Here is a 72,089-nt window from a genome sequence, read left to right as displayed (position 1 = left end):
ACTATGATGCCACCACGAGGTTAATCCGTGAGCTTTTGTGACGTCACTGTGTCCCTTCCTCAGAACTCTAAATCTATTTTTAGATTATGATGTCATCAGTTTTGATGACGTTAATCCCATGGCTATTGTACGTCACTGTGTCCCTGTGTCCCTTCCTCAGAACCCTCACTTTCTTACTTCTCCTATACGTCAACTTCAATAATAATTGATGACAAGACGTAACTGATCATAGTCAACGTAAAGAGGCTGTTCTTTTTTACAGAGATTGTGAATGCGAATAATTCCCCTCCTGTTATTTTTATGCTTTCAAGATAATAAAGATTATTATTATTATTATTATGATTATTTTTATTATTATTATTATTATTATTATTATTATTATTATTATTATTATTATTATTACTGCGATAGCAGACGCCCTTTCTTCGGCAAAAGCAGGAATAAGTTTTCTGCTTTCCTTTACCCACGATAATCTCGTTTGCCTAAAAATCCAAAAGAGTTAGTTCCAGCGTTCACTCAATTCAAAGGCTATGCATAACGTGGGAGAATGCAGGGCTTGGTTATGTCTGTATTAAGAAGAAACAAGCACGTGAAAGTGCAGAAAAAAATCCAGATTCTGAATGCTTTGTATTTGTGTTGCTAATGGAAGCTGTATAGTGCTCCTTTATTAAAGAATCGTGGGATCAACATAATCTTCTTGCACATACGTGCTGTGCACAATCGCAACATAACAGAATAAAAAACAGAATTTTGGCAGAGATGATCCCTTATGAAAATTTTGACCCATTCACTCCATTTATTTCATGCCGTACGCTCTGGATAAACAATGGTCCCAAGACATATCCAGTATTTGCGGATAAATAATTATTATTACTGACATTGAATTACGACATCGGTTACTTTTTTGACTGGTAGTACGGTTGCTGGAATTTGATAACAGAAGGATACTAAGAACGTTGGCGTCAAAGAGGCTAAGGTGGGGGGGGGGGGAGAGGTACACGAAGATGACGTCAATTTGCAGTGACAAAGGCGGTGGAAAACACGGACGGTGTACGCCCACTTTTATTTAACTTTATTTTTCTTTTTACCCCAGTGTGGGGTGGTCATCTAGTAAATCAAGAGAATTCGAGGGGAAGGGGTTTTGCTACATATTTTCGCTTTCTGTGTAAGAAAAATAAATGGTCTATTATTCTTAATATTTTACCGAATTAATGTCAGAAAAAGATTTTGTAGACAATGACATCACACTGAATTTTTCCAAAATAGCTTACTTAAAGACTCAGTCACATGGTTAAACTTTACTCAGCTTTTACAGCTGTTTCAGTTACTGAGGTTGGTCCATACGTTGTTTCAACAGTTGCCTCCTCTGGTTGTCTGAGCTCAACGCAAGCAGAACGCGGAAAGTCTCGTTCTTCTACCCAGGCTTTTCAGCCGTCTGAAGGCATGACTGAGAACAATACAGGTATGTTATGAAAAAAATTGTCATAACTAACCTTCACGTTTGTGACATGACTCGCAAGTCTCTGCGTTAATTAAGGTATTCGAAATTAACACAACTTAAATTAACGCGAATTGTAGCTAGAAAAATTAATACAAAGAGGTGCTAAAATTTCAAAACGAGGGATATTAACGCGATTTACACAGAGAAACAGAATTGTTCATCGACAACAGGAACAAATTTGTGTAAAATTCCGAAATGCAAACAATGTTCGTGGAACTGTCCCTAAACATATCGGAGTTAAGCGAAGTAATCTGGCCACTTCGAGCGTTCTTCACAGTGTCCATGATACCGGTCGATCTCCACTCAGAGAAGACAATGCATTTTCCTTTCTGGTGTGTATAGAGAATTTGGGACGAAACTCATGAAAATTAAGGTCGCAAAAAATTAACACGCTACTTAATTTGTGACGCAGAAATTAACGCTTATAAAAATTAACGCGACTTAAGTTAACGCAATTTTTTTTTTAGTTTCGCGTTTATTTCATGAAACATTAATTTCCTATAATAAGGTATAGAAAGAATACTAATGAGGTGAAAGACAACGAAACTCTGTCTTCCCAGGGACTGAAACTCAAATGCGTCTTCCAGGTCTTTCAGATTGATAGTGTTTTTCCGTCCACTTAAATGATTTCAGTGACGTGGTAGGTTGTAATTTTCAAATTTTTAAATAAATAAAAGAAGGAAAAATGGTTCGAGAATTCACCTCTTAATTAACTTTCTAGTTGAAAGTTGCATTTTTTTTATTTCTTGCCTCTAGCGATAAGCAGAGGAAAATTAATTTTCAGCAGCAAAGAAGGCAGGGCTCTTATCAAATGTTTTCGTAACTCTTGTTGTAGGTCTCGACCGAGGAGTTACCTTCCAAAGAAAAAGAACAAATTATGCTCGTTTATGCCAACTCCTGGTCAGCGTGGCTTCACAAGTCCTGAGGCAAATATTGGACACAATCATTCCACCACAGAATCTTCGAAACGTCTTAAAACGTGACCCAGCACACTGTACACTCCAGTTGCTTCGAAAAGAAGGAATCGTAAATTCAATGCAGTGGAGTAAACTGTATCCTGCCAAACCCTCTTCAGTGTCATCCACAGGCTTCAGCCCCGCCCTCCTGATAGTCCTCCTTAGGACAATCTGCAAACTGAGTCCTCCACCCGCTGGTTGGGATGCTCCTCCCCATTCCGAGGACACCAGCCGTGAGGCTGACATTGCTCGTGTGAATTATTTTATGAATGCTGTATCGAACCAGGCAAGGGAAGCCTCTTTGAGTGATGCAGTGTTCAGTGAATACTGGCAGAAGATCCGGGACACGCTGGTGCGATTAGGAGGAGCTGGATATGAAGATGTTATTGATGAAATGAAGAATCAGGAAATGAACTATCTGGATGAGGAACATTTTATAGAGCTTTTCAAGCAGTGGAAAGAAGTTGAGGACACCATTAAGGTCAAACTGAATGAACTTGAGATTGTGATGAGGAGTTCCGGAGAGGAAGGTGAGAATTCAAAAGAAGATGGCTGCGAGATCTGCTCGCCGTGCTCGAAGACAAACACCAGTTATTCTCGACGAGATTCTTCTTACAGTCAATTCACGCGTGACCGGCATTTTGAAATTTGAACGGCGTTTTGAAATTTACCTGTCAGTTTTGAACATCACCAACGAGGTTTCAAATTTCCCGTAGAAGTTTCCCTAGTTTATTGACGGTATAAAGCTTTGAATTTTTCTTTACATTACAACATTTGTTACTACAGCGGTACTGCAGTAATATTTTTGTAAGGTCAGCGGATGCATGTCACCAATTTGCTTGGTGACCGCTCATCCTGGCTCGTAGCCGCTATGTTTTCGTTCTCATTACGAGTGTGATTTTGTTTGGTCTTTATCCGTGTAATCCTTCATCATCCACACGTGTGGAAGGCCGTCTGAGTTGTTATCTTAAGTAAAAGGTTTTATCTTACGAATAACAATCAGTCTTGCTTGTCGAAACTCCTTCGGATGTTATAAGTTTGATGTGCGAAGGCAGCCACAATAACAACCCACGGAGGATGCGGTTGAAATAACAAGTCAAGTTGTGGTTCTTAGTGAGTTTAATTCTACCGTAATGACTTTGTTGTTGGCAGCGACAACTTTGTAATAGATGCTAAAGAAGACGTTTGCGAGAATTCGTTGCGTTTAATTGTTGAACTTACGGAGTTAACGAAGGCTGCCGAAGTTTAGGCATTTAGGGAACAGGAAAATGGTGAGCACATGGTTGAAGTTCGCAGCAGGAAGCTAACTGAAAAGGGTCGGCACTATCAAACCGAAATCAAAGTTAAATCGTTCAAGTCTAAAAGGTCTACGTTTACAGGATCACTAAGGAATACGTTGTTGCTTCGAGGACAGTGTAATGAATTATCAGATTGGATTGATATAAAAATAATAATTATCAAAAAGTGTCAAAAATGGTTCGAAAGAAACACAGACGTTTCGGGAAGAAGGGTTATATACCCGAAACTTCTGTGTTTCTTTCAAACCATTTTTGACACTTTTTGATAATTATTTTTATATCAATCCAATCCGAAAACATTTTCAAGTGTCACGCATCTCCAAGGAACTTTCCTTTCTCCGTTCATTATTAATGAATTATCAACTTGGAAGCAGGAATTTAGTAGAGCTCAAGTTCTGTGGAGTGAATTCACGGATGCGTATAACGAGATCAGAGAAATTGTTCAAGACGAGGAGTTAGCGAATGTCAGGGACATCTGGGAGCAAGTCTGTGGTGAGTGGTCTAGTTTTGAAAGGGATATGAGGGATGAAATTAGATACTTGTAACAAACTGCACTGGAGTCTGGTTCTGTCAGTTCTAAGGGTTCCAAGAAGAGTAAATTGACCAATACCAACAAATCAAATGTGGATACTGTACTTTCAACCAAGGCAGATAAGTACAAGCTAAAACAGGAAGAAGCGGCCTTGAAGGTTAAGTTAGCCTTTGTGGAGCAAGAAAAAGCTCTAAAACTAGAGAAGGTAATGCAGGAACAAAAACTAGAAGAGCTCAGACTGAAGATGGAGCTCGAACTAAGCAGAGCCAAGTTAAGTGTATGCGAAGAGATTGAAAAGGAGCAAACACCCTCGCTTCAGGATGAAGACTTAGCTACTCTTCTTTCTGATTGTAAGGGCGAAGGAGTTAAAAGGTTCTTACAGTCTCTTCCAGTACCTACCAGTGCTAATGTGGTCTCCACGTCAGTTCAGTCCTATGCCCAGGTTTCTCTAGCGCCAGTTTTAACAACAACATCCACACCTAAGTCAACCACATGTAGTTTGCGGGCATCAGCTCCATCGTTCTCTGCAGCAGTTGTAACAAACTCAGTATTTACTGTTCGTCATTTTGAACATAGACAAGCCTTCCCACTCAAGGAGAAGTGCCTAGTTCTCAAACTGTCACACCAACAAGAGGTGATCCTCCTGTAACTATTCCTTTCAGCGGTCCATCACCAATTATGTCAGCAGATGTTGCATCACCTTCAAACTACCAGTTTGTTCATCCTCAAGGTCAAGCAAACTCCTTCAGTGAAGGGTGGGAAAAGGTAGCATTATCACTGGAAAAATGTATGGACAAGTTAACTGAAGCTAACTTAGAACAAAGTACTGTGAGCAAACAATTGTTTGTCTCTGGACAGCTTCCAAAGATTACCATTCCAATTTTTAGCGGTGACCCCCTGCAATACCCAGTTTGGAAAAGTGCCTTCAATGCCCTAATTGACTCGAGACCTTTAGAGGCAGACATCAAGTTGAATATGTTGAATCAGTATGTATCAGGAAAGCCAAAACAAGTTGTGGAACACTATCTTCTGATCGGCACAGAAGATGCTTACCAGAAAGCCAGGTCCGTACTGCAGGAAAGATATGGAAATTGCAATGTTGTTAGCTCAGCCTTCATCAACAAGTTAGATAAATGGCCCAAGATAGGTCCTAAGGACGCTGTTGCTCTGAGAGAATATTCTGACCTTCTTGATAAAGTCTTAGCTGCCAAGGAAAACATTCCAGCACTTTCTGTACTGGATTATGCGAAAGAAAATGTGAAGCTATGTGCTAAACTTCCCTACTACTTAGAGACTAAGTGGAGGGATGCAGTTAATCATTGGAGACACACCCATGGTGAAGCTAGTTACCCTACCTTTCTCAAGTTTGCGGGTTTCATCAGAGATGCAGCAGATAAGGCGAACATTCCAGAGTTGGAAAGCCTGTCTACATCTAGCAGTCCAAGTTTTCACAGCAGACAGAAGCCAGATAGGAACAGGGGTAGTTTCCTTGCCACATCAGTCTCGTGATTTTTGCAGAAGACCTTTCAGTGAAAGGAGAGACTTCTTCTTCCGTGAACGTCTATGTATGGGCTGTGCAGCCAGTAACAGTCATCAGGTAGCGAACTGCCGAAAGAGATTGAAATGCAGAACGTGCTCAGGAATGCATTCCACATGCCTCCACAAGGAACAAACACAAGACAGTGTTGCCGTCTCTAATTGTATGAGTGTATGTTTACTTCCTGATCAAAGCAGTGGATTTGATCACACCATGATTGTACCAGTGTGGGTCAGGCCAGTGGGAGAGCCAGACAAGGAAGTGTTGCAGTATGCAGTTCTTGATGACCATTCAAATGTCAGTTTTGTGTCTCAAACTCTTTGTGAACGGTTAAATCTACAAGGCCCGTCAACTGAGCTTCTGTTGACAACAATGCAAGAGCAGAATGCACACGTTCAAACCAGCAAGATATCTGGGCTAGAAGTTTTGGATTATCACAGGGAGTGTGTTGTAAAAATGCCAGTGGCCTTTACCCGAGAACTTGTTTCAGCCAATCGATCTCAGATTCCAAAACCTGAAGTTGCCAGAGAATGGCAACATTAGAAGCCCTTCGCCGATAAGTGAACACCGTACCATCCAGACGCAGAGATTTCTATCCTGATTGGAAACAACTGTCCGAGAGCCATCCGACCAAGAGAAATAGTTGCCGGCGAAGATGATGAGCCGTATGCCCAAAGAACCGTACTTGGCTGGGGAGTGATCGGAAGAGTCTGTAAGTCACGTGATGAGGAAGACGGAAACAGGGGTGTGTGCAATAGAATTACAGCTTCAGAAGTCCATAGCCGCTTTGCGTTCACAACGAAGGCCAAAGAGATTGTTGACCCGGAGAAGGTTCTCCGTGTGCTAGAAACTGACTTTGTTGAGACAAGTACTAAGAACAAACCTTATTCCATAGAAGATGAGCGATTCCTAAGGATTCTAGAGAACGGAGTGAAGAAACGACCAGATGGACATTATGAAATGCCCCTTCCATTGAAGTAAAACAATGTGTGTCTACCCAACAATCGCCAACTTGCTGTAAAGAGGTGGAACCAGCTGAATTGCCAGATTCAAGAAGAATCCGAAGTTCTTTGCAGACTACCAGACCTTTATGAAGGACTTAATTTCTCAATGTGCAGAAAGAGTTCCTGTAGATCGTCTTGAGGTACAAGATGGTAAACTCAATTATGTCCCACATACAGGAGTCTACCACCCAAAGAAACCGGGACAGATCAGAGTGGTGTTTGATTGTTCAGCCCAGTTTAACGGAGTCAGCCTCAACGACAACTTGCTACAAGGCCCTGACTTTATGAACGATCTGTTAGGAATCCTGTGTCGTTTCCGCCAGGAAAGCGTTGCATTTATGACGGACATCAAGAGCATGTTCCACCAGTTCGTAGTTGCCGAAGAGCACAGAGACCTGTTGCATTTCTTATGGTGGCTGGATGGGGACCCGTCAAATGAAGTAGTTGAGTACCGTATGAAAGTTCACCTGTTCGGAGCCAGTAGTTCCCCAGGTTGTGCGAACTTCGGGCTTAGGCGAGCAGCTGACGATGGTGAAGAAGAGTTTGGTGCGGATGCAGCTGCGTTTATACGCAGGGGCTTCTACGTAGATGATGGGTTGAAGCCCGTTTCAACAGTTCCTGAAGCCATCCAATTGATCAAAGCCAGTCAAGCCATCTGTGACAAAGCAGCGCTCAGATTACACAAGATAGTGTCTAACAAGAAAGAAGTTCGACTTGAGAACGCTTCTTCATTATTTTCACTTTATCCAAGTCGCCATTCCATTTATCATTTAACCACATTTATCATTTGGACATATTTGAGCCTTGCAGTATAGCAGGACATGTGTCACCCATAAGAACCTAGTATATGGCCTCGCTCACCATGGGTCTCCCATAGCTCAGTGGTTAGAGCGTCGAACCGGTATCAGGAAGGTCATGGGTTCGATTCCCGTTAAGGGCCTCGGAAAATTCTTTTTCCGAGTTATTCGACTTGAGAACGCTTCTTCATTATTTTAAGAAAGAAGTTCTTGAGGCTATTCCGGCTGATGACCATGCAAAGGGAATCAAGGAACTGAACTTAGCCGTAGATCCTTTGCCTATTGAGAGAGCCCTGGGTGTGACTTGGTGTGTTGAGAACGATAGTTTTCGGTTCCGTATTGATCTTCGTGACCGCCCTTTAACTCGGCGAGGTGTCTTGTCGACTATTGGTTCTATCTATGATCCTAACGGTTACATAGCCCCTGTGACACTCAAAAGAAAGCAGATACTCCAGCAGATGTGCAAAGATAAGTTAGACTGGGATAGCCCTGTCCCTGAGTATCTACACCCACAGTGGGAGAAGTGGCGACAAGAAGTCGTAGAGTTGGAGAAGCTGGGGATACAGCGATGTTTCAAACCGAACAACTTTGGCTCCGTGAAAGCTGTGGAGATGCACTACTTTTCAGATGCTTCAGTGGAGGGCTACGGTCAGTGCTCTTATCTTAGACTGATTAACGAACATGACCAAGTTCATTGCTCTTTCGTCGTCGGAAAGGCACGGGTAACACCTCTAAAGCACAAGACCATCCCAAGGCTGGAGTTAGCAGCTGCTACCACCTCAGCAAGAATAAGTGAGTTTGTGAGAAGAGAGTTGGAGTACCCAGAGATCAAAGAGTTCTTCTGGACAGACAGCCGAGTAGTTCTCGGATACATTAACAATGAAGCTAAGAGATTTCACGTTTATGTCGCTAACAGGGTGCAGCAGATCCGTGACCTAACTGATCCTAACTCGTGGTTCTATGTTGACACAAGCAACAACCCAGCAGATTACGCGTCACGAGGACTCACAGCAAAGCAGCTGGTAGAAGGTTCGCGTTGGTTAACCGGTTCTGAGTTTCTATGGAAGAGCGGACCCTGTAAACCTGAAAATGTGGAGGTGTCTCCCCTTCAAGAGTCGGACCCGGAGGTGAAGAAAGTGTCCGTATTGATTACGGAAGTCAAGAGTTTTGTTCCATTTCCTGATCACTTCGAGACGAGCAGACTGGATGGTGTATCCAGTTGGTACCAAGCTATGACGGTCATAGCGCTATGCTTACGACTGAAGTCCAAGTTTTAAAAAAGAGAAGTGAAGAAGCCCAGGAAACCTGTGACAAGGTCAGGGGCAGATGCTGAGAAATCTATGCAAAAGGTTACACTGTCAGAGCTTCAAAAAGCAGAGAAGACCATCATCCGGTGTTTGCAGTACGAACATTTCCATGAAGAACTTCAAATTCTCTGCAACCTGAATGTGACTGACGGAGAAACAAACAGAGGTCAAGCTAGAAGAAGAAATCAAGCATTGCGAAAGTCCAGTTCGCTGTACAAACTGGATCCCTTGTTTCGTGTTGGAGGACGTATCGGTAGAGCAAATTTACCAGTTGACATGAAGCATCCAGTCATTATTCCGCGAAAAGGTCATTTGATCTCACACGTTTTAAGTCCAAATTGAAGACATTTTTATTTAGAGTTGCTTACAATACGATGTAAGGACTGTAAGAATTGTAAATAACTATTTTTAATTAATTATTTTTTATTTTTATTTTTTATTTTTTATTTTTTACATATACAATTTGTTAGGCGCATTTGATCATATACACATGCTAATTTGCGCCATACAAATATTAATTATTATTATTATTATTATTATTTGACTGAACTATTAATTAAACTTCACCACTTGAAAGTGAACCACATGGGTCGCGGGATGACGCATAACGAGCTGCGCCAGAATGGCTATTGGTTGATCAGTGGATCTTCGGGAGTGTCAAGATTCATATCAAGCTGTGAAACGTGTAGACGGCTACGCAGACCCACAGAGCAGCACAAGATGGCTTGTCTTCCTGTGGACAGACTCGAACCAGCACCTCTATTTTCCTATTGTGCAGTTGATCACTTCGGACCGTTCATTGTCAAAGAAAGAAGGAGTGACGTTAAACGTTATGGAGTATTGTTCACGTGTATGGGTTCAAGAAGTGTTCATTTGGAGACTGCCAATTTACTGGACAGTTCTTCCTTTATCAATGCGCTGAGTCGTTTCATGAATCGGAGAGGCGCTGTCAGGCAGCTGAGGTCTGACCAAGGGACAAATTTCGTTGGTGCACGGAATGAATTGAAGTCAGCTTTATCTGAGATGGACCAAGAACACGTTCAAGAGTGCTTGCTTAGGAATGGATGCGAGTGGATCCCATTCGAAATGAACGTGCCCCACTCTAGCCACATGGGAGGAACCTGGGAAAGGTTGATTCGCAGTGTACGCAATGCATTGGAATCACTGTTGTTGAAGGCCGGGAGTCAACTCGATGATGAAACTTTGCGCACATTTATGACAGAAGTCGAGTGCATTATCAACTCAAGACCTCTCAGTGTTGACTACCTATGTAATGCAGATGCACCAGAGCCATTAACACCAAACCACCTCCTCACTATGAAGCCGAAACGAGTGTTACCACCGCCAGGAGAATTTGAACGAGCGGATGTGTATTGCCGCAGGCGTTGGAGAAGAGTGCAGTATTTCGCGAACGAATTTTGGCTGAGATGGCGCAAAGAGTATCTTCAATCGTTACAAGTCAGACAGAAGTGGGTTCAGCCAAAGAAAAATCTTACTGTTGGTGACGTAGTAATTTCCAAAGAGAATAGGGAACCCGTAATAAGTGGCCGCTCGGCAGAGTAGTGCAGACTTACCCTAGATGGTTTCGTCAGAAAGGTCAGGTTGCTGATGGCAGATGGAGATCTGGATGATCGTGGCAAACGCCAAAGCCCGCCGTCATATCTAGACAGACCTATACATAAGCTTGTTCTACTGTTGACTGCAGATGAAGTGGTCTGCGAGGATGTCCTTCACCGGGAGACCAGGGAAGTCCCCATCGAGGAGCCAACGAAGAACACTTGAAGAGCAACATGATTATGACAGTGAAAATTGCAGTTGAACATTAAATTTATTAACTCGTTGATCATTTCAGTAACTGCTGCGGAGCAGTTATGTGAATTTTCGAGATGCTACTGTTTGCGGAGCATTTAACTACTAGTTTATTGAAGTTTAAACCTTTAAGTTTACTGTTGTTTGTGACTGCACGGATGCAGTTGAGGAGCCATGTTACTACAGCGGTACTGCAGTAATATTTTTGTAAGGTCAGCGGATGCATGTCACCAATTTGCTTGGTGACCGCTCATCCTGGCTCGTAGCCGCCATGTTTTCGTTCTCATCACGAGTGTGATTTTGTTTGGTCTTTATCCGTGTAATCCTTCATCATCCACATGTGTGGAAGGCCGTCTGAGTTGTTATCTTAAGTAAATGGTTTTATCTTACGAATAACAATCAGTCTTGCTTGTCGAAACTCCTTTGGATGTTATAAGTTTGATGTGCGAAGGCAGCCACAACATTAAGTATTTCTAGAATAACAATTGATTCCGAAGTCTTTTTTTTTCTGTTAATGCGTCCTCTTCGGAAAGATTTCTATAGAAATGTTCAACATTTCATTCACGTCGGACATTACAAAGAGAAATTCGAATGTTCATTTTATTCTCGGAAATACTGGTCACGCGTGACGTGAATTGACTGTAATATAATTGGTATGTTCCATGGATTACATGATTTGATTTTTTTACGGCTCAGATACGTCCGTCTCTCTTCCTACCGGACACGGCAAATCATTAGTTTATCAACTGGCGATTCCGGTAATGAAAGAGTTATCCAAGCGGTCAGATGAACTTTCGTTTCATGTTCCTTCGCAGCCGATGTTAACGGGGGTTTCTCCTCTCATTGCCCTGAAAAATTATCTGAAAGGCTCGCCTTGAAATGCTGTATTGGAGGCAAGCGCACGCCTATTAGGCATATTAGGCCTGGGTTCAAAACTGTATCCTAGCAACATGCAGCGCATGCTCAATAAAGATCTTACTCGATTCATGCAGAGTCTTTCTCGCGAACGCCATAATCGAGCAAGCAAAAGAAAGGCTCTGCTAGCAGGGTGACTTTACCCGAAAGTGACTATGATATCGTGCGATATCAGGTCAGAGACTAGCCTCCCACGCAGACGTTCTTAGGGGTTCGTCACGCGTCTCCTCGAGGAAACGCCTGACGAACCCCTAAGGAAGTCTGCGTGGGAGGCTAGTCATAGACTTGATATCGTAGGTTATCAGGACAGTAGACTAGGCTTCTGATTGGCTAATTGCGAATTTGGGTACGGTAAAAAAGAAATATTGCAATTTTTTGTGAAGTATAAATAAATTTAAAAATAAAGGTACATTTTTATTGAATTTCAAAGCCTTTAAGAGCGGCTGCCTGTAAGGATCGAGAATTCGCCGTCAACGACCAATTTGGCGAATCGCTCATATTCGGTCCAAAAATACCCTTTGGTGAACTATTCTCAAAAATCATATTTAAAAGTTCCAGCGACTTTTTAATTTTGAGAGATTCGCAAAAATTTGAAACTACGGTCAAAGTGCGGGTTTTCGACCGACTGAAGGCTCAAAATAAGGTGAGTGAACGAAGCACTGCCAAATGCTTCAAATAACTTCAGTTAAAGTCAAACTTTACACAAACTATGAACAACTATTCTTGTTTATTGTCCACTACTAAACATTTTCAAATCTATTTATTTTGTGATTCTAGCGGGCACTTTAAAACCACCTTTGTAGAGCGGTTAAAAATGGCGGCGAAATGTAGGTAATATTTACCGGCACAAAAGTGTTCCTGGTACCTCAGTTTTCGATAATTTTACTTAACATTCACCATGCCAAGTTTCAAGCTCGGACTCGCAACGCTTCCCTCTGAGAAAATCGGAGAACTTTTACAATGTGTTCGGCTCAAATAACACAAGATTTATCGACAAAATGGAAGCTAATTAACTCCAATAAGGCCAAAATCCAAAAAAATAAACTCAAATCTTGTTAATTTGTACATTGACCCTGACGATATGTACACTATCATGCAGACAACGGTCACAGAGGTTTTGGCCTCTCGAAAGTCTAAATTTGAAATGAAAATCTGTGCTCTTTCACCACGGCGGCATTTGCCTTTTGTTTACTTCAGTACGTGTAACAGTTGTCCAAACACAAGCGCCTTTGACAGATCAAATCTAAGAGATGTCATGAATCCTTAGCTGCTTGGTTTTCTAAAAAAACTCGCTGAATTCTTAAGGTAAGCGGAAAAATGGAATACTCTATTAGAATAAACATTTTAAAAACTGTAAGATCGAGATGAAATCGCTTGCAACCATGAACCAATTAATATTAAAGGTATTCTTACGTTGAGTGGCAATGAAAACATGCGATTCGTTGCTTCTCAGTTGAGAGGTGCGAAAAGATGTAAAAAGATTTGTTAATGTTTTTTTTAATAATCAAAATTGGTGTCAGTAAAACGCGGGGTCGGGGCCGGGGTCGGGGTCGGTGTCTCTTTTTTTGTTTTTCGACATCACAGGTCATTTGTGGGTCAAATAAGGATTAAAGCCAATATAAAAAAAGTGAGTCTCTAAAGCTTACTAGCTTAGGATAGGTCATCGGTGGCAACACTCGATGCAGTTCCGTATTCTGGCGGACATTGTTCCGTGAATTGACGACCTTTTATTCTTCTAACAAACGAAATGAGGCAAAAAATACAAGGTACGAGACAATATATTTCCTTAAACTAACAAATTCTTGAACTAAAATGTGCATGATCTTACTATGAACACCCCCACGGTTATCGACGCCATTTTGACGAGAAGGCAAACAGGCTTGAAATAACAGTGTTTGTATGGAAATCCGATGTCAAATAATTTTCATAAAACATTGCTGCTGAAAAATTCATGAATTGGAAACTTTTAGCACTAGGAAAAGGATTTTAGGAAAAAAAATTGGAGGGATGTAGCTGTGCCAGAAAGCGTCCAGTCATGTTTTGAACTTTTCATACATTTGTCTGTAAAGCGAACCAGCCGTGAACTGCTACTAAAAATAGTTCGCGGGAAAAAATACAGGAAAATCGATCCGCAAAAATGGTAGCAGATTCATCGCTATTTAACATTTATGATACAAAAGATGTTAAATGTGTAAAAAAAAGTTGGAAGAGAAATGGAATCTTTAATATCATTTTTTAAGGAGTTGAAGTATATTGATTGGGGGTACTTGGAAGCTTACAGAAAATTTACGAAGATTAGTCACAGAAAGGAAAGACCGTTTCTTTGCCCTATTAGATTTTCCAAACAGAGGCATTTAACTCGCCGTTGTACAACGGCGAAATTTCAGTCTCCTATATATAAAGAGGCATTCACTTCGCCGTTGTACAACGGCGAGATTTTAGTCTCCTTTATATATAGAGGCATTCTTTTCGCCGTTGTACAACGGCGAGATTTCAGTCTCCTATATATATAGAGGCATTCACTTCGCCGTTGTACAACGGCGAGATTTTAGTCTCCTTTATATATAGAGGCATTCTTTTCGCCGTTGTACAACGGCGAGATTTTAGTCTCCTTGTATATAGAGGCATTCTTTTCGCCGTTGTACAACGGCGAGATTTTAGTCTCCTATATATACAGAGGCATTCTTTTCGTCGTTGTACAACGGCGAGATTTTAGTCTCCTATATATACAGAGGCATTCTTTTCGTCGTTGTACAACGGCGAGAGTTTAGTTTCCGTTATATACAGAGGCATTCACTTCGTGCTTGTACCACGGCGAGATTTCAGTCAAATTTATATAAAGAGGCATTTAACTCGCCGTTGTACAACGCCTTTGTACAATTGTTATTCTTTAAATACTTGTGCTGTAATGTAAAAAAAATTCATAGTTTTATACCGTCAATAAACTAGGGAAATTTCTACGGGAACACTGAAATCTCATTGGCGACGTCAAAACTGACATGTTAATTTTAGCCTGTTCCAGGCTCCTAGAGAGACGCGCGAAGGAGAGGCGAGGGGACGAAAACGAGGGGTGACTCGTTTTCGTCTCCTTGCCTCTCCTTTGCGCCTCTCTCTGGGAGCCTGGAACAGGCTATGTTAATTTAAAAACTCCACTCAAATTTAAAAACAAAAACGGGAAAGCTTAACGACGTGGATTCACTGTCAAACTTCTTTCCTTCCAACGTGTTGTAGAGGATGATGGTTGAACACGTGAAAAACGATTGAAAGCCCTTCCCATGAAGCTCAGTGTATAATTCATGTTTGAGCCGTTGGTGATAGCGAAGATACTATTATTATTATTATTATTATTATTATTAACTGTATCTAGTAGATTTTATTCTTGTAAAAAATAAAGTTATCATTCCTTATTATTATTATTATTATTATTATTATTATTATTATTATTATTATTATTATTATTATTAATGTTATTAAATAGAGAAAAAAAATAGTCCCCGGCCCCGGCCGCCGACCCCGCGTTTTACTGACACCCAAATTAAAAAGTCGCTGGAACTTTAAAATATGATTTTTGAAAATAGTTCACCAAAGGGCATTTTTGTACCGAATATGAGCGATTCGCCAAATTGGTCGTTGACGGGGAATTTTCGATCCTTACAGGAAGCCGCTCTTAAACTTTCTTTTTCTTCCGCTCTGTTAACGAAATGCAGGCTCTCCCGCCAACTTGGCAAGATAAGGTTGTGCACAACGAGCAAAAAAAGGTTATATATTAACAACAAAACAAATAACGAACTTTTGTGGTATTTTCGTCTTCTTGCAGATGTGTCTTATCCTGCCCAGATCATAGAAGGGATCCGTCAACATTACAGAACCTGTGAAGGACGTGTACTGCCTATTCCTTGGTGTGAAGACTTCAGTTTTCATCTAAATGATATCTTTACTAGGTTGAAGATTGTTAGCAAAGAAAAATCCCGAGGAACATTAACAGATGAAATCACTAACATTACAGGCATATTCAGAGCACATAAAGAATGTCAAAAGCCCCGGACTGTCTTAATCGAAGGAGATTCTGGCATGGGAAAGACAACCTACTGTCAAAAGCTGGCGTACGATTGGGCTACTAAACAACAAGAATGGGACGAATCTTTCCCTGAGATTGAGGTTCTACTGCTTCTGAGATGTCATGATATTAAATCTGATATCTGGGAAGCCATCGATGACCAACTTCTTCCTGAAGATGTTGACGAAGAAGTTAGGAGAAGCTTTTTTAAATTCATCCATGAAAATCAATCAAAGGTCTTGTTAGTATTTGACGGATTAGACGAAGCAGATTCCAGTATACCAGAAATGTACTTTAACCTCGTCAAAGGTAAAGTGCTTCCTGATTGTCACATTGTTCTTACATCTCGTCATGAGGCTGGAAGGAAAGTAAGGCGATACTGTGACACTTTATGGGATATTGTAGGATTTACTAAAAGTGATGCGGAGAGCTTTATTCTCAAGTACTTTAAAAACATGGAACACTTACCTGGAAAGCTACTACAAGAGCTTCGGAGTGATTGGCCTGAACATCCAGACATAATCGAATTAACTACGAATCCTCTGAATACTGCTCTACTTTGCATTCTCTGCGAGGATTACAAAGGTGTTCTACCAAACAACAAAACGCAGTTATACATTGAGATTGTACGCTGTGTTTTGAGAAGATACGAAACAAAGCATGGATTGTCAAGTAACTGTGATGACCCACTTACAGTTTACAGGAAAGAACTGATACAACTGGGACATATGGCGTTACACTCTCTTCGTAAGGGGGAGTTATATTTTGAAGAACAAGAAATTGTTTGCAACTCCTCTGTTTTTACCAAGTTTGGTTTTCTTTCGATTGAGACCGGTGGCCCAAAGAGGAAACCTAGTCTTCGTTATAGGTTTTCTCACAAGACGTTTCAGGAGTTCTTTGCCGGTTTCTATCTTGCTTTTCTGATTGTTAACCAAGAAATTGACTGTGACTCAGTAGTGACCGATGAATTTAAGAGTGAACTGAAACAAGCGTTTTTGTTTATGAGTGGTATTGTAGCCTTACAGTGTGAAAAAACTGCAGTTTCTCTTGTGAAAAGTATAGCAGCCCATATAAATTTACGAAGCGATACTAGTGACCATGAATTTGTCATTTCTGAATGTGTTAAGTTTGCCTTTGACTGTATATTAGAATGTAAAACCCATAAGAGGAACCTCCAGTCCCATTTAATTAATACTTTTGGACGGAGCCTTGCTCTAAAAACATTAAATCTAATTCACTGCGGTGATAACTATCTCTACCTTCTAACTGAAATACTTAAGTTCAACACAGGTTTAACAAATTTGTATTTCAGAGTGATTAGAATTGGTGCTTCTGGTACTGCTGCTGCTATTTCTGAGGCTCTGAAAGTCAACACATGTTTGACTAATTTGAATTTGGGTTGGAACGATATTGGTGCTTCTGGTGCTGCTGCTATTTCAGAGGCTCTTAAAGTCAACACATGTTTGACTAATTTGAATTTGGGTTGGAACGGGATTGGTGCTTTTGGTGCTGCTGCTATTTCTGAGGCTCTGAAAGTCAACTCATGTTTGAGTAATTTGAATTTGGGTTGGAACGAGATTGGTGCTTCTGGTGCTGCTGCTATTTCTGAGGCTCTTAAAGTCAACACATGTTTGACTAATTTGGATTTGGAAGGAAACGGGATTGGTTTTTCTGGCGCTGCTGCTATTTCTGAGGCTCTGAAAGTCAACACATGTTTGACTAATTTGAATTTGGGTTGGAACGAGATTGGTGCTTCTGGTGCTGCTGATATTTCTGAAGCTCTTAAAGTCAACACACGTTTGACTAATTTGTGCTTGAGTGGGAATGATACTCGTGATTCTGGTGCTGCTGCTATTTCTGAGGCTCTTAAAGTCAACACATGTTTGACTTATTTAAATTTGAGTTGGAACGAAATTGGTGCTTCTGGTGCTGCTGCTATTTCTGAAGCTTTTAAAGTCAACACATGTTTGACTGATTTGGATTTGCAGAAGAATGGGATTGGTGCTTCTGGTGCTGCTGCTATTTCTGAGGCCGTTAAAGTCAACACATGTTTGACTGATTTGGATTTGAGTTGGAACGAGATTGGTGTTTCTGGCGCTGCTGCTATATCTGAGGCTCTTAAAGTCAACACATGTTTGACTAATTTAAATTTGTATTTCAACAGGATTGGTGCTTCTGGCATAGCTGCTATTTTGGCGGCGTGTAAGGTCAATACACCGGTGCTAATAGATTTTGATGAACATGTTGATTATGATGATGATGACGATGATGATGATGATGATTCTGATGATGATGATGATGATGATGATGATGATTCTGATTCTTATTCTGATTCTGATTGTGATGTTGTTAAAAAAGAAACTAAATTTGGTTGTGTGTGTATTTAGCATTGGTGATAATTGCTAATTATACATAGTTTAACTATATTTTAGGGAATAATCAAAACCATTGTACTTTGACAGGACTCATGAAGCAAGACATAAAAGGTTATTTCTGTTTGGACCCCTATCCCACACCTTTATCGACGTAAAAGCTGAGAAAAAGATTGAAACCTTTCCGTTTTTGTTTATTTTGGCTTTCAGTGACTTAATATTGACGTCCTTTATCACGTTTTAAGCCCAATAAATTTGTTTACGGGGTTCATCGATTGGTGGTGTCTTATGTAACCCTCCTTCCCCTATACAAGGTGGGTCCTCGTCGAGTACACTTGTTATAACTAGTTCTGTTAGCTTAAGTTTACCCAGTTTTTTAATTACGTTTTCGCAATTGCGGTTGTAAGCCGTGCACAAGCGATTGCTATGAAAAACGTATATAGTTGTTTTACATCTTTATTACACCCATTTTGAAATCACTGGTGATCCTTCTCAACAGTGCGATTTATTCCTAAATTGCACCATTTATTGATCTAAATCGCATCCTTTCTTTAGCCCATCGAAATGGAAATGAAGTAACAAAAACAGAATGTCATATTGACAATAAAACTCTGTGATTTCAAAATAGGTGTAATAAGGTGGTCATTGAACTTTGTGTCGTGCAATTTTGGTTTGAAATCATGCTTGTGATTTCAAATCGAACTCGCGCTGCGCGCTCATTTGATTTTGAAATCACGCGTATGATTTTAGACCAATTTGCCCTCCACACAGTTCAATTACCATTATTGTTGATTTGTTTGAAATTACCAACACTGCAGGAGAATTTCGGTGTCTAGTGTGTTAAAGTGCCGTATTCTGTAAATCTTTTTAATACTACCTTAAAGTGAACGTCAAAAGAACTAATGTAATTACTTTTATTCTTTATTAATACGTTTTTTCATGGTAAATAAAAATCTAAAGAATATCGTACCAGTAACATTGTATTCTGGAAAACAAGGGAATGGAACTGGGGAAGGTTATTTATCGCTATTTTGTTCGGCGCAGATCAAATACCTTTTGTGTAGATTTGTGATTCGTAGCTCAGTTTGTAAAACTCCGAACGCTTTGTAGAAAGCCATTGGTTCAACTCATATCTTTCCTTTATTCTCAAGCTTGTCAAAAACTGAACACAGTGTACTAACTACTTGTATAAGCTGGCCAACATTGACTTTCTCTTTATCTAGATCTTGAAAAAAAATCGAACTGTTTCAATCAATAAGCACACCCTCAAATAATCGCATCAATTAATGAAAAAATTTCATTTGAAGTTCAAATGCTTGGCCCTGTTAGTTTAATTAAACGATTGTTTTTTTCAGCTCAGTCAGTTAAAAACATTTTTACAGGGAAGGGAGGTTAATATTAAAGGAATTTGTGATGGGGTTTGAGCACGTCAACAGTAAGTCAACCGATACAAATTAAAATATCTGAAATCTGCATAGCCATTCTCAACTTCCAATAAGCGCTTGCAGACAACTATGCCTTACCTTAGAAGAGTATGCAGACAGGAGGTTTAAGTGTACGTAAAAATACCGGAATAAAACCTCGGCCTACGTACCAGCTCGCTCGGCGTTGTCTTTTGCAATACAAAGAACGTCCAGGCACCTCTGCTTGCAGGTTATTTCGGTCAGGGTTTTGTTTAAAAAAAACTCATTGAAAAACTCTGTTTGCGTACTCAACATAGAGCGGTTTTCAATTGGGTGTCAAAAGTAATTTAATTTGCGTTTGCTACTGCGCTTTATGATTGGTTAGCAAAGTTCGCGCCGTTTTCTCATTTTACTCACACGCTGCCCCCCATGATTTGCGCCAGTTTAATCTCAGTATTTAGCTTCACATTTTGATTGGTTCATTGCACTGTTTACGTCTGTTATGATTGGACAGAGTGATCACTTTATTTTTGGTTTACCACGCTCAACACTCAATCGAAAAAGCGTGTATTTTCACACTTTATTGTTGTAAATGTGATGTTCTTTAATGTGTATCTCTCGAAAAACGACTGTTCAGTGTCTTGTGTTACGTTAGACTTTAAGGGTGCATTTACAAACGAATACATTATATCTGCAGACAAACGTCTTGAAAATTAACCCTAACACTGCAGGTCACAAGAAACGCTTATCGTTTTTCAGCTTCGCAGCCAAAAATTAGTATTTGCGTGGTCGTGTTTTAATTATTAGTGTAATCCAGATAAAAAATGATGGACGAGTTCAAAAAACCGCTATGGTAACTGACCAGCAAACCCTGATGGAAAATTATCTTCTTCTTTAAAGGAAAAGCCATATCCAATTCTGAGAATTAGGAGGTCCAGTTTAAGAAGCTAAGGACGGTGCCTACTGATACAAAAATATTTTTCGCAATTTATGACTGCGGGAAAAGCAGATCTTGGTAAGGGTTATTGGAATCCAAAAAGGAAATTTGGGTAATCATGCATTTTTAAGAGATAATCAAGAAACAATTATTCCAAAAAATAATAAAATACAAAGCAATATATGGCAATTTTAATCTAAATTGAAGCTTTATCGCTGAAAAAAATGAAAAATGCTTGGTTACCCCCAATTTTCTTTTTGAATACCAAGGGCACTCGCTAGGTTCTGCTTTCTGCGCATAATTTTAAACTGCACAAAAATACCCCTGTATTAGTAGGCACCACCCATAGAAAACCGGAGCATAGGGGGACTGGCAGCGACACGGTTTAAAAACCATTTTTCATTAAAATTATAACAATTATTAACAATATTACAGGAATAACTGTCGCCACGCAACATTAAAGCAAAGGGAAAATTCCATTAAAAAAAGGTGCTGTTTCATTCGTAACTACGCTTTCAAAAGTTAATATGCATAAAATGTGGGACACATACTCCTAAAAAGCTTACATTAAAGTTCACGAGTTGATCTTGAGAAATAAGCTTGCATTCTAGGATTTTCGCGATGGCAGTCGTGAGACACTGCGTGGCTTCTAGTTCAGAGCTGAAGAAGAATCGAAATTGAAATCTCTTCTTTTGTCGGCGTACAATATCTTCCTGAGACGACGAAAACTATAATCGTTCGCTACTTTACAAGTCATATTCTTCACCACATACACTCGCTGGGAAAATCTCAGCTCGGCTGAAAGTGTGTCGCTCGCAATTTCAATAGCGACGGCTCTACTAACCTAATACAAAGCTGAGACCCATTCCAGCGGGCTTGATTAATCATCGTGTTCAAACCTCGTACTATCGCAAAAAAAAATATGCTAACAGTAAATAAACAATGACTAAAAACGACTGCGTTTTCCACAGTGGAGTCGCCACGGACAAAATGGCACGGATCCTTCGTATTTAGCGCATGTTCTATACGGTTTTCGAATGATTGACAGATTTCTTTCTTGGTAATGCATTACCATTACCATTTCCATTTCCCAAAAGCGGCAAGATCGAAGGTAGCTGCCAGCCCCTCCACCCCCCCCCCCCCCTCCCTGAGACCGAGTATCTCGAGATGCGCAAAACGTATGCGCAGTAAAAAGAGTAGACACCGTCGTTAAAGGAGTGAATTTTTACTTTTTGTTAGAGTTACGGCAACTCCATTTGATGTGTTAAATCAACTCAGATTTGAGTTGTTAATTGAGGGAGTTAAAATCACCCCACGAAAGGAGTTGTTTTAAACCTAAAATTTTAAACTATTTCTTACAGTTATACTACCTCCTTGAAGAGTAAAGACAATTCCCGATTTGATGTATTAAATTAACTCCAGATTTGGAGTTAAACAGAAGAAGTAATTAAAATGACCCCCAGAAATGAGGTAGTTTAAACCTTAATTATTTTAAATTTCCATTTTAGAGGTATACTAACTCCACAGAGAAAAAAATACTCCAATTACGGAGTCAAAAAAGTCCGGTCTTGGAGTTATTTTAACCAAAGATTTAGAGTTAAATTTAGAAGTTAAATGACCCCCAAAAGGAGTTATTTTGAACCCAAAATTTTGACTTCCTTTTAAGAGTTATAATACCTCCTTGAAGAGTAAAAATAACTCCAATTAATTTGTTGAATGAACTCCAGATTTGGAGTTAAACCGAGGAGGTAAAATTAACCCTGGAAAGGAGTTTTTTTTTAACCATAAAATTTTAACTCCATTTTAGGGTTATTCTAACTTCACTTAGATTAAAAGTTACTCCAATCACGGCCTTATTTTACCACAGATTTAGTTTTAAATTTAGGAGTTAAAATGACCCCCCAATTTTGAACATAGAAATTTCAATATCCTTTTTGGAGTAAAAACAGCTCCCTGAAAATTACTGTATGGCTCTAAATCCATAGTTCGTTAGGCAAAACCGGAATCTCATGTCAAATATTCTTTGCCAGCAAAATTCAAAACTTAGAACGCCAGGTTGAAGACTTTTAAGTTCGAGTTAAAGCAAGCTAACTGGGATATAAAGCGTTTTATTTCACGCAAATATTCTGTCATTGGATGCGGTACTTAGTTCCTTATTCAAACATCCTGCATGTCTGCCAACATTCTGCCATTTGTGGACATACAAAATAAAAATGTAAATAGCATAAAACCTGAATTTATATGATCAAAATCGATATATTTGCAGTTTACCGATTACTTCAACAGCAACGGATTCACCTCCATGTCTTGTATCAACAGATTTTTCTTTTAGTCTTCTCAGCTCGGCACAATAACTTGGCAAGCACAAAGTTTTCATCTCCTGCCCTGACCACTCAGGAAAATAAGGACATGAGTCAGCCAGGTATATTTTAAACATTATAAATTACTCAATTTTTGGACGTTTTACTCGTTCAAGCAGGCATGGAAACCTATTATCGGCTCAAGTCTGTTACATTCAAAACAAATTCGCTTGGTCGATGTTGCAACCCTTTAACGTAAAGATTCAAGTTTTTGTTTACGATTCTGGTTTCGATTTTATTACATTGTTATATTTTATTGTATTTACTATTTTAATAACAAATTTCTCAAGATTCCTGGGTGAAGGAAGCCCAAAAGATCTCTAACTTTTGACAAACGGAAGACAACAAGTTTGTTTATCTCGAGGACCATCCCACCGTTACAATGTTTTGTTTCTCACCACCAGGCCGTCATATACTATGTGTACGTTTTGCCGAAAGGGTGACAAAAAGACTTTAGCCACCGGAGACGTCAATTATTATCGGGCTGACCAGTAATATGAAGAATTACGACTACCTAGAGGAGGAAACTACATTGTATAAAGTGTTTTCACGTGACGTCACAACGGCCATGTTGGTGTTCCAAAACAAAGAAGTGGCGGCCATATTGGTGTTCCAAACTGGACTTCTGGGAATTGAACTCTATTTTTATGCAAATACTTTCTTTTGTTTCAGTTAACCAATATGGCCAGTTGTCACGTGAATGAAAACGCTCTATAGACAAAGCCAGCTCTTTATTGTTGCAAAATCCGATTAATTCCATTCTCGTGCAATTGGAGATTAGTTTAATGAAATCAGAGTTGTTGCTAGGGGATTTTTAGGGATGGTATTGTGTGATACTCTGTTTTGTAAAGTTTTTTTGGCGCTTTATCGGCGAAATGTATAAGCGTCAACAGAAAAGACCCCCCGTGGTAAAGATGTTTATTATTTTTTACTTTCTTCCAGTTGACAACATATGTCATGATCTACAATAAATGCAACTTGAAACACACTAAGTGAGCAAGGAATCTAACTTGTCAGCGGATCTCATAAAGATTGCATCAGAAAAAGGGTTCATAATTTCCGAAAACCCAGCATCTGGAAATTGCATGTTTTATGCATTATCCGAGCAGCTGCAAAGTGTAAAAGAAAGCGAAATATCACAAAGAGAACTACTGGAAACATTAGTTGGATTCCTCAGGGAAAACTCTAAGCTGGTAAGTCAGTGGTAAAATCACAATTTAATGAACACATGAAATAAATTTTAGTTAATCAATAACTTTTGTTTCTCTTTTGAGCAATGAGTTTTTCAAAACATCCAATCACTGACCTTAGGATGACCTCACGTAGGAATTCTGAAAACCATCCAATCAAAATGAACTTTGCCATCTCGATACCTGCTCGCTAAGGTCGTTCGCTGACTTTAGTTTTCACAAGAGTGCGTCATTTTTCAGGAATATTTTCTCTTCTTTTTCTGTTCTGTTCTTTTGTTTTCTGGTAAAAGTTCATTTTAGTCCTCTTTGTAAATTTAATTTGTAGAATATTGCTTAGCTTTTAGAATTTAAATATTCGCCTCCTCTGAGCTAGCTGTTTATGTCCTGGGCAGATCACGTCGATGCTATCTGCATGAAGATTAACTAGAGGATAGGCCAAATTAGGAGAATCAGAAACCTACTGCCGTTACAAACCAGGGTTACCTTAAATACCCTAATACCCTAATCCTACCTCTATTTGATTACGGAGACGTTGTATGGGGGGACAAAAATAATGATACCCTGATGTCCGGAATTGCAAATTCTACAAAATAAAGCTGCTAAAGTTATGTTGGAGCTTCCACCACGAAGCTCGTCAACTGAAGCGCTAAAGAGACTAGATCTCAAGCCTCTCTCTACGAGACGTTTTTTCCACCGTTGTACTTCAATCCACAAATGCCTAATTGGATCGACTGATTTTGACTTTAATTTTAATAGAAATCATGCTGTTCATTCCCATAACACAAGACGCTCTAACGATCTTCGTTTGCCTCTTCCTTGAACTAATTGGGGTAAACAAACTTTTACTTTCAAAGCTGCGAAAGACTGGAACAGCCTTCCGATTGACCTAAAGGAAGCCGATGTTTTGTGTTTTTAAAGCAAAACTGAAAACCTTTTTGAAAGACTTGGACTGATTTTAAGCCTTGTTTTTATTTTTTACTCGATAACTTAACTTTTTTACTATTAGGAACATATTTGCTTTTATCTATTTTGTATTTTGTTAGTTTTTTATTTAGGTAGGTTAGGAGGGCTCCACTGTAAACCGCATTGGCGAGTTGGACCCCCTCAATAAATATCATTGTTATTATTAATTATTATTATTATTATTATTATTATTATTATTATTATTATTATTATTATTATTATTATTATTATTATTCTCTGACAGAAAAGGAAAGGCCTGATTCCCAGGGCCCCTTCCCTCTATCAACTAATGACCCCATTGAGATGCCATAATACATATCTTCGTAAATTTATTTAAAGTTTTACAACATAATTGTAAAACGCAGTTAATGGAGCGTGACGCTCTTGAGCTCAGTTGTTACTGTGTCAACAGTTAGCATTACGTAATGCAAATTGGTCATGGATGTACTTTTACTCTCCTTGTACAATACCTATTCTTCTAGCATGTTGCAATACCGTCTGTTACATTTATATCCTTCGTTTTGTATGGCTAAAAGGTATAAATACCTCTATTCATGTCTCGTTCAGCGCTACGTGAATCTCATGTATTCGATAGTACTTTACTTGCCATTGGCTTAGTCCTAGACATATGTCTAACTATAAAAGGTCTAGTAAAAGTCCGAGTATCACTCGCTTGCTGTATTACCTACTGTAAGGTCTACCTCTAGTGTCTCTATTTTGTAATTCCCACCCTTCCCTCCCTTTGGAGGTTTGGTTGTTGTTTTTTCCAATAAATTTGGGTTCACCTCTCAGGTTCGCGTTCGGTTAAGTCTCGCAGCGACTTCCCCAAGCTTTGTGTTTTTAGGCTATTTTTAGCTCTATAACCTTGAAGCTCGTTATATGCTTTTATCCAGCGCATGCCGGCGGAGTCGGCTCGTAGCGCTGCGGAATATTAGGCTTGAGCTGGTTTTAAAAAATGCCAATACTCTTTGCACTATGCTGGCCGGAGGTTTCAGTTCGTAGTGCCGTGGAGAGTTAGGCTATTAGATTGTTTTAGTTTTGGACCTGCCTACAACTTGTCCGATCCAGCGCTGGTCATTAATACAGTTTAATAGCGCTGGGGAGATAAGTAAGGCTTTATGGTCACGCTATGGGAGTCGTCTGTCACGCCGATCGCGGAGCGGTGTTCCCCCTTTACGCCAAACATCACGTTGTTATTATTTGTCTGTTGAGATCTCTAGTTAACTTAATGGTAATAGGAACTGCGACATTAACAATTTATTATTTATTTTGTTAATCACAAAAATTCATTCATGCATTTGTCCAACAGAAGTTCAGTTTTAATCTACCAAACAACCTTTTGGCGTCATTTCCTTAAACATCCCAAAACATCTTGCGCTTCACAACAACATTTCAATTCCCAAGACTTTGATGGCAAATTGATATTTTAAAAATTCATTTCCCTATAAAGCACGACGGAACACCACTGTGTAACTCTGTCTTTGGATACCCATCGTGACATGAATACTTAAGAGGCATGGAGAAAGACGGCACATGGGGCGATCATCGGGTTCTACCTGCTGCAGCCAACTACTATCAAACTTTCATCCGTGTTCTCTGCAGTAGTCTTGGGCGCGACATATTTATCACTCCATATCGCCCCGGAGGTCTCCGCATCAACCCACTCGTGTTGGGACACATTCACAATGCTAGTCTTCGGCTCAGACAAGGTAAAGCTTTCGTTTCGATTTTGTTTGTATCTGTGGCCTTTTCATTTGGTAAACTTTGGAAAGTATATTGAATATGTGACAATGTAAATAAAATTTACCTTCCTCAAACTAATGGTAATTCTGTTTTCGCTATGTGGCTGAAATTCCAGGAGTTAAATTCTAAGGGACAGTGTTCACAGCTAAGAGAGATTGTAGTGACGTTGTATCTCAGATTTTGTCCTTTCACGCTGTTGTCATGCAGAGTATGACAAAGAAATGTACAGCTACACACCTGAAGTGCCACTGGTTTCCTTACTGTTACTTTTCGGAAGCTCAATAGTTAAGTTCCCTTAACAGGTCCGTAGCAAGACGAAGGGGCTTGAGACCCTCAGAATTTCTGGACGTTTAAAAACAACGACAAAAAAATAAATAAATAAATAAATCAAATTAAAACAAATTAAAATTAATGTTCATCAATCAATAATCCGTTTACTTAATGTCAATTACCTTCACTATATAACAGTTTGCTTTTATATACAACAGCAAGAAAGGAACTGCTACCTTGTGAATCGGAAATAAGGACCAAAATGGATCAAAATCAATCAATCTCAAGCCATGAAATATACTATTTGTTTTCTAAGACATCCGCTCACAGGCTTATTAATAGCGATATAAATTTCCTTAGTTTATAACAATTCAGTGTTGTCGAAAGGCACAGAAATATGTCCTCTCAAGGGCCACAGAAAAATAAATTATCCTGCATTCGGATTCTTACTTCCCAGTTCCAAATTTAAAAAAAGAAAAAAGAAATGATCGTCGTTTGTTTATGTCCTCCTTCAAACGTGAAATTAGGAGATTTAACGTGGTCGTCCGCGTAAAAGAAACAGCAATTAAATGTACCAAAAAGTGCGATGCAGGTACAAAGTAATTGTTTTGGGTAGTAAATCCACTGGGTTTTTTACGTTCTCGTTGCATCTTAAGGGGGGACTTAACCTAAACGCCATTTTTCCGCACTTGACATGGCTTTAATAGAAATATCTCATTAACGTTTCAAGCAATCCAAAAACTCTATGCTTATTCCATGAATCTATGTTGTGGGGTGTTTTGTGAATTTTTGGGTGATTTTTGGGTATATTTGGGAGGAGATAGTTTTTCTAGAAGGATTGGTAAAATTAAGAGAAATAAGAAATATTGCAGATTTAGTGAAGTTTAAAAATTAGAATTTGTAGTTAATAATTAATAGACGGACACCAAGTTACCACTACCAACCTGGGGTCAATGCGCTTGCGTGGGTATCAACTGTCTGATGGTGTTCCAAAAATAATTTTCTTTCCCCTATCCCTTCTTAAAAACTCTTCAAATTTCATTCATTTAGGTTTAGTCCCCCCTAAAACTCCCTAATTAGTCTGTGTTTAAGGTGATGGGGGGGGGGGGGAGGGGATAGTTATGTTTAACCGATTTGCTTGGCCCCCCAGTTGCTTTAGTTTTGCTACGGGCCTGACTTTAAGGTCTCAGCCTGGCACCAGGAAATGAGAAATGTTAGCTGGCTGTAAATCCAAGTTAGAGCAATAAATATACTTTGATAGTTTGCTTGGTAGTTCTAGTCTTGAATCGGACCTCTGTAAACAGTACCATTTAACGGTTCTTTTCGGTGAATATATATCCAGAGAAAATCTGCAAAAAAATCTAAAGGTTTCTTTGGAAAAATTTCAGCTCAACATGTTGTTACACTGGAAAACTAATTCATTTCGTTTTCTGGAGGGCAAATATCTCGATAAAAATCGCAAAGGTCAACTAGCATTTTAGTAAAGTCAACAACAGCTCGTGAATTCCAGCAATAAGATTCAGTTTCCTTATACTTAAGAGTTTTAGCGAAAAAATTTTAACAGATCACACTGTATTAGTCATAAAAATACGCCTTTAGAAGGGCAAAAACGAGCTGAAAACATAGGAGACTACATTTTGAGTGTGTTTTTGATGTTTTCGTTGCTTTCCATTTGTAGTTTCTTTTATGGTTCCATGAATTTGCTTAATCTGGGAAGATATTTGTCATTAATTTTAATTGTTTTTGTTTTCTTGCTGACAGCTGTTCATCGAACCTTCTCTTTATTTCAACTATCGACACTAACGTACAACTTTACTTTCTTTTTACAGTTGCTTCATTGCCCGAAACTAGCCAGAGTACAGTAAAAAGGAGAAGGAATGGGGACCAGCAAGATAACGCGTCTGGTGCTGGGACAAAGGCCAGGAAAACTGGGGACAGTTTCAACTCATCAACATTTTATCCTGCGGAGCATATTACCGCTACAGGTCAGAGTTAATTTCAGTGTAATTAATGCCCGCCTCCCAGCGCTCGACCACGTCGCCTCCCTTGGTAGCACAGATTAAAGTTTTAAGGTGTTTCACAATTTAGAGAAATCATTCAAGAAAATTCGATAGGAAGGAATTTTGCTACATACCACCGCTTTCTGTGTAAGAAAAATAAGTGGTCTATTACTCTTAATATTTTCCCGAGTTAATCTCACCGTAGTCTGAAATGTCAGCCGTCCCCCTAACCCACAGGGGGCGCGGATCCCTGTAGTTGGTTAGGGGGAAGAGACGGCTGACATTTCAGACAAATCTCACCGAAAAGATGTTGTAGACAATGAAGTCACACGGAATTATTCCAAAATAGCTTATTTAAAGACTCAGTCAAATGGTTTCAACTTTACTCAGCTTTTACAGCTTTAAAACGTCACTACAGCTACTAAGTTTGGTCCATTCTTTGTTTCAACAGTTGCCTCCTCTGGTTGTCTGAGCTCAACGCAAGCAAAATGCGGAATGTCTCGTTCTGCTACCCAGGCTTTTCAGCCGTCTGAAGAAATGACTGGGAACAATGCAGGTATGTTTTCAAAAAACTTGTAATAACTAACCTTCACGTTTGCGACATGGCTCGCGAGTCCCTGAACTTTTGGAGGAAGTGTGCAAAGACGCGGGAGAAAGTTACCCTCCACAGACGCTGTGCAGTATTTGTTATGGTATATTTTTTCAAAGTTGTTTGTTGTTTGTAACTCATGTTATTCTAGGCATTACGCTAAAAGTATTTTACCCATCAGTATTCTTTATATAGAAGGTTACCCTATAAAGAATACAAATGAGGGTAACGTTTCTATATAGAGAATACTAAGCAGGTGAAAGACAATAAAACCCTGTCTTCCCAGGGACTGAAATTAAATGCGGCTCCCAGGTTTTTCAGAATGATAGCGTTTTTCCGTCCGCTTGACTAATTACGGTTATGTGGTAGGTTGCAATGCTCAAATTCAAAAAGGGAAAAAGGTTGGAGAATTCACCTCTTAAATAATATTCGAGTTGAAAGGTGCTTATTTTTTTTAATTTCTTGCCTTTAGCGATAAGCAGAGGAAAATTAACCTTCAGCAGCAAAGATAGAAGGAAGAGCTCTTATCAAATGTTTCCGTAACTCTTGTTGTAGGTCTCGACCCAAAACTTACCTACCAAAGGAAAAGAACAAATTATGCTCGTTTATGCCAACTCCTGGTCAGCGTGGGTTCACAAGTACTGAGGCAAATATTTGACACCATCATTCCACCACAGAATCTTCAAAACTTCTTAAAACGTGACCCAGCACACTCTGAACTTCAGTCTCTTCGAAACGCAGGAATCGTAAATTCAATGCAGTGGAGTAAACTGTATCCTGACACACCTTCTTCAGTGTCATCCACAGGCTTCAGCCCCGCCCTCCTGATGGTCCTCCTGAGGACAATCTGCAAACTGAGTCCTCCACCCGCTGGTTGGGATGCTCCTCCCCATTCCGAGGACATCAGCCGTGAGGCTGACATTGCCCGTGTAATTATTAATTATTTTATGAATGCTGTGTTTGACCAGGCGAGGGGGGCCTCTTTGAGTGATGCAGTGTTTAGCGAATACTGGCAGCAGATCCGGGACACGCTGGTGCGATTAGGAGGAGCTCGATATGAAGATGTTATTGATGAAATGAAGAATCAGGAAATGAACTCTCTGGATGAGGAACATTTCATAGAGCTTTTAAAGCAGTGGAAAGAAGTTGAGGACACCATTAAGGTCAATCTGTGTGGACTGGAGAGTGTGTGGTTGGGTTCTGGAGAGGAAGGTGAGAATTGAAAAAAAAAAAAAAAAAAAGAACGTAAAAATGTGGCCCGGCGTCATAGTATAATTAGTTTTTGGAGGTACAAGATTAGCTGTTTTAACTGTTTTAGTGAACGGTTAAGATTTTTAATTTATCGCGAGTGGATTAAATTCGCCCATGTAACGCAAGAATCAGTGCAATTGTTCAAGTTTAATTTTTGGGCAATTCTTAATTCGCAACTAATATATCTTATTCGATATTATAATTAGAAAAACTAACCATTACGGACCAAAGGAGTATTTTTTTGTGCTGTAAATTGTCTCATTATTCTTATAGAAGCGCTTCGTCCGTCACAAGAAATTGCCTGTCCTTTCTTTAAGCTTCCGAAGTTTTGTGTATCTTCTCTATCCAGTAGTTGCTCATAGTAGCCATTGATTAACTTTTTGTGCAGAACACATCATACAGGTGCCGCCGGTTCAAACCCTGTGAGAGAAATTTCGTACTCTGCTTTTTTTTTCAGACTTAAGAGGAAATATTTTACAACATTCTACGGTATTTTGTTTTGTAAAATATTGCCGGAACTACACTTGTGTCTGAAGTTTTAATGGCATCAAGGGCGAAGCCCCTGCCTTAAGAGACCTTTAGAGTTCTAGCACGTTTACGACTATAAATACGAGATTTCCCTTCATTGAACTTTATTCTGTAAGCGATAAACTTGACGTAGTTGTTAAAAATGATCATAGCTAAGCCCTTTCGTGATTCCGAAAAAGCGAAATCCTCTAAGTTTCGAAGACTTGTTTTCGCCACCACCCCGTCCTTACAAAAACTACTACTTCGCTTTACGCCAAAATGACACTGGTTCACGCGCGCGCAAAAACTCGTACTCTGTTTGTTTTAAAATCTAAAGGTCTATTCCCTTTTTCATATCTACTCACTCACTCACTCACTCAGGTCTTTACTTCTCTGAGCTACCCTTAATGTAAGCTAGAAAACTTTTGATGATAAACATTAAAGAAAGAAGTACTGGAATGTATAAAGCAATGGCAAGGATTTCAAAAGCCAAAGTAATTCAGTATTGAATCGTCTCAAATCGGAGCGTAGCCACAGAGTAAACAAACATAATTGAACCGCGAAGCAGTGACAAAGAGTAGGAGGTTGTCGCCGCTTCATGGATCAATTTTGCTGTTGGAAATAGAAGAAAGAAAACCCCAAAACCAGGCTAACTTAATAATGTTAACGCACTTGTAATCAAACAACATTCAGTGAGCTGGCGTCACTTTCAAATGTTTGCTAGCAATTAACAGCCTTACGTAATATTTTATATTACTCCTTCATTGCGTTTTGTTAGTACGGTTGACTACAGGGACCTTAATTATGTTAAAACGTTAAAACGCGCCGCAAATATGAGTTTCCAGTTTCCAGTCCTCAAAGCCATGCAAGTAAAGCCATTTCCGTAATGCGGAGCATCTAATTTAGTCTCCATTTTTTATGAGTCTGAAATATGTCGGGGTTTTGTGAAGTAAAAATAAATTTGAAAATAAGGATTCATTATGTTAAATTTTGAAGCCTTTGAACTTTGTTTTTTCTTCTGTGTTAACGAAATGCAGGCCGGCGCGCCGGTTTAGCCAGATTAAATTAGTGTACAATGAGGAAAACGGTAATAATAAAAAGGGGAGAATTAACTACAAAACAAACTAACGGACTTTTGTGGTATTTTCGTCTTTTTGCAGATGTGTCTAATCCTGCCGAGATCAAAGAACTGTTCCGTGTAGCTGAAGTACTTAAGGTAAACACATGTTTGACTAGTTTGGATTTCGATGGGAACGAGACTGGTGCTTCTGGCGCTGCTGCTATTTCTGAAGGACTTAGAGTCAACACATGTTTCATTCATTTGGACTTCGGTTTGATCAAGATTGGTGATTCTGGTGCTGCTGCTATTTCTGAGGGTCTTAAAGTCAACACATGTTTGACTCATTTGAATTTGGATGGGAACAAGATTGGTGATTCCGGCGCTGTTGCTCTTTCTGAGGCTCTTAAAGTGAACCCGAGTTTGACTCATTTGGATTTGGGTGAGAACGAGATTTGTAAATCTGGCGCTGCTGCTATTTCTGAGGCTCTTAAAGTCAACACATGTTTGACTTATTTGAATTTGTTCAACAACGGAATTGGTAAATCTGGCGCTGCTGCTATTTCTGAGGCTCTCAAAGTCAACACATGCTTAACTGACTTGAATTTAAAATGGAACAACATTGGTGATTCTGGTGCTGTTGCTCTTTCTAAGGCCCTAAAAGTCAACACATGTTTAACTCATTTGAATTTGTTGAAGAACCCAATTGGTGATTCTGGCGCCGCTGCTATTTTCAAGGCTCTTAAAATCAACACATGCTTAAGAGAATTAAACTTAAAATTAAACAAGAACGGTGATGCTGGAGCTGTTGCCCTTTCTAAGGCCCTTAAAGTCAACACATGTTTGACTCATTTGAATTTGTTGCTGAGCGGGATTGGTGCTTCTGGCGCTGCTGCTATTTCTGAGGCTCTCAAAGTCAATACATGCTTAACTGACTTGAATTTAAAATGGAACAAGATTGGTGATTCTGGTGCTGTTGCTCTTTCTGAGGCTCTTAAAGTCAACACATGTTTGACTCATTTGAATTTGTTGAAGAACGGAATTGGTGATTCTGGCGCTACTGCTATTTCTGAGGCTCTCAAAGTCAATACATGCTTAACTGACTTGAATTTAAAATCGAACAAGCTTAGTGATGCTGGAGCTGTTGCTCTTTCTGAAGCTGTTAAAGTCAACACATGCTTGACTTTTTTGAATTTGTTGAATAACGGAATAGGTGCTTCTGGCCAGGCTGCTCTTTCTGAGGCTGTTAAAGTCAAGAGACGTTCGACTAATTTGGATTTTGTTTGAGACTGACTTTGGTTATTCTGGATAGATGGGTAGGCGCTACTGCTATTTCTAAGGCTCTTAAAGTCAACACATGTTTGACTAATTTAAATTTTAATGGGAACAACATTAAATTTGGTGATTCTGGCGCTGCTGCTTTTTCTGAGGCTCTTAAAGTCAACGCATGTTTGACTAATTTAAATTTAAATGGGAACAACATTAAATTTGGTGATTCTGGCGCTGCTGCTATTTCTGAAGCTCTTAAAGTCAACGTATGAGTGACTAATTTGGACTTGAGTTTGAACACGATTGGTGACTCTGGAGCCGGGCGAACGTGCGCGCTGCTACCTTTGAGGCTCTGAAAGTGAACTCATGTTTGTCTAATTTGGATTGAAATACGAATGAGATTGGTGACTCTTAAAGTCTGTAAAGTCGACACATGCTTGTAATATGAAAATTGAAATTGAAAATTGATAATTATTTTGGTGATGATTTGGATTCTGATCCTGATTATGCTTTTGATCTTTATGAACACACTTCATTTGATTGTGTGTGAATCTACCGTTTGTAGTAATTGCGAACTATATACAGTTTATTTAATGTAACTTTATTTTAAGGAAATAATCAAATTTAGTATATACCACACAAGTGCATAGTACTTTTCGCGCGCGCTGATTGGCTAGCTCGTAGGTGATTAGCCAAGTACTATTCACCTCCGAGCAGCCGAAGAGAAACAAGATGGCTTCCCGTTTCGCAACGGTTACTTAAGACGAAATTATTGCGATGAACGAGTCGGTTGTTAACAAAGTACATAAATGGCAACAAAGTTTGGTTTTGACGGCATAAAATGGTAACTTATTAAATCTTTTCAACCTCATATTCTAGGGCGAAAAATGAAAATAGAGTGTGTGGCCATGTTCGAGGACTAAAACAATAGAAGATATTTGAATAAAAATAAAATATATTTCCCAAAGGAAAATCATTGTATTGTTTCGGTACTCCAACATGGCCGTCGCGCACACACTCTATACGACTGCCCTTGTTTACGAAAACTGTCTAGCACAAAAATTACAATGAAAACAATGAAACATCTAATATTTTTCAGCATGGTTTTAACAACAAGACGAATTTCACAGAAAAAAATGAAGAAATGACACTGAAGGAACTAAACAACTGTCTCTAAAAGTTTTATTTGTCTGCAAGAAAGTTCTGCAATAAGAAATCGCTTACCGTGTGGCGCGCGAGATTTTAAAATTTCATACCATTTGTCGCTATACTGTCAGAAGTAAAGTAACTTTTTTGTCCACTAGTTATTCAGCTTGTGTGGTATATACTAAAACAATTATTGTGATGGATATTCGTGGCTCGGTAAATATCCATAACTATTCACCTGCACTTCGGTGAATAATTGTTAGCTATTGTTCCCATGAAACTATATTAAAAAAAAGATAGCGGTCTAGTTGTACTCCCATCCTACACTTTATATCGACGTAAAAAGTGAGAAAAATTTCATTCATTTCTGTTCATGTTGATCGCGGCTTTCTGCTTGCTGAATAATAACGTCCTTTGTCAATAAATTTTGCATGAGTTTTATCGATACCCCTAAACAAGGTGGGTCCTCGTCGACTACACCTCTGCTTCTGTACATGTCAGCTTAAGTTTACTTTATATTTGTTTTAGCATTTGTGATTGTAAGGCGTGCACAAGCAATTGCTGTAAAATGATACTATACATTTTTTACTTTTTAACGATGATTAAGACAAGTAAAAATAAACGATAAAACGGAACAACGTTTCGGAGTCGTCATGACGCCATTATCAAGTTCGAACTAATAGAAATAAATAAAGTCAATGTCAGGAATAGTTCACCAAAATTAAACATAATTTATGAATATGTAATGTCACGCAAATATAGTTTTGCTTGAATTGAGTCCGATTGGACATTGACAGATGGTGTTAACTCTCTAATTAGCAACATTTCAAGCAATCGAACTTATTCATGCACTTCTTAAGGACGGTGCCTACTATTGTTACTGCGCATACGTCCTGCGCATCTCGAGATACTCGGGTTTCCTATGGGTGGTGCCTACTAATACAGGGATATTTTTGAGTGGTTTAAAACTATGCGGAGAAAGCAGAACTTAGCAAATGATTTTGGTATCCAAAAAGAAAATTGGGGGTGACCATGCATTTTTCAGAGATAATAAAGCTTCAATTTGGAAAAAAAGCGCCATACATTGCTTTGTATTTTGCTGCTTTTTAGAATTATTACCACTTAGTTATCTCTAAAAAATGCGTGGTTACCCCCAATTTTCTGTTTGGATTGCAATAGCCGCTACTAAGATCTGCTTTTCCCGCATAGTGATAAACTGCGCAAATATACTTCGCTATTAGTAGGCACCGTCCTTAAGAACAGAAAAATATCTGTCAAGGTCTTTGGGGACATTACTGTGTTTGTTAAAATGTTTGCCAATAGGACAACATTGGTTTTTATGCTCGACCACGCTCTGGTGTAAATGCCCTTAGTGTATTATCTACATAACTTGCATCGCACAAGTCACATTGAAATTTTATACATAACACAATGCTAATTTACAATAGGCGGTTTTCTCTCTTGTATTTTGTGTACCAACAAAAATCGGTTGGATGACTGTGTCAATCTTCTGGTTAAGATCTTTGAGCTGTTTGTGTACCATGTCATCCGAAGCCTGATCTTTGAAAGGCAGGGCTATTCGGACAGTTGGATTGTCTCTTGGGGCAGGTATTGGTTGATGGCCTTCAGAATAATAATAATAATAATAATAATAATAATAATAATAATAATAATAATAATAATAATAATAATAATAATAATAATAATAATAATAATAATAATAATAATAATAATAATAATAATAACAACATTAATAATAATAATAATAATAATAATAATAATAATAATTTTTATTATGAAAATTCTTTATTAAAATATTCCACACAAATTGCTATTTACAAGTTAAAAGTATATAAAAAAGAGCTATTAAAAACCTATTCACATTTCATTTCGATTAAAAAAAAGATAATATTTTTAAGCAACAATGTTTTTGTAAAGAAAAAGAAAAAAAAAACAAATATCATGAAGTTTTAAAAAAAATGAAATTCGGCATTTTAAAATCAGTTCCACTTGACAAAAAGAAAAGAAAAAACAATAAACAAAATACGCATCTCTCAAATGGCCCCTTCTGCAGTTTCAATGTCAATGGCCGCGTTCTTGATGTCACGTTGAATTCTTCGTAATGTCCTAGAACCTCTAAGACAGACGAGTGCAGATCTTAATAATAATAATAATAATAATAATAATAATAATAATAATAATAATAATAATAATAATAATAATAATAATAATAATAATAATAATAAGAGAATAATCTTTATTATGCTTTTTTCGGTGTACATGTGTACATGGTTACAATCTTGTAAAGGAATATACAGAATTTAATTGAATTTAGTGAAAGTGATGTGCAAGCAAGAAAGCTAAATGAACCATTTGGTATTCTTGTTAGCTCCCTGGTCAAATTAGGTTCTAGATAGCAGGTAAATGATCGAAATACAAAGAAAAAAAAAGAAAGCAAAAAGAAGGAAGAACTAATTTACATGTAACATGTTAACGTATGTTACGTGGTTAGCATAAAAGAAAATAAGTTCATTTGTTGTTCTGACAGTAAATAACGTATAATTTTGCTTCGGAAAAGCAGGCACACTTTGTATGAGTTTTTGAAGCTACAAAATAGCCTTTGAAGCCTTTGAAGTTACAAAATACCTAACGGTGGTGTTGATAAGATGTTGTGGGAGTTAGCCCCGGCTTCTATATAGGCTTCCTTGCCTTTACCACGTTTGATCTTGTAAATAATTTAGTAGGAATATTGTCTATTATCTTTAATGTATTTCTGTATACTGTTGTTGTATTTCTGGTCAGTAATAGCAAAATGAATGAATGAATGAATGAATGAATGAATGAATGAATGAATGAATGAATGAATGAATGAATGAATGAATGAATGAATGAATGAATGAATGAATGAATGAATGAATGAATGAATGAATGAATGATTGATTGATTGATTGATTGATTGATTGATTGAATGAATGAATGAATGAATGAATGAATGAATGAATGAATGAATGAATGAATGAATGAATGAATGAATGAATGAATGAATGAATGAATTTTAACCGGGTGAACACAGCTTTCAAACGGTCACATTTTTCAGAGAAGTACGACCAACACGATGATGAGCGATACGCACGATCAAGCATGGTTCTCAAAAGCCCTCGTTTAAAGTGCATATCGCCATGACTTTGGTAGTGGAGCAAATGACTCGTGTTAATAGGTTTTATGCAGACCTTGGTCTCAACTTCGGGAGCTCTGTTAAGGAGCTACATTCTAAGAAAGGGTAGCAGACCATTAACCTCTGTTTCCATGGTGAACTTCATAGATGTGTGGCAGTTGTTAAGAACCTGGAGAAAATGATGCTTTGTATGAAATTACCAATACTGCCGAAAAACACATGTGTATAGTATATTTTAAAAAGTGCTGTAATCTCCAAACCGTTGTAATGCTTCCTTAAAAGAACTAATGTGATCAATTTCATTTTTTCTCATTTTAAATAAAAAACTAAGGAATCGTTCCGGTAGCACTGTATTATGGGAAAAAGGGAATGGGATTGTATGGAAAAGTATATTTATCGCTATTTTTTTTGCGGTGCTTTTTCAACACCCTTTCTCTACATTTGTGAGTTATAACTCAGTTACTGGAACTCCGAACGCTGTGTAGAAGGACGTTGGTTCGACTCCTGTTGCCGAACTCATATATTTCCCTTAGCCCCAAGCTCGTTAAAAACTGAATTCAGTGTAATTGCTACTTTCATAAGTTGCCCCGGCAAACATTGTCATCTTTGTCTTTATCTGGTCTTCTAGTGTTTCGACCAACAAACACATCTTCATAGAATCGCTTCAATTACCGGACATATGCTTGTCCCTGTTAAAGAAGCACTGTCACGGAGATTACATGTGAAATTACAAAATTCCTATGGCACCGTTTCGCGAGCGCAATTTGTCACCCTTGATCTCAAGATAATCAAATGGCATTTTCTTGAAATAAGGAAATAATTTCACTTGTGTTTGTCAAAATTGTAATTTCTCGAGCCTTTAAAAGCGCATGAAATCAGATTATTTCCATTTGATTACCCATACTAATTAAGGGGGAAGGGGTGATTGAGCATGTTCCGTTAAGTGTCTCATATCACCAAGTGAAGACTTTATTAAAACACGACCCGATATGAATCTCTTTCTTCAGCAGTAATGGTTGACGTAGCTTATGGCAGGGCAGTGTTCTTGTCGCTAGGTACACAAAGCATATTCTTCGGTAGAGACTTTTGCATTCACCAAACAATTGTAGCTGATGCTTTGTGTCATAAAACTATGTAAGGCCCTGTTTACAGGGAGCGTGCTGGTGACCCGGGTTATCGTCCCAGTGAGCTAAGGCAGCCCGCTTTTACACGAGAAATTTTTGCCCCGCCCACCTGGGCTATGGCAGTCACAGTCATCGAATAGCTATCGAAAGTACGGTGGCGTAAAACATGAACTAGCAGTAAATATATGATTCAAAGTTTTACTTTTTCCTCGGTAATCAAGGGTAGAATGATTAATTGTATTGTCTAAATTCGTAGAAATTTAACAGATAACGTACTTCTTGATAGTCTTCGAACTCGAAACTAAATCTTTTTTTCAACTCAAATATTTTACAAGAATAAATATAACAACTTTCATCGAAACGTTGGAAAAGAGTTAACTCCGAAAAAGTAATATTAGCTTAATATTCTTATGAACAGGTATAACAGATTAGGAAAAGTGGGATCCTTTCCTCTTGTAAATTGTAAATTATGGCCACATTTTTGTTCACAGCAGTGTTCAAATAATAAAGCATTTTAATTTAATTTACGTTCAAAGCTGTTGTCAACAAGAAAAATAACAGTAAAACATAAGTTACTATAGGCGACTGCAAATTTGCCATCCTAGTGCAGCTAGCGCTTTGTACGCGCGGCGAGGCACTACTATCGTCTTATAGTTGCCAGCAGAAATCTGATGTTCTGACGACAAACAGTCATGTGCTAGTATTATGAACATGTTGAAACCAAGCGAAATTGTCAAATCGACAGTACGGAGACAGAAACATTCTCAGGATTTTATTTATATATTTTCTTCCGTAACCATGTGAAATAAATGAATTCCAATTTACAGCTTAGCCATTTCATGTAAATTCTTCGGTGGGTTCCTTGGGTGGGTTGTAACAAGTACAAAAATAGTTTCATGATTAATGTTTCCTATTCTATGACATTTGGATTCTAGTTACAGTTTGATTTAATCCGCTCAATCTTCTAAGTACCCATATTTACAGTATGTACAGATACGCATTCAGTGTCAACAACATGTAAAATTCAAAATGCCGCTTCCAACTTGTCTCATTTTTTAAATTTACTTTTATTAGAATACCGAAACTTAGTCAAACTGATTTCACGAACGTGTTAATGATAATATGCTTTGCTTAAATTTAGCAACAACGGTTTTATTTTGACAATTTGGGCTAAGTGAACGTGTAGCCCAAAAAGCTCAAATTCTTTAGATCAATACATACAGAATATTATATTTTTATCGCGTCGTATACTACTTCTCTATGTTGGATGCATATCACGGTTCAAGCAAAGTTCAAGTGAAAAAATTCGACACTTTAATACTGGACTGATGAAGTAGCATTCAGGTTTTTTCTATACCCTGGAGGTCATCAAATTCTCTGCATTTTCTTGATTTGTCCTTTCACCATTTCCTTGAGGAGAGGACTGGCCATATGATATCCATGAAATTAACGCACCAATAACATATAACAGAACAGTTTTCATGACCTGATCTGCAGTCTCTCTTCCATAGAATGACCGCCCAGCTAACACTGCTGATACAACAAGCGAACAAACACCAAAAAAGCTAACTACCCATGTTACAAATTGCTTAATGTCACAGCATTCACCTGTTTCGAAGATCTTATAAAGTGCAAATACCAAGGCAACACATAAAAAGCTGACGATCAGTAGTACAGCTAAGCCCCATGTTGGGTTTATCATAATGCCGATCACTAGCCAACAGAAATGGTAAACGGTCAGGTTTGCAATTATTTTTATGAGCGCGTTTATGACACTGTCGCATGGACAACAGCCGGGGGATTTGAAGCAAAAAATTGACACCAGTATTTCAAAGACAGAGAGTCCAAGAATGATATAAATGTCAAATGGAGCATTCCCGTATGCTGAACATACCACGACAAGGAGTAAAATTCCGCTCTCTACAAAAAACAAGATAAAACAGAAGCAAATTATGGAGCTCGCCAAAGGATTTTGTCGATTACACCAGCAAAATAGAGAAACACTCGAGTCGTCAGAACGGAATTTTTTCAACACATCCCGTACAACTAGGGCTAAATAGGGGCCGGCTGGAAGAACAAAAATAAAAGAACACCATAGCATTGCTTTAATAATATTCAGACTGCATCCTGTAGCTGTTATGTTTGGTTTGTGTCCTTGTATAACACACTCTGCAGTGTTCATCCTCGGATCCCGTATTCCAGGGTTCACCGCAAGATCTTGAAGCTGTAAAGAAATTTTAAAGTATAAGCTTCGTTTAAAACGCTCCTCTGGGTATGTGGACGTTGTTTCTGTCCTTTAAATTACTTAATTTGTTCAATACGTTCTTGAGAAAAGTAAAGTAATGTGTATCACCGGGAGCTATATATAAGAAGGGATGGAGACCGTAAGCGTGGGGTCCACGCAACCCCACGTGTTGTCCAAAAAAATTTATTTTTTTAGAAAAAATTGTGCCAACCTAAACCTACGCGGATACACGCAAATTTGCGTGGGGCTACTACCTTATATGGAAAATGGAAGAGAAAGTCCCGTTCGGTTAAATACTTTGAATGTGAAAATACCATTTCACTCTGTACATGTTTAAGTTCCCTCTATTTAACCGGACTAATCTACAGCTGTAAACTAAAGGGGACAACTGCAGGAAATTCTCTTGGCTGAGTAGAAAACATTTAACCTTACAGTACAAATAAACAATATTCTCCTCAATGCTGATATATATAAACTTAAATTTTATTCGAGAAGTCAGTTTCAACCATTTATTTCAAATTGGTGGTAAGTCCTTGAGGACACGAGTTAAGTCTATCGTCTCAAGTGTTTTCTACGTGCTCACTGGCATGAATATTCGGAGCTTCCACTAAATTTGGACGCCATTTTGAACGGGTAGAAAAAGAAAATCCAATTTGTCCACGCGCGATCCTATCTCGTCCCCAGAGCCCGCCCGCGTTGGTGCTGACCAAAAAGAACGCAGCCTCTGGGAACGAGATTGCGCGCGATACACACATGCGCGCATGCGGGAATGGCGCAATTTTTTTTCTAAAAATAGATTTTTTGGTACAACACATGGAAATGGCAGCTCGTTATGGTCTCCATCCCTGATTATGGCTCCTGGTAACACTTAAGGCTGGTTTCCATATGATCGCGGATCGCAGATCGCAATAAGGTCTGCGATCATCGCAGACGATCGCATAGAACCATGTTCTATCTAAAGGCTGGTTTCCATATGATCGCGGATCGCAGACCTTATTGCGATCTGCGATCTGCGATCATATGGAAACCAGCCTTTAGAGAACCGGGAACTGTTCCACGCAAAACAATAGAGTTCATACAGAGAACATGACATGTCAAAGAGCAAAGAACTGATTATTAACACGCAAGCGCGCGTGTGGTCGCCTCCTCTACCACGCGATACATTTCCCCGCGTGTGGCGATGCTCGTGCTAAACCTGCTTCTCAGTGTTTGGATATCTGATAACACCTTAAATGTATTGTTTATGAGTCATTATACCATTCCCGGGTAAAATCGATCAAGAAAAGAACGTGTTAAAGCTACTTACCGGTACTTCATATTATTAATATAGTTCTATTTCCCAGCCTTAATGCACGCCCCTTCCCCTGACCCCCCCCCCCCCTCCCTAGAGTGGTAATCTAATGTCAATATAACATGATGAAGTGCAGTCCCCATACACCTGTGTTATGTATGCAACGAGTAAATACCTTAAATTTTAAAGAATGCGCAAGAATAACAAAATTTGAGCCAACGCATTAATGAAAGGCGTTTGGGCTCCTCACACAGGGTTGTTTCTGCGGCAGTTGCTGTTGTTGTTTTTATTTTTCGCTAACATCGCGGCTTCTCGTGAAAAACACAGTCACGCTAACGTGACCTTAAGTTGTTTTAAAAAACCAACATCCTGAACCAGCAAGCCTGGTGGTTTCCTGAGGTCTCCTCGCCTAACAACTTGCTGTATATTTTTAATAATTTGTTATACACCTAAAGGCAAATAAATGATGACCTTTATGGGGGACAATGCTCTTCCCACCCCTCCTGGGGGGACCTTACCTCTTTCTACAAATTCAACAATACAGTTACAATTAATCCACGTCACGCGTGAGCAGTTTTTCCGAGAATGAAATGAACATTCGAATTCCTCTTTGCAATGTACAGCATTTGAATGGAATATGAACATTTCACTGGAAATCTTTTCAAAAAAGACGCATTTACTGAAAACAAAAACAAAAAAAAAAGATTAAAAATACTTGGGAAACAATTGTTAGTCTTGAAATACTTATTGCTGTAATGTAAAGAAAAATTCATAGCTTTATACCGTTAACATTAAAACTAGGGAAATTTCTAAGGGAACTCTTGATTCAAAACTGACATGTAAATTTCAAACTCCGCTCAAATACCGGTCACGCGTGACGTGGATTGACTTAAGTGTAGCTAAGTTTCGATTAAAAATGAATCAACTGGAGAATACAATGGAAGGTTAGCTGGATAATATGAAATTCATTACAAAAACAATTATTAACACTTACCGCAGCTAGTACATCTCGCATGAGGTCCCTTTGTTTCTTCACTGATGAAAAATTCTGGCAAAAATCTGGAATGCATATCTTTAGTTCTTGTGTGCGGGGTGTGACAAGAATTGAGCCAAGCGACAAGACTTGCAGGACTTCTAACGGGAAAGCAACATACAGACAATTCACACTCCAAGTGTAATTTGCAACAAACGTATCATTGGGGCCATAGATTTGTACTTTGACCACAAGAGATGACGGCATCATTGCTGGATACAGAGCGGATTCGATGTTAAAACTGTTCTTCTTTGTTGTGAGAGACTTGTAAATGTCAGCGTAGCTGTCAATACAGTAAGTGAACTTGGTGCAATTCCTGATGACATCTGCATGGGTCTGTTGAACAAAATCGACCAACGCAATCTCCATACAAAGAAGGATAAACTTCTGAAGGGCAGTGCGTACCATTCTTTATGTCAGTATCCCGAGTGATTTAATTCAGCTTTTAAAATACCCTGCAAATTCAAAGAACTACGCCATTAACAAAATTAATTTCAGCAAGTTCGCTTAACCTTTCAAAGACGTATCCGGATAAAAGATCTTACCAATATAGCCGGGACACCGGCTGCAAGGGCTGTATCCTCTTCTCTACGTAATGTTTTTTTTTCAACTACAAGTTTTTTTCTTCAACTACAAGTTCAACCGGAAAGCATTCAAGTGGAATATCAACTAGATTTGGACATCATTTGTTCAAACTTAGTTCCTAACATGCTTACCTTCAGGAACAGGGATAAGGGAAAAAAAACAGGAAGACATCTCAGATTACAACACCGTTACATGATTGACGACGTCGATTGCCTGTATTAGTTTGCTATTTGGCAATCATTGATTAAAGATTTAAGACTAAAGACAAAGGCGATTCATGCAGAAGGCATTTGATGACGAAGAATCATGTTTGTGTTTTGCCAGCTTAGTCAACAAGATTTTTGTCGGGGTTTCCTGGGATATACCGGATATTTCTGATGTTTCTCAACACTCTCATTCGTTTGGACAAAGATAAGATAACTGAAGTTAATTTTTAGCTTGCTATGGTGGCTTGTCTGCATATGAGTCAGACAACAATCGCTTGTTCAAAAGAATAAGCGAAATAATTTTGTCTGTCAGAAGCCTTGTATACAGCGAAAGCAAGTAGTTAAATTGTCAAAGATAGACGAGACTTACAGTAAATCGCGGCCATGTTCGAATAGACTTTAACCTTGTCGAATACAGCTCAGAGGCAGGGTTGCAGACTTCCAAAATAACGAATCGTGGGAATCGCGTGACTTTTTCAAGAATCGTGTGACGTGCTCCAAGTATGGTGGTTACGCAGGTCACGAAAATGATTCCAGGAATACCCGGATCTTGTGCAGCCAGCGCCCACCATTTTGCTTCGTTCTTCCGCTCTACGATTTGTAGTTTGCTGGTAAATCCTGTTTCACGTTGGTGATAACTTGATCGAATGTGAAAGAACTGCGAAAAGCTTCGCTATAACTCGGCAGAGTTGAAGAGTAATGAATTGAACTCATGTATTTCCACTGAGGTCTCAGGTAATCTTCATTTCCTTGTTATGCATGGCCGTCGTGATCTTTAGTTTGCCTTGGAAAGATTTTCACACAGCTGCGTCATTAATCACGCACATCACATTCACTCTATTGAGTCTATTCCGTATATTCATGATATAACCAAACAACAGTTGCCATGAATACAGCTTAAAGGGGCAGTGTCACTGATATTTAGTGTGCCTTTGAATAGCGAAAAACTCATTTTTATCCATGGGAATGTTAAAATAATGATTCAGTAATGTAAATAACAATTGCCCTACGAGTATACAAAAACTAGTTTAATTCATTTCACGACTGCAATATGTTTGAGGTAGAAATTGATAGATAAGCTTTAGGCTTGTATAGTTAGTCGACACTGCACCTCAATGACCGTACAAAACTGAATTTCTAAGGGCTTACAAATAATGCTAATAAAAGCAATTAAGGTATTGAAGGAAATTTTTGAGCAATGTACAGTTTCAAGCACCTTATGAAAGTAATACACTGAGTAACATATTGGCTTATAATTGAAGTGTAAACAAACTCAATGTGGTAACTCAAGTGAATGTGAGTTTTTTTGGCAGATTTCTTCAATCTGAAGTGGAGAGTTTGAATAAAATAATCATGTAATCAACTGAATTGTAACATCTTGCATGGGCACTGCGTAAAAACTAAAATCTTACTTTAAGACGTTTTTTACACTTAATTCTGGTGCTGTGGTAAGACAGCGCCTAAGTCTCATTTGAAGACGATTCATCTTAGGATAAGACGACTTTCTTCTTATTTATACGATGATGGTCTCTTAGATTAAGATGATTTTTTCTTAGATTTAAAGTGCTGTGGTAAGTCATATTTTCATCTTAACTCAAGATTTGAACAATCTTATTCTAGATGCTTTAGAATCTCAACTGATTTAAGTTTCGAAGCAAGGTATAAATCTAACTGCAACGGTCACTACATTAAAACTGACAGAGAGCGTTTAATGCCATTAAGCTTGAACATGATATATGAAGCAACGAAAACACAACGAATTTCAATCCATGGTACTTTATTACACCATATCTAATTTTTAAAATGAGACAACTTATCGAAATCAGCTTACCGTAAATTCACCGGAAAACAGAGGCCGGACCGCGGCCAATAACTACTGTTTTGTTGGTCTTAAAGTCCTTTAAATCATAGAGACCTCTAATAGCAGGGAATGCAGATTGTCACTACACTCATTCCTCTGATCGGTGATGCAGTAGAATTGTTGGACTGATCTTGGGTTTTCAATAAAAAGCGACAGTAACTTCTTCATTTCCATTTTCAATCTTCTGTCTCGCGCATGCCGTCAAATTCGTGTAAGTTACCCCGTTTACCGGGGCTTTAGCCCGTATTTTATGTCCAGATGTCTTGTTATTTGAATATTGAAGTTGCTGTCTCGAAATTCTTGTAAATTCTCCACTTTCCACTGCTTGATCATGAGGAGCATATTACGGTAAATCAGCTTGTTCTAAACAAGGTGAGAGTTTGCGATGGATCAAACCTCCAGACTCCGTGTCTACAGAGTTTGGATCAAAATCAACCAATCAGAAAAGAAGGTCCTGTTTCCTATGAGGTCTGCAATTTTTAAATGAACCAATCAGGACGGGCTTTGCAAAATTTGGATCCTTTGTGTTGTAGCCTGCGCGCGTAGCAAGCATTTCCGTGCTGTTTCCGAGCAAGGACCGCGCGAAAAATGGCGTTTTCTATTTCTTCCAAGTTAGCCTTTTTTATATACAGCTATTTCAATAAACGTTGTCGGATTAAAAAAGCTAAAAGACAAGACTGCAATGTTTTGTGGGATTATTTCTTATGAATAATTTCATCAAAATCATCCCTGCACGTGTAGGTCATTGTACTGCTAATTACAACCTATTGTTTTCTCCAGGCATGACTGATTTTGATGAATTTATTCATAAAAATCCCACGTAAACTTTCGGTCTTGGCTTTTAGCTTTATGCTTTGAACCGACAACGTTAATTGAAATAGCTGTATTTATTTTTTTTACCGAGAACTAAAATGGTGAGGGTAGAGATCGGCGTATTAAATCGCCGATATCTGGCATGTCAGATATCGGCGATTAAATTCGCAAAGTGTGCCCGTTCCCGCGATTTTTTTTATGCTCATCGCTGCGAATTGCCAGTAAAGCGGTTTTATCACATGAACAACCCCGTGATCGGCAAAAAAAAAATCGCCAGGTGTGTCCGCATCAATCGGTTGCGAAAATCACTTGCGATTTTCGCTGGCGATCAAATTCGCTGCGATCGTCGTTTAAAATGCCCAGGTGTGTCGCCAGCTTAAGGCGTATTGCATCTTACGTAGGATGGCAGTATCTTATAGCCTGCTTCGGCGTCTTAAAATTTCCACAAGACCAAAAAACGTCTTAAAATAAGGACCCCATCGACTCAGATTAATATAATTAAGACTGGTCTTTCTTAAAGTAAGATGCCTCAATGTTGATTAAGATAAGCGCTTCTCAAATGAAGACGATTTAAAGACAATATTTAAGACGATCTTTTATCTTATATACTCCGTAAAAACTAAAATCTTACTTTAAGACGTTTTTTACACTTAATTCTGGTGCTGTGGTAAGACAGTGCGTAAATCTCATTTGAAGACGATTCATCTTAGGATAAGACGACTTTCTTCTTATTTATACGATGATGCCGTCTTAGATTAAGATGATTTTTTCTTAGATTCAAAGTGCTGTGGTAAGTCATATTTTCATCTTAACTCAAGATTTGAACAATCTTATTCTAGATGCTTTAGAATCTCAATTTAAGTTTCGAAGCAAGGAAGAAATCTTCAATCTAACTGCAACGGTCACTATTAAGCCTACATTCAAAAACAGGGAGCGTTTAATACTGTTAAGCTTGAACATGATACATGCAGCAATGAAAACACAACAAATTTCAATCCATAGTACTTTATTAAAACCAAATCTGAAATGACACAACTTAAGCTTATACAAATCCGCTTACCGTAAATTCGCAGGAAAACAGAGGTCGGGCCGCGGCATTTTAAATACTGTTTTGTTGGTCTTAAAAGTCCCGTAAATTATAAACTTTGCATTGCAGATTGTCTGAATTGTCACTACACTCATTCCTTTGATCGGTGACGCAGCAGAATTGTAGGACTCATCTTGGTTTTCAAAAAACAGGCGGTTTAGAAAGCGACAGTAATTTCTTCATTCCATTTTCATTCCGCTGAGTGTGCCGTGCACGCTGTTAAGTTCGTGTATAGTTACAACGTTTAGCCGAGGCTTTAGACCGTACTTGATGTCCAGATGTCTTCTCATTTGAATATTGAAGTTGTTGTCTCGAAATTCTTGTAAATTCTCTACTCTCCGCTGCTTGAAAAATATTAACGGCTTGTTTTAAGTCTGAACAAGGTGAGAGTTTGCGATGGATCAAAGCTCCAGACTCCAGACCAGACTCCGTGTCTGCAGAGTTTGGATCAAAATCAACCAATCAGAAGAGAAGTCCTGTTCCCTATGAGGTCTGCATTTTTTTAATGAACCAACTAAAATGGTGAGAGTGGAGATCGGCGTATTAAATCGCCGATATCTGGCATGTCAGATATCGGCGGTTAAATTCGCCAAATGTGCCCGTTCCCGTGATTTTTTTACGCTCATCGCTGCGAATTGCCAGTAAAGTCAATCAGTCAGGTTGGGCGGGTTTATCACATGAACAACGCCGCGATCGGCGAAAAAAATCGCCAGGTGTGTCCGCATCAATCGGTGGCGAAAATCACTTGCGATTTTCGCTGGCGATCAAATTCGCTGCGATCGTCGTATAAAATGCCAGGTGTGTCGCCAGCTTAAGGCGTATTGCATCTTACGTAGGATGGCAGTATCTTATAGCCTGCTTAAGCGTCTTAAAATTTCCACAAGACCAAAAAACGTCTTAAAATAAGGACCCCATCGACTCAGATAAATATAATTAAGACTGGTCTTTCTTAAAGTAAGATGCCTCAATGTTGATTAAGATAAGCGCTTCTCAAATGAAGACGATTTAAAGACAATATTTAAGACGATCTTTTATCTTATATACTAACTGAGACTCCGATAGTCTTCATTTGAGATCTCCTGTGTTAAAATAAGATGATCACCGTCTCAATTTAATGTGGTGGTGGTCTTGCATAAGACGGGAAACGTAAGGTAAAATCTTAGTTTAAGATTTTAGTTTTTACGGAGTACTAACTGAAACTCCGATAGTCTTCATTTAAGATCTCCTGTGTTAAAATAAGATGATCACCGTCTCAATTTAATGTGGTGGTGGTCTTGCATAAGACGGGAAACGTAAGGTAAAATCTTAGTTAAGATTTTAGTTTTTACGGAGCACTCAAGGTGCAGAGGACAAGAAAGGTCTTAATGATATATTCTTGGAAACCCCATGGAATTCATTGAATAGAACAAGGTCCATTTGCTGACAAAAAGACAACACAAACAAAGCTTTGAAAAAAGCACTGAATATTATGACAACATCAAGCCCGGGGGGGAGGGGGGGGGTACTCCCATAAGGTATGGTTTTCAGCAAGTTATGAAATAGGGTATAGAAATCAGAGAGTTCTGGTCTAATCAGTTGCTTGAAGAAATTGGTCTGTGGAAATTTTCCCGTACAGTGTAAATCACATTTAAAAATCTACTGCAAACAGTATGATGTCTAGGAAAGGGTAGGGATTTTCGGTGTTTACTGTAGAATAGTAGGGTTGCAAAATAAAGGTTAATATGGTCTCACATGGTTCTCAGAGTCCCAACGGCATACCCTAGCTAGAAATTATGGGAGTACCCCCCCCCCCCCCCCCCCTGTGAGACTGTGAGTATGCATTTACAAATGAAAATCACATACTTAGTAAATAAACCCCTTCAGACGGCTGGCATATCTGGTGATAATGCCCGACGCTGAAATATGATTGGCCGAGAAGCGAAGCTTTGAAGGCAACGGTGAAACCCTTAGGACAATCTTTAAGCCCAGGCCATTAGTATCATTCAATATACCAGCAAGCCGGAAAAGGGTTTACCTTATTATAGGAAATCAACAAATTATGCACTTTATTAACATGATTTTACAAAATGTAATTCTCTCTTGTGCATTAATCCTAGGCTCTACAAACATTTCCTACATTTTCTAATATCTCATTAAAGCTCAGTGCCATTTCTTTGTTTACTTAAAAGTAGGTGGTGGTCAACTAGAAAGCCTTTGCTACTTTGACCAGCACACACATTTTATAATTTGTACTGTATTTATTTTTATCTTGTAATCATTTGTCGTAATACTTTTCTTTCTATGCTAATGTTGTGTAAATAGTGTGAAATAAATGAATCATTGAACCATCGCATTAATTTAAATATGTATATTTTACAACATTGTTATTTTAAAGCACCTATATTTCATTACAAAGCCTTATTAGTTCATGACTCCTCTATTGGCTCTTCAGAGTCACTATATATCTGACAGGACATCTTCGTTTAAAATCGAGTTCAAAGTGTCTTTTGATTGATCTTGATACTCCTCTGTCTCCCCGAGAGGATAGCTCACATCTTCTGTTTTCCTCTTTAATATTTCCAATGCCCGTTCGTCCTCCAGTGCACAGCTACTTCTACTGGTATTTCTAAGCCACCTTGAACCAGTGGAGACCGTTTGTATTTTATAGATCATCCCCCCCCCCCTGCCGGGACATCAAGCCACTCTTACTCATGCTGTTCATAAGCAAAAGCAGTCAACATTCGTGTTTTAAACAGTCTGTTACACTCTGAAATCATGGGCTTTTGGTGGCAAACTGTTCTATTGTTAGATGTCATGTGACTATGAATTAGCCAATGAGTGTGTGTGCGAACAGGAAAAGCTTCAGCTATATATCAACTTGTAAAAATCAAAGATTAGGGAGTGAGTTTTATGATCTTAATCCCAGACTCTCTCTTCTTTGCCAAGTTGCTGATGATGTCATCTGCCCCTGCAAAACATACTGGGGATGCCAGATACGCGTCCCAAGATCCATTCTTTCATTTGTTGATTGATCGATTGACTGTAAATGAACCATACAATCTCAACAACAATCTGTACAACAATCTGTGATGTCATCTGTGTTCAGTACTGTTAACATTATAGAGAGATGGTAGAATAATGTGACTAACATCATCTGTTGTGATCCTCCAGTGATGGAAGATGTCCAAAAAGCAAGGAAAGTCACTCTGGGATGAAATTAAGGACAGTGCTAAGAAACCATTCCTAGCAAAGAAAAAGAAAGTTAAGAAGGCTGGTAAGAATGATCAAAACTACAATCTTATGTTAGTTACCGAGCATGAACATCCGTGATCCCTGAAAAGATCAACTATGTGGGTGGACATAAAAGATGTCACCATTTTAAATTATTTATTATTTAACAAATCGACGGCAGTTTTCTGTGGTCTATACTCTTATAGACCATAAAATGACATCAAAAAATGTTCAAAACTCAAGTGGAACGGCGAGTGGTTTCACTGCCAAGTTTTGAACATTTTATGGTGTCATTTTATGGTCTATAAGAGTATAGACCATAGAAAACTTCCGTCGATTTGTTTTTTACAATTACATGGAAAAAGTATGAGCGGAATTGGCTATTTTTTTCTTTGAGAAAGCGCGCGCGTTACATCTGACGTCATTTTTATTGTCTGTACTCTTATAGACAATAGCTTCGAGCCAATCAGCACGCGGGAATTTGGGCAGTTATTGTAAAAGATTAATTAACTGGACCTCTATTGATATCCGTTTTTATTATATATATGGAAATACTGAAGGAGTACATAACCCTCTTTAAATAGAGATCTATCTATCAACATTAAATGTTGATAGATTTTATTGTCAAATAAATTTTGTTGTAGAATTTGCATTCAAGCTCCTATGAAAATGAAGTTGTAAAAATATCCTTTATTACATGAAGCTAATTTGTGGATCAGTAGTTTAGTGCTGACTGTTTCTCTTTCTATTCTTGATTCTTCAAGCTCCTGAGCAGAGAAGGGAAGCCAGTGGCGCTAGTGGTGGTGTCGCATGTGAAGGTCCAAGCACAAGCAAGCAAGGTCATCATGACCTACAAGGTAATGAAAATGTTAATGGTCTGCATTCATTAGTGCTAAATTAGAAAAAGCTTTTATTCTATTATTAGTAGTGTGTGTGTGTGTGTGGAGTGGGGGGTGGGGGGGGGGGGGGGAAAGGGAGGGGGCTGTTAATGTACAGTAAATATTTGGGGAAACTAATGATAAGTTAATTATTAATTTACTTGAATGAATTATTACGCTGGATGCCCAGCGGGCAGCCCGTCTCTTAAATTGGGCTGGGTATCTTTTTTTTTTCCTTCATGGTAACTTTAGGTCTGCACATTAATTTGTTCATTAAACTCTGCTCTCTCCTAGAAGGGATCTATTGTTCTGATTTATTATCGGCACGTATATCATGAGGGAGGGGACCCATCATCTCTACCTGTGTAACATCAAATCATCATTTGATTTATTCGTTAAATCTGGATTAAATTCAACCCTCTCCTAGAAGGGATGTTTTTGTCCACTTTTCTGGCGGCCATATTGTTTACATGTTTTAGACTCATGAACTATACCATTTTCAAAAAGACAATCAACCCTTTTGAAGCGGTAAATTGAAAGAATAATTTCCAAGTACTCAAGAGTAAAAACGGTGGAAATTGGAGACTTCTTTAGAATGAAATCATGCTTTGTTTGACAGTTGTAGAACCACAATGCGAGAGCTCCGAAGGAAAGGTAATTCATAAGCTAAAACGCACATCACATCACCTTGTTGAATTGATGCTTAAACGCTACTGGAAATCCACTTCGCAAAAAAGGTTTGATTGTCAATTTTTACTAAACGTTTCCATTTAGGAAAGCTTTTTGCCTGTTTTTCTTCTGTTGTTTTTTTTTTTTTGTGAAACTAGAACAATTTGTAAAGCTACATTTCTGTTGAAATTACATAACCAGAATAGAAAAGCTAGCCAGGATAGTTTTAAAAATCTGTGAAACGTACAATGGGAATAAATGAGGCCTTAAATTTTGAAGTGGGGGCTTATAGTGTATCAGAGTTTTTTTTGTATATAGCTATTTCAATTAACGTTGTTGAATCAAAATAAAGCTAAAAGACAAGACCGCAATGTTTTGTGGGATTATTTTTATGAATAATTTCATTAAAATCACCCTTGCACGTGCAGGTCATTGTACTGCTAATTACAACCTATTGTTTTCTCCAAGCATGACTGATTTTGATGAATTTATTCATAAAAATCCCACGTAAACTTTCGGTCTTGTCTTTTAGCTTCATGCTTTGAACCGACAACGTTAGTTGAAATGACTGTGTAATGACCACAACGGGAAAGGAACCTCCAGCATTCCGTAATAATAACACGCTTTATTAAAAGAACGACAAACGAATACTGCCTCCAAAAGATGCGGCGAAGAAACTGCTAAGCAGCGTAGCGATGAAGTGAGGCGGTGAAGTGAAGCGAAGCGAAGCGGTTAAAACTAGAACAAAACAAGCAAACAAAACGTTACAAAATGAACTAGCGCAAATAGATGGCGCGAAGAAAAAACCGACACTTACATTTGTTGCGGAGCTGGGCAAACCAAAGTAACTGGAAAAAACCGACTGTCCTGAATCGTATAGCGGACGAACAAACTTGTAGGTTGACAAACTGCTCTCGCGGTGAAGAGATATACTAACACTAAAACGGCCAAAAATTCTATATAAACTGCCAAGACTTGTGAACAAAAATGTGAATAAATAACACTAAATTACGCAACTACAAATACCGCACGCACGAGATATAGAGAAGAACATTCCTACACAAAATAACACAATAACCTAAATGACTACGCGTTTAGTTTCTACACCGGCCCCTAAGTGTTGAAACACGGGCGAAAACACTTACAAATATTATAATAAACTAAACGACCCTAAAAAAAGACTTCTACATTGCAAGATAGCGATAGCTAAATAAAGCTAGCGACGCGAGACTAACTTGGGTAATAACGCAAAAGAAACACGCGGCGAGACTACACGCGTGTGAATAATCGCAAACTACCCGAAAACCAGTACAAGAAAATGTTCATTTCTATTTCAATTACGTATCCGGTTGTAATCCGTAGTAAGCTCTCGCTGAAATCCTTAAAGTTCATATCACACAGGGTCTTCTCTTTCAACAATGAGACAAAGCTTGTCAACTGGTCTTTCAAGAATGCCAGATTTAACCTTTAGTTTCGCTCGACGAACCAGGCCTTTGCTGTCCGGAAACACTTCGACAACCTTTCTGAGAGGCCACGAATTACGGTGCGAATTTTCCACGGCAACAAGCACCACATCCTCAACAGCTAAATTTCTTCTGGGGCGTAGCCATTTTTGCCTGCTTTGAAGAAGAGGCAAGTACTCTTTGGTCCATCTTTTCCAAAAGATGTCTGCCAGATATTGAACCTGTCTCCACCTTCGTCGTGACAAAAGATCCTCTTTACGGAACAGCCCTGGTGGCATTGAAGTCTCAGAGCGTAGTAGCAGCAAGTGGTTTGGTGTCAACGGCTCCTGATCCCGCGGGTCACTGGAAATAGTGGTAATCGGACGACCGTTCAATATACTCTCAACCGCGCACATCAAGGTGGCTAGACTTTCATCGTCGGTGATTTGTTCCCGGAGAAGGGCTCGTAGAATCTTCCGGGTTGTTTGAATACATCTCTCCCAAACACCGCCAAAATGCGAGCCGTGAGGAGGATTAAAAGACCACACGATTTCCTTCTGTAACAGACTTTCGTGAATTTTCTCTTGATTCCATGCCTTTACGGATTCGCGGAGCTCTTTCTCGCCACTTGTAAAATTTGTGCCGTTATCTGAACGGATCTCCTTGACCTGGCCTCTCCTTGCGATAAACCTTCTAAGCGCCAACAGGAACGAATCGGTGTCAAGACTGTGCGCGACTTCGATATGTACAGCACGAATCGCAAGACAGGTAAAAATGACCCTGTATTTTTTAGCAAGGCTTCGCCCACGCCGCACTTGAAAAGGGCCAAAGCAATCGACACCAACGCGAGAGAAGGGTGGTTGATCTGGGGTTAGACAATCCACTGGAAGATCTGCCATCTTCTGCTCGCACGCAGGACCTTGGCGACGCCGACAATTTACACACCTCGACGACACCCTCTTAACTGCGGATCCTGCCTTTACAATCCAGAATCGTTCGCGTAGAAGTCTCAGCACGTATTCTTTACCAGAATGTCCGGAGATCTGATGATAGTACTCGACTAGCAGGTTGGACACATGATCATTCTTTGGCAGGATAATCTGGTGCTTAGAGTCAAACGGCTCTGATGCTAGATCCAGTCTCCCGCCGACACGCAGAAGACCATCAATCAGAACTGGATCCAGTCTCCGAAGGCAACTATTCTTCTTGACGTGCGGCACACCATTGCTTGGGTAAGTGAGTGGAACTCTTCGGGGAAATGATGTTGCTGGACACACTTTAAAATCTCCAATTCTGCTGTCTTTATTTCTTGAACGGTGATAGGCGGTTTGGGCGTAGCTGGAGTGGACTTCGTGACCGTCTTGCCTGTACTAGCCATCAGCAAACTTTCACGGTAGCGAAGGAACCAAGCAATCGACTTCTTCAGGCGAAACCAAGAGGAGGTTCTCTGAAAATACTCCACTTAAGGACAGAAGGGCTGTGCCAATGACGTCACGTTGGCCTTAGCGTTCACCTTCACCTCTGGATCCGTATCCGGAACACTGCCCAGCGATAAAGGATTAGGGGGCCAAAACTCTTTTGGCATCTAGAGAAACTCCGGCCCCTTTATCCAACGCTTGGCGTTAAGAAGAGCCTCCGCTGATAACCCTCTTGAAAGGTCGTCAGCAGGGTTAAGATGTCCTCCCACGTGCCTCCACTGGTCCGGGTTAGACCCGTCTCGCACCATGGCTAAACGATTGGCCACGAACGTGTGGAACCGCTTGTTCTCATTCTTTACGTAACGCAACACAGACGTGCTGTCCGTCCAGAAGGTTGATGCATCGGTTAGCAGCAATTCGAGCTCTCTCTTCAAAACTTTATCCAAACGGACCGAAACTGTTGCGGCCGAAAGTTCTAAACGTGGAACTGTTACTTGCTTGAGGGGCACCAGGCGTGACTTCCCTTGGAGAATGGTACAGTGAATTCTGCCTCTGCTATCGACCAGACGTAGATACGAAACTGATCCGAAACCAATTTCCGAAGCATCCGAAAAGTGGTGAAGCTGACTGGATGCGATGTTCTTAAAGTCGGCTGGTTTAAGGCAGCGATCTATCGTAAGCTGTGACAGCTTAGGGAGGTCCACTAGCCATCCTCTCCAACGTATGCCGTGTTCTGTAGGCACTTCGTCGTCCCAACCCCACTTTAAGCGACATAGGTCCTGCAAAATCTTCTTAGCAGTCAAGACGAAAAGTGCAACGAAACCAAAAGGGTCAAAGGTTGATCCTACCACAGACAAAAAGCCTCTACGGGTAGGGGGCTTGGACTTGAGATTAACATCAAAACCGAATGTGTCGCCCTCTATTCGCCACTGGACACCAAATGCGCGTTCGACTGGTAACTCGTCTTTCTGAAGGTCTAGCTTCTTGATTTCTTGTGCACGCTCTTTCACAGGAATGCTTTCTAGAACTTCTCGGTTGGAGCTGATCCACTTTGTCAATCGGAAACGTCCTCGCTGCGACAGACTGCACAACTCATTGACATGCGCAATAGCATTCTTAACTGACGGGAGCGACTTAAGGCAGTCATCGACGTAAAAGTTCCGTTTGATTGTATTCGTCACATCAGAGGAGAAGTGCTGGACATTATCATCGGCTGTTTTACGAAGGGCAAAATTGCCACAGGCAGGCGAAGACACTGCACCGAACAGATGGACGGTCATCTGGTATTCCGCCAATGCGCGTGACAAATCGCCATCCGGCCACCACAAGAAACGAAGAAATGAACGATAACATTCTGGAACTCTAACTTGGTGGAACATTGCCTCGATGTCCGCCATTACTGCAACGTGTTCCTGACGAAATCTTGTTAGGACACCCAAGAGAGAATTTGTGAGATCTGGTCCTTTCAACAGCAGATCATTGAGGGACTTTCCCTTTTACTTTGCCGAACAGTCGAAGACGACACGAATTTTCCCAGGCTTATGCGGATGATAAACTCCATGGTGAGGGATGAACCATGTCTTGCCTTCGCAGGCTGACTCCTTCTGTTGCACAGGAACCCTTTGGGCGTAACCTTTTGCGACAATGTCCCGAACGGAGACTTTGTAGTCGTCGAGCAACTTCGGGTTCTTCTCCAACTTCCTCTTCAGCCACACAGAACACTTTATTTTTCAGTTTTTGTGTGTGCACTCCCCCTTGTTTATTGTTATTTTTGTGTGTGCGTGTGTGTGTGAATGGTAAATCGTGTCCTTAGTTCCATCTTAATGTAGGGTATTTGCAAATTTTTCCGCTCGGCCCAGCCACTTAGCTCAATTAGCTTGCTATTTCTAAGTGGCTGTGCCCTCTTCTTTAGTAATTTTTCTTTCTTGTTTTAATGTTAATCTGTATAATTTTTGGGCACAAATAAAGATTGTTGTTGTTGTTGTTGTTGTTCAACTTGATTGTTTGGAACTGGATGCTGACGGTTTCTGAAAGGTAAGGCGATTTCGTAATGGCCGTCCTTCAGCTCTGCGGATTCCTCTATGCTTTCCATGAAACGGCGCTCATCTTGGGAAAGTTCAGTCTGGCTATCAGCAATCGACTCACCGAAGTGGCGGTTGTAAAAGTGTTGTACCATCTGATGCAGCTCAGTGTCGGCCTTAATAAAGAAATTCGATGAACGAGAACCACGAAGACAACGGGTCAACGGGCCGTTAACCGCCCATCCGACGCTCGTTCGCGAGGCGTAAGGGCCGCCATCTTGACTATGCTTTACTTCCAAAGGATCTAGAACCTCAGGGACGTCACTTGCTATGAGTAGACCAATCTCTGCATCAACTTTGGGCAGGTGCACTCCGCTTAGGTGTGGCCATTTGTCAACGTCATCCTGAGTGGGTATATCCTCTCTCGACACAGGTATGCTGGGTCTTGTGTACAGTGTTGGGAGGTCAATGAAAACGTTCTCGTCCAGATCGGAGATGGTAAGATCCGTAACAACAAAACTGTCCACAAGACTGTCCTTCTTTTCCAATGTTGTTAGAGAAATTGTAGTTTTTGGACCACTCACTCTTAGCTGCCTCATCAAGGTCTCGGTGCAAAACGTGGAGGAACTACCGCTGTCCAGAAAGGCGTAGGTGACTGTCGGCGTTTTACTCCCTTTGATCCAGACTTTCACCGGAACCACAGCCATGCCTGTCCTTGAGAGGCATTCATTATTGGCAGTCTTGATTTTTCCATCTGGATTTACCAAAGCGTTCTGAACGCGCGCGACTCCCTCGCATGCCGACGGATTGGCGGGTGGATTTTCAGCTTGTTGCTTTCGAGCTACAGAGTTCGTGTGTAGGACTGCAAGATGTTTCTTAGTACAGTTAGGAAACGTACACGATTTTCTCCAAGGGCAATTCTTTGCGGCGTGATCATTGGACAGACAACCAAAGCAGAGGCCTTTGGACTTCAGAAACTCTATTCGGTCCATGTACGGACGATTTCTAAGAGAGATGCAGTTCTCTAGGGTGTGACCAGCCTGGCAATATAGACACGATACTTCTCCTACTGAAGGGGGTGTACCACGAACGGGTGCAAAACCGGTAGGTGCATTCTGGCTACTTCCCACTTGTGCAGCAAAACTAAGTTCTCCGGCTCTTTTCGTAAGAGATCCTTTCTGCAAACGGCCGTCTCGCCTATCCAACTTGGGCTTCGTGTCTTCAACAATACTTCCAAACACGGGATTAGTGACTACTCTGGCTTCATGATCCACGAACTCGACGAAATCGTGGAACCGTATAGCTCTTGTTTCAGTCTCCATGATATCATCGACCAAGCGGCGCCATCTTACTCTCAAATTGAAAGGCAGCTTCAGGACTAGTTTCCGTACAGTGTCTGGTTGTTCAAGCTTGGTCAGGTGACCACTGCCCTCCATGGCGTTTTTACATCTCATAAGGAAAAGGGAGAACCTGTTGAGCCCCACGGCGTCCTCAGCCTTCACCTCCGGCCAATTCAAGGCCTTGCTCTCGTACGCAGCTACGACGCGGAAGTCGTTCCCGAACTTCTTTTTCATCAGGCGCCTAGCTTCAGGGTATCCCCTATCAGGAGGGAGAACTGGCAGGATCTCACGAGCTCCTTTACGTCACCACTAGTAAACTGTTCAAGGTAGTACAGCTTCTCGCTACTGCTCGAAGTCTTGGCCTCAATTATGTTCTCAAAGGCTCTGATAAAGGGACCGTACTCCATGGGACTGTCGTCAAAAAAAGGGACTTTGGGATGGGGAAGTGAACTTTTCTTTTGTTGCGTCGCAAGCATCTCCACAATCTTGTTCTGTTGTCGCTGTAATGCGTTTTGGTGTTGGTGTAACTCCAGCATCTCATGAAAAGCCCTCTCACTAGGCGAAGACAGTGCACCGGACTGATTAGAACCAGAAAGAGACCCATCATTGTTGGTGACTAACGGACACTGGGGCCATTCCGGCGCTTCTGGCTTCATAGTGGAGTGACCTTGAGCAACTGGTGCTGACGAAGTTCGTCCCGGATGACTGGTTTCCAACATGACCGGACTTGGAACGATCAAACGCAGATTAGATTCTGCGCTGGCTGGGTTTGGAACAGCTGAAGGCCGATACGCGTCCACTTTATCAGGATCTGCAGCAGCTATATGCGGATCAGGATCCATAAACCCGGGACTTGGAAGAACCACGCGCGGATTAGGGTCCACCACGGACGCTAAAGCTTGTTCTCTGGCTTGTGATTTGGCAATTTCAGTCTCCAAAGACAAAAGCTTTTCCTCTTGCTTGAGACGGAACCTTTGCTCTTCTAGAAATTGACGCTTCTTGAAAACTGCTGCTTCTGCTTTCAACTCCGCAGTACGAGCTGCCTCCTTCGCTCTTACCACGGACGGGGATGAAGAACTACTCTCGCGCGAACCACGGCTACAGCTCGAACGCCCGGGTCTTCTTGAAGATTTAGAGGCAAACCGAAAGCCACCATTGCTCGCCGAATCATCCACTAACTTGAGAGTTTAACCGAACCGCTTCTTCAGTTCTTACGATCCATTCTTGGACCCGCCGGGAAAAGTCATCCCTTCGTACAACCTCACGATCAAGAGATTCTTGGCACCTCGCAATGCAAGTCTCGTCTTGAAGTTACGATAAGTAAAAAATGTGCGCTTCTTTAAAGGCCTTGAAAGCAGCGGTGAAATCGGTTAACTTCTCCTTCACGAGATCAATGTTCTCCTCGTTTGAGAGCAACGCATCGATTTCATTGAACCTGGCGGTGACAGTCGATAAGTGGTTCGATCTAGAATTCTTGAGGCGAGGAAGCTTTTCGTTCAAGACATCTTCACCAACTGCCGACATTGCAACTTGAATAACTCGGGTGTAACAAATTTTTAACGATGTAATGACCACAACGGGAAAGGAACCTCCAGCATTCCGTAATAATAACACGCTTTATTAAAAGAACGACAAACGAATACTGCCTCCAAAAGATGCGGCGAAGAAACTGCTAAGCAGCGTACCGATGAAGTGAGGCGGTGAAGTGAAGCGAAGCGAAGCGGTTAAAACTAGAACAACACATGCAAACAAAACGTTACAAAATGAACTAGCGCAAATAGATGGCGCGAAGGAAAAACCGACGCTTACATTTGTTGCGGAGCTGGGCAAACCAAAGTAACTGGAAAAAACCGACTGTCCTGAATCGTATAGCGGACGAACAAACTTGTAGGTTGACAAACTGCTCTCGTGGTGAAGAGATATACTAACACTAAAACGGCCAAAAAATTCTATATAAACTGCCAAGACTTGTGAATAAATAACACTAAATTACCCAACTACAAATACCGCACGCACGAGATATAGACAAGAACATTCCTACACAAAATAACACAATAACCTAAATGACTACGCGTTTAGTTTCTACAGACTGTATATGGTATATATATATGGGAACAAGAACTGTATATTCATTGAAAGGAAAATATATAGTTTTCTCTATGTAATAAGCATGGGACAAAAAAAAAAGTTAATTCCTGTTGTATTATTATGAATTTTTTTTTGTTTCTCTAGATCTCACTGTTAGCAGAAGTCATTGTTGTTTTCTGTAAATCAATTTTAAAAAAGCAATACTTTGTTTTTAATATGCTACTTTTCCTAGTTAGCTTACACTTTTGCTTTGTATTCTTCAAGGTTCTAAGAAGGTAGGGGTGAGTGGTAGTTGTTCACATGGTGATGCTAAAACTTCAGGCTCAAGCAAGGAAGTTGATCATGACCAAGGTAATGTATGTCTCTTGGAAAATCTGTACACAAAGTAACCTTCATAATAGTATTAGGAACTGTTTATTTCCAGGTCAAGGTGGTCAGCTTACTGTTTTTCCTTCTCTTATTCAAGGACCCAAGCATGGAGGGGCAAGTATGTGTTTACCTGGGAATACTAAAGCTTTAGGCTCAAGCAATGAAGTTCATCATGACCAAGGTAGTGTATACCACTTGGAAAATCTGTGCACAAAGTAACCTTAATAATAATATTAGGGACTGTTCATGTCCAGGTCGAAGTTATTGGCTTACTGTTTTCTTTTCTTTCTCTTATTCAAGGACCCAAGCTGGGAGGGGCAAGCATTCGTTTACATGGGGATGTTGAAGCTTCATGTGTAAGGAGTCAAGACCATCATGACCAAGGTAACACGTACAAGCTAAGAAATTAATGTATACATGTGGTAAGTTGAAGTTAGGTGTTTGGGTCACAGGGGGAAGAGATGGCGGGTTCCATCCCAACTGGGCTCAGTCAAATAAGGAGAGCGTCGCTGGCACCACAATTCCAAATCCATAATTTACTAAAACAATATTTTGCACACTTACACCAATTGTGTAACAACAACTGAGTAACACCAATTTCAGAAGGATCCTCTTGTGTTGTACTTATTCTGCCTGTAAAAGTATTTTTTCGCAATTGTGAGATGAGACTGGAGAAGAAAATAGCAGCACAGTGACAGTTGTTGGTCAAATGACTCATGACAATGCAGCTCATAAATTCAAACGCATGAAGCAGGGAATCTTATAATTCATGATGATTATTGCTCAGAGAATTCTTTTTTTATTGTGGAATTTGTAGGAGTTAACTCCTTAATTACTCAGTCATTACTTTATACTATGATAGGTAGTGCTTCAACAATGACCTCCATGGATGAGAAAACCAATTATGTCCGGTTATGCTGTCTTCTGGTCAGTGTGGGCTCACACGTTCTGAGGGATACATTTGACAGAATAATTCCACCCTCGCACCTTTGGAGGATCTTAAAGCGTAATCCAGCACACTCTACACTCCAGTCGCTTCGAAAAGAAGGAATCGTAAGCTCAGTGCAGTGGAGTAAACTGTATCCTGCCACACCCTCTCCAGTGTCATCCACAGGCTTCGGTCCCGCCCTCCTGATGGTCCTCTTGAGGACAATCTGCAAACTGAGTCCTCCACCCGCTGGTTGGGATGCTCCTCCCCATTCCGAGGACACCAGCCGTGAGGCTGACATTGCCCGTGTGAAGTATTTCATGAATGTTGTGTCTGGCCAGCTAAAGGAAGCCTCTTTGGGTGATGCAATATTCAGCGAATACTGGCAACAGATCCGGGAAACGCTGGTGCGATTAGGAGGAGCTGGATATGAAGATGTTATTGATGAAATGAAGAATCAGGAAATGAACTCTCTGGATGAAGAACATTTCATAGAGCTTTTAAAGCAGTGGAAAGATGATGAGGACACCATTAAAGTCAAACTGAATGAAGTGGAGAGTGTGATGAGAACCTCTGGAGAGGAAGGTTGGTAATTAATTTGACAAGTATAATTAATTAATAGTATATTAACTTTTCTGCAAGTACAAGAATTGCATATTATGTTAGAGTTTAAGAAGTGACGCGACTTTGGCAATAATCTGGTGGTGGATTTTAGGCACGATTATACTTATTACAACGCCCGTGTAAACTATCCGCAGTTTCTGCTGCATTTTCTTGGCGACTTTTTTGCAAGCTGTTGTAACGAGAGTGGAGTTGTTACCATGTAAGTTGGTAAAGGTGATGAAAGGTGCCTTGTGTTTAGATTGCATGCATTGTGTTTTAACTGCAGTCTATCCCACTAAAACCGCTGTAAATTTCCAGTGAAAAATGGTATTAAATTGACCGGTAAATCACACTTATAATCGATTGGGTAAATGATTTGTTGTGTTGTAACCTTTTTGACGTAATTTTCTCTAAAAAGCAAAAATGCACTCACAGCTGAAGTAATTTCGTCTAACCTTTACACCAAAATTTAGAGCTGGCAATCCTCGAAATTGGCAGTAAAGTCTTGATTACCTTGCTGTTTTTTTGTTTCTAATACTGTAAAAAAAAAAAAAAATGTTTAAAAATAGCGTGGTAGCGTTGATGTAATGCCTTCACTGAGGGCTTGTTTATTTGCCCAGAATGGTCAAAAGCATGAACCTTCACCAAAACAGTGCAAGCCTAAAGTTCCAGTGAACACGATGCAAATTAAAAAGCACTATAGCAAACCAAATTCACTGCCAGCAAAACTAGTGGTTAACAGCTTCTTACTCTTTGACGCATTCCCGTTGTAAAAATCACAGGTTTTTAGAATCATTGTTAACAAGGCTAATAACAGTTTGCTGGCCTTGGGTTAGATCGTTTTAAATTGGAATTTGGCATCAGGGCATGATTTGATTTCCCTCTTACAAGACTCCTTGTTAAAATGTTTTCTTTGGTTTTCAAGCGATAGCTGTTACCATGGCAACAGTAACTCCTAGTCGTTCAATTTTGATGACGACAATTATCTCGAAATGTACACGTAGTTAGGCACTTAGCAACAAAAAATTTACGATTTGAACTACTACACCAAGGCACCTTTTGGTTTTTGGCGAATAAGAAATACCGTAGAATTCCGAAAGTAACGGCCCTCGTTCCTTTCGGATTTAGAGGCCATAGGGGCCGCTACTTTTGGGTGGCCATTACTTGCGGTTAGTTGAAAAACGCTTGTAATTTATTAAAAGGGTCGATCCGTTTATGTATGTTATTAATTCCCAATATGAAACAGTAACAAAAAAGGCCCCAAATGTGCGTACTGTAAAGCGAAAGTAATGTTTGTATTATACTGCAACTAGTTACTGTATCATTTGACTCTGATGACACTTACAGCTTTTAAATGATAGTTTGCAGCAGGATTCATTTAAGCTTGAAATAACATCAAAGTGCTACGCTCAGGCTGTTCCATCCCATTACGATAGTAGAGTCTATCTAATGCAATGTTGATACAAATTGAATGGTAATTACGATCAAATATGGCACGAGCTTATGGGTGATTTTCACGGTAAACAAGAAAGAGTGGACCTTTTTGGTGTTCCAGTTACTCTTGTTAAGTTACGTTCTTTAAATAGAAGAAACGCTGTTGTCGCTATTGCGCATGAGCAGACCATTATTTGTTGGCAGTTAATTTTTAGGTCACGTGCTTTGCTGTCGGCCAATGAAAAGGAAGAAAAAATACATCGAATGATAATAAACTCATGAGTGGACACAAGCGTGGTTTACAAACGAGAATAGCAATGAAATAGACTAGATAAACAAAATAAAAATCATGTTCAGAGAAAAAGAACGCCTGAAACTTGACCGAGTTTCAGCCTTCTCATGCATCTAACAGCGCAGTTGGTTCTTTAGCCTAAAACCTACTGGAATGTCCTAAACAATTAATATTCTAACGGCTCAGCCCATAAAAATTGACCTTTTATTTACTTTGACACGCTCTTAAAGATCTTGTTTTAAGTTCGGCCACAAGTTGACGAGGTTGAGTTCAAATCCTGAAAGTTTCGTTGTAAAGTATCTGACTTGATTTTGAGGTAATCCGCGATGTTATTTAAAATGAAGGGCTTTGCGTAACCGTTCTATTGTAAAAGCTGTCACTTGCAAACAAAAGAAAAAAAAATTGATCATGGGTTGAAAAGGTGGTGTAGTGTGAGGGAAATCGAAGTATGCCTTCCGTGCGGATTTTGACTGAATTAAAAAGATCCATTCCAAGGGCAGAAAAACTGTTGCGAGGCTCTTTAATGCGCAGGATTTCACAGTTAACTGTATTTTCTTTTGTAAAATTATTGGCGGGACTACACTTGTGTCTGATGTTTTCATGGCATCTAGGGTGAATCCATGGCCTTGAAAGTGATGTGGCCTTATTACCTTACCCACCCCCCAAGCCAGCCTGTCTGTTTGTCTTAGTTACCCTTTAGTTGGACAACCATTTTTGGTTTTGGACATTCACTGTAAAGGCAGATTTACCCGACTAACAAGAGTTAATTATATTTTAGAAAAACACCTAAAATAAGCTGACATTGAACTGAAATTGTACATATACGGCCAAGAATATTGTAAATAAAACTAAAATCAGCTTCACAACAATCAGAAGGAAAACATTACTAACGGAGTTTTGTGGTATTTTCGTCTTTTCGCAGATGTGTCTTATCCTGCCCAGATCATAGAATGGATCCGTCGACTTTACAGAACCCGAGAAGGACGTGTAATGCCTGTTCCTTGGTGTGACGATTTCAGCTTTAATCTGAATGATATCTTTACCAGGTTAAAGATTGCTAACAAAGAGAAATCCCGAGGAACATTAACAGATGAAATCACCAACATTACAGGCATATTCAGAGCACATAAAGAATGTCAAAAGCCACGGACTGTCTTAATCGAAGGAGATCCTGGCATGGGAAAGACAACCTACTGTCAAAAGCTGGCGTACGACTGGGCTACTAAACAAGATGAGTGGGACGAATCGTTTCCTGAGATTGAGGTTCTGCTGCTTCTGAAATGTCATGACATCAAATCTGATATCTGGGAAGCCATTGATGACCAAATTCTTCCCGAAGACGTTGACGAAGAAGTTAAGAGAAGCTTCTTTAAATTCATCCGTGAAAATCAATCCAAGGTGTTGTTCCTACTGGATGGATTAGACGAAGCAGATTCTTGTAAACCAGATATGTACTTTAAGCTGGTCGAGGGTAGATTGCTTCCTGATTGTCATATTGTTCTTACATCTCGTCATGAGGCTGGAAGGAAAGTAAGGCGGTACTGTGACAATTTGTGGGAGATTGTGGGATTTACTAAGAGTGATGCAGAGTGCTTTATTCACAAGTTCTTTAAAAACATGGAACACTTACCTGCAAAGTTACTACAAGAACTTCGGAGTGATTGGCCTGAACATCCAGAACTAATCGAGTTGACAACGAATCCTCTGAACACAGCTTTACTTTGCATTCTTTGCGAGGATTACAAGGGTGTTTTGCCAAACAACAAAACGCAGTTATACATTGAGATTGTACGCTGTGTTTTGAAAAGATACGAAACAAAGCATGAATTGTCAAGTAACGGTGATGACTCAATTACAGTTTACAGGAAAGAACTGAAACAACTGGGACGTATGGCATTACGATCTCTTTGTAAGGGGGAGTTATATTTTGAAGAACAAGAAATTGGTTGCAACTCCTCTGTTTTTACCAAGTTTGGTTTTCTTTCGATTGAGACCGGTGGCCCAAAGACGAAACCCAGTCTTCGTTATAGGTTTTCTCACAAGACGTTTCAGGAGTTCTTTGCTGGTTTCTATCTTGCTTTTCTGATTGTTAACGAAGAAATTGACTGTGACTCAGTAGTGACCGGTGGGGACTTTAAGAGTGAACTGAAACAATTGTATTTGTTTATGAGTGGCATTGTAGCCTTACAGTGTGAAAAAACTGCAGTTTCTCTTGTGAAAAGTATAGCAGCCCATATAAATCTACGGAGCGATACAAGTAACAATGAATCTGTCATTTCTCTATGTGTTGAGTTTGCCTTTGACTGCATATTAGAATGCAAAACCAATAAGAAGAACCTCCAGTCCCATTTAATTGATGCTTTTGGACGGAGCCTTGATCTAAAAACATTAGAACTAATTCACCACAGTGATAACTATCCCTACCTTCTATCTGAAGTACTTAAGGTAAACACATGTTTGACAACTTTGTATTTCGGAGTGCTTGTAATTGGTGCTTCTGGTGCCGCTGCTATTTTTGAGGCCCTTAAAGTCAGCACGTGTTTGACTAATTTGAATTTGAGTTGGAACGCGATTGGTGATTCTGGTGCTGCTGCTATTTCCGAGGCTCTTAAAGTCAACACATGTTTGACTCATTTGAATTTGAGTCGGAACACGATTGGTGCTTCTGGCGCTGCTGCTATTTCTGAGGCCCTTAAAGTCAACACATGTTTGACTAATTTGAATTTGAGTTGGAACACGATTGGTGCTTCTGGTGCTGCTGCTATTTCCGAGGCTCTTAAAGTCAACACATGTTTGACTCATTTGAATTTGCATGGGAACACGATTGGTGCTTCTGGCGCTGCTGCTATTTCTGAGGCCCTTAAAGTCAACACATGTTTGACTCATTTGAATTTGAGTTGGACCAATATTGGTGCTTCTGATGCTGCTGCTATTTCCGAGGCTCTTAAAGTCAACACATGTTTGACTCATTTGAGTTTGATTGTGAACGAGATTGGTGCTTTTGGCGCTACTGCTATTTTTGAGGCTCTTAAAGTCAATACATGTTTGACTAATTTGAGTCTCAGAGAGAAGGCGATTGGTGCTTCTGATGCTGCTGCTATTCCCGTGGCTCTTAAAGTCAACACATGCATATGTTTGACTCATTTGAATTTGATTGTAAACGAGATTGGTGATTCTGGTGCTGCTGCTATTTCTGAGGCTCTTAAAGTCAACACATGTTTGACTAATTTGAGTCTCAGAGAGAACGCGATTGGTGCTTCTGGCGCTACTGCTATTTCCGAGGCTCTTAAAGTCAACACATGTTTGACTAATTTGAGTCTCAGAGAGAACGCGATTGGTGCTTCTGGCGCTACTGCTATTTCCGATGCCCTTAAAGTCAACACGTGTTTGACTAATTTGAGTCTCAGAGAGAACGCGATTGGTGCTTCTGGCGCTACTGCTATTTCCGAGGCCCTTAAAGTCAACACGTGTTTGACTAATTTGATTTTGGGTGGGAACAAGATTGGTGCTTCTGGTGCTGCTGCTATTTCTGAGGCTCTTAAAGTCAACACATGTTTGACTAATTTGAGTCTCAGAGAGAACGCGATTGGTGCTTCTGGCGCTACTGCTATTTTCGAGGCCCTTAAAGTCAACACGTGTTTGACTAATTTGATTTTGAGTGTGAGCAAGATTGGTGCTTCTGGTGCTGCTGCTATTTCAGAGGCTCTTAAAGTCAACACATGTTTGACTCATTTGAATTTGATTGTGAACGGGATTGGTGCTTCTGGCGCTGTTGCTTTTTCTGAGGTTCTTAAAGTCAACACATGTTTGACTCATTTGAATTTGAGTATGAACGACATTTGTCGTTAGTCTGGTGCTGCTGCTATTCCTGAGGCTCTTAAAGTCAACACCTGTTTGACTAATTTGGAGTTAAAGTGCGTATGAAGCGAAAATTGTCTTTAAGTAGTTATAAAATTTACCCTTTCAAACACGGGATTTCAAAGTTTGGGATTGCTGGGGTAAAAATTGACGATTTTCTGAGCGCTCAAAGTTGGGCTATTTTGCCTTCAAAAATGGTATTCGAATCGCGCGGCCAAAATGCCAGGTGACAATAACCGCTGACGTCACATTGGTGCCAAGAATTGCAATTCATCATGGCGGAATAGAAGAAAGGTAAGCGACAGCGAGGGCGATATTGCGTTGCTGGCGTCCGTAACAAAGAGAGTTGCCAGAATCGATCGTTCACAGAATCGCTAGACATGCTTTTCTCTTTCTACAATCCTTTTCGGCGGCAAGAACGGATTGAAAGTAAACAAACGTTTGGCAGCAACGTGACGTCACAACTTGGAATTCAGCATAAAACTCGACCCAGTCCTCTGACCATTTTTGAAAGCAAAATAGCCCAACTTTGAGCGTTTGTAAAATCTACAAGTTTTACCCCAGTACTCTAAAACTTCGGAATCGTATATGCTAAAGTACAAATTTTATAACTACACAAAAACAATTTTTGCTTCATAGGCACTTTAAATGATAACCAGATTGGTGCTACTGGTGCATCTTCCCTTTCTGAGGTCCTTAAAGTCAACAACGTTTTGACTAATTTGCAGTTGGGGAGCAACGGGATTGGTGATCCTGGTGCTGCTGCTATTTCTGAGGCTCTTAAAGTCAACACATGTTTAACTAATTTGGATTTGAGTGGGAACAAGATTGGTGCTTCTGGTGTTGCTGCTATTTCCGAGGCTCTTTAAGTCAACACATGTTTGACTAATATGAGTTTGGTTTTTAACAAGGTTGGTGACTCTGGTGCATCTTCCCTTTCTGAGTCTCTTAAGGTCAACAACGTTTTGACTAATTTGCAGTTGTGGAGCAACAGGATTGGTGATCCTGGTGCTGCTGCTATTTCTGAGGCTCTTAAAGTCAACACATTTTTGACTAATTCGGATTTACGTGGTAACCGGATTAGTCCTTCTGGTGCTGCTGCTATTTCTGAGGCTTGTAGGGCCAATACACTAATGGAAGTTTTTTTAAGATGATTATAATTTTAATTTTTATAAAGAAAATTCATTTGATTGTCTGTGAATTTAGTATTTGTGGTAATTGCCAACTATGTACAGTTTAATTAATGTAACTGTTCTGGAGAAAGTAACAATCAAAACTATTGAACTTCGACAGGACCCATGAAACTAGAAAGAGTGGGTCGTCTCTGTTTGCATCCCGATCCCACACCTTAAAGATGGTGTCTTTCAACCTAAAAACCGAGAAAAGGATTCAAATATTTCTGTTCTTGTTTATTGCGGCTTTCTGTTGATTGAATGTTAACGTCATTTGTTACATTTTAAACCCATTAAATTTTGTCTCTGAGATTCATTAATTGGCGGGTTTTTATTGTGTAACCCTCTTACCCTGGAGCAAAGTGGATCCTTGTTGAGTACAATTGTTGTAACCGTTTCTGTTAGCTTTAGTTTACATTTTATATTAATTTTCCAAGTACAAGCGATTACTTCAAAACAAGAATATATAGCATTTACTTTGCAATTATCAATACTACAGAAGAATACTAGTGTCTAGTGTATTAAAGTGCTGTATTCTGTAAACTGTTCCAATACTACCTTAAACAAAGAAATAATGTGCTAACGTTTTTTTTTCTCATGAGAAATAAACATTAAACAATCATGACCTCAGCACTTTATTATGGGAAACAAGGGAATGGAACTGGGGGATGTTATTTCTCGCTATTTTTTTTTCTGCTGCACAAATCAAATACCCTTTCTCTACATTTGTGATTTGTAACTCAGTTACTGGAACTCCGAACGCTGTGTAGAAGGCCGTTGGTTCGACTCCTGTTGCCGAACTAAAATATTTCCCTTAGTCCCAAGCTCGTTAAAAATTGAATTCAGAGTACTTGCTACTTTCATAAGTTGCCCAAACATTGTCATCTTTGTCTTTATCTGGTCTTCAAAAAAAAAGTACTGTTTCGACTCAAAAAATCGCTTCATTAGCGGAAATATGCTTATCCCTGTTAAAGGAACAATTTCAAGGCAAGGTGATTACATGTGAAATTACAAAATACCTATGGCACCGTTTGGCGAGCGCAATTTGTCACCCAGTGGGTGACCATGATATCAAAAAGTAATTAAATGGTATTTTCTTGAAAGAAGGAAATAATTTCACTTGTGTTTGTCGAAATAATAATAATTTGTCGAGCCTTTTAAAGCGCATGAAATCAGATTATTTCCTAATTTCACTAGTCACCATTTGATTAACCATGCTAATTAAGGCCGGAAGGGGTGATTTAGCTTGTTCCTTTAAGTGTCTCTTATATCACCAAATGAAGACTTTCTTAAAACACGACCCGATATGAATCTCTTTCTTCAGCAGTAATGGTTGACGTAGCTTATGGCAGGTGTTCTTGTCACTAGGTACACAAATCATATTCTTCGGCAGAGACTTTTGCATTCCCCAAACAATTGTAGCTGATGCTTTGTGTCATAAAACTATCAGTAAGACCCTGTTTACATGGAGCGTGCCGGTGACCCGGGTTATCGTCCCAGTGAGCCAAGACAGCCCGCTTTTACACGTGAAATTTTTGCCTTGCCCACCCGGGCTATGTCAATCACAGTCATCGAAAAGTTCTGAAGTTTAAAACACGGCTGGACGCTTTCTGGCACAGCTACATCCCTCCAAGTTTTTTTCTTAAAATCCTTTTCCTAGTGCCAAAAGTTTCTAATTGATGAATTTTCCAGAAGCGATGTTTTATGAAAATCATTTGACATCGGATTTCCCTACAAACACTGTTATTTCAAGACTGTTTGCTTACTCGTTAAAATGGCGTCGAAAACCGTGATAAGGCCTATTTACAGCTTAGCAATTTCATGCTAATTCATCAGGGGATTCCTTAGCAGGGTTGTAACATGTACAAAAATAGTTTTATAATTAATGTTTTCCATTATCGGACATTAGGATTCTAGTTACAGTAATACGCTCAATCTACTAAGTACGAATATTTACAGAATGTTCAGATACGCATTCAGTGTCAACAACATGTAAAATTCAAAATGCCGCCTCCAACTTGTCTCATTTTTTTAATTACTTTTATTAGAATCCCAAAACTCAGTCAAACTGATTTCACGAACGTGTTCCTGATAATATGCTTTGCTGAAATTTAGCAACAATGGTTTTATTTTGACAACTTGGGCTAAGTAAACGTGTAGTCCAAAAAGCTTAAATT

General features: G+C 39.6%; 4 protein-coding genes across 4 annotated transcripts in view; 2 read left to right on the top strand and 2 right to left on the bottom strand.

The window, feature by feature from the left end:
- Positions 1-33,657, top strand: part of LOC146489772 (uncharacterized) — a 55,542-nt gene extending 21,885 nt beyond the window's left edge. Inside the window, exons 7-14 of the mRNA XM_085103300.1 lie at positions 1,358-1,462; positions 2,337-2,987; positions 15,474-17,932; positions 22,745-22,847; positions 28,781-28,936; positions 29,403-29,507; positions 30,096-30,752; positions 32,459-33,657. Of these exons, the coding sequence (XP_084959426.1) occupies positions 1,358-1,462; positions 2,337-2,987; positions 15,474-17,932; positions 22,745-22,847; positions 28,781-28,936; positions 29,403-29,507; positions 30,096-30,752; positions 32,459-33,642 (5,420 nt within the window). The 3' untranslated portion in view covers positions 33,643-33,657. The remainder of the gene's footprint in view (positions 1-1,357; positions 1,463-2,336; positions 2,988-15,473; positions 17,933-22,744; positions 22,848-28,780; positions 28,937-29,402; positions 29,508-30,095; positions 30,753-32,458) is intronic.
- A 5,208-nt stretch (positions 33,658-38,865) lies between these two features.
- LOC146489771 (uncharacterized) lies at positions 38,866-44,873 on the bottom strand. The gene is made up of 3 exons (XM_085097973.1): positions 44,800-44,873; positions 43,600-44,093; positions 38,866-41,293 (listed from the first exon to the last, which is right to left on the bottom strand). Exons 2-3 carry the CDS (start codon positions 44,044-44,046, stop codon positions 40,421-40,423), a joined length of 1,320 nt encoding a protein of 439 aa, XP_084954099.1. The 5' UTR covers positions 44,047-44,093; positions 44,800-44,873; the 3' UTR covers positions 38,866-40,420.
- A 106-nt stretch (positions 44,874-44,979) lies between these two features.
- LOC146489770 (uncharacterized) lies at positions 44,980-68,731 on the top strand. The gene is made up of 8 exons (XM_085103198.1): positions 44,980-45,164; positions 51,341-51,443; positions 52,165-52,257; positions 61,521-61,607; positions 61,723-61,806; positions 61,926-62,009; positions 62,488-63,138; positions 65,805-68,731. The coding sequence occupies exons 2-8, from the start codon at positions 51,350-51,352 to the stop codon at positions 68,729-68,731; spliced, it is 4,020 nt and encodes a 1,339-aa protein (XP_084959324.1). The 5' UTR covers positions 44,980-45,164; positions 51,341-51,349.
- Positions 68,732-72,083: 3,352 nt separating this feature from the next.
- Positions 72,084-72,089, bottom strand: part of LOC146489769 (uncharacterized) — a 5,096-nt gene continuing 5,090 nt past the window's right edge. Inside the window, exon 3 of the mRNA XM_085097881.1 lies at positions 72,084-72,089. This exon is cut by the window's right edge and continues 1,021 nt beyond it. The gene's annotated coding sequence lies outside the window, so the exon portion shown is untranslated.

Source organism: Pavona decussata, unplaced genomic scaffold (assembly GCF_977016875.1).
Source record: "Pavona decussata unplaced genomic scaffold, jaPavDecu1.1 SCAFFOLD_3, whole genome shotgun sequence".
NCBI classification, from domain to species: Eukaryota; Metazoa; Cnidaria; class Anthozoa; order Scleractinia; family Agariciidae; genus Pavona; species Pavona decussata.
The sequence above is the reverse complement of the archived record's forward strand: the minus strand, read 5'-3'. Positions and strand labels throughout refer to the sequence as shown.

Coding starts and splice junctions, on each gene's coding strand:
- LOC146489771 (XM_085097973.1), bottom strand. CDS start 44,046: ATGGTACGCACTGCCCTTCAGAAGTTTATCCTTCTTTGTATGGAGATT. Junction 41,294..43,599: donor TGCGAGATGTACTAGCTGCG/GTAAGTGTTAAT, acceptor ATTTCTTTACAG/CTTCAAGATCTTGCGGTGAA.
- LOC146489770 (XM_085103198.1), top strand. CDS start 51,350: ATGTCCAAAAAGCAAGGAAAGTCACTCTGGGATGAAATTAAGGACAGT. Junction 51,444..52,164: donor AAAGAAAGTTAAGAAGGCTG/GTAAGAATGATC, acceptor TGATTCTTCAAG/CTCCTGAGCAGAGAAGGGAA. Junction 52,258..61,520: donor AGGTCATCATGACCTACAAG/GTAATGAAAATG, acceptor GTATTCTTCAAG/GTTCTAAGAAGGTAGGGGTG.